The sequence below is a fragment of the Neomonachus schauinslandi genome, chromosome 11, assembly GCF_002201575.2.
Source record: "Neomonachus schauinslandi chromosome 11, ASM220157v2, whole genome shotgun sequence".
NCBI classification, from domain to species: Eukaryota; Metazoa; Chordata; class Mammalia; order Carnivora; family Phocidae; genus Neomonachus; species Neomonachus schauinslandi.
This window is the reverse complement of record NC_058413.1, coordinates 110,299,751-110,370,363: the sequence shown is the minus strand read 5'-3', so window position 1 is coordinate 110,370,363 and position 70,613 is coordinate 110,299,751. Positions and strand designations below refer to the sequence as shown.

Here is a 70,613-nt window from a genome sequence, read left to right as displayed (position 1 = left end):
TCTTCTGCCTGGAGGGCTCCTCTCTGGGTGTCCACCTGTCTTCATGTTTTGCTTCCTCTGGACATTGGCCCACACGTCACCTTTCCCATGGGGGCTTTCCGACCACCCTGACTCAAGCCTGTCTTCTGCTTCCCAGCCACCTCTGAGCTGTTTCTCTCCGTACGCCCTACACTGATGTATTTTTAAAAATTGCACGTCAGCCTCGTGAGGACCCTAACGTCCGGGGATTGTTGTCTGTCGGGCTGTGTCACAGCCTAGACTAGCGCACGACGCGTCCACGCTGCATCTGCTGTGTGCGGTTGTGCTGGTCGCCTCCTGCGTCCTCCGGCGGGAAAGCAGGTGAATCCTAGCATCCTGTGTGTTTGGAGTCAGTCCTGATTCTGGCACTCAGTAATCGCTACTAAGTTTGTGCTCGGTTTCAGCTAGAGCCCAGTGAGATAAACGAAGCTCAGGTTTATTTTATTATCCTCTTCCCAGCCGGAGCTCCAGGGCAGATAGGGCAAGTCCCCAGCCTCCAGGGACCTGGGCTCCTCTTATCTGGCTGAGCCAGCGCCCTGAGAGCCTGGTTCCCGCCCCACCCTCTCCTGGCCGCGGGAGCGCCGGTCTGGACCTCTGTGTTGCCGGCAGGGGGGCAGTTCAGTCTCCCCTGAAGAGTCTTCTCGGTGATTTTTGCTTCTCTTTCCTTGGCTTTCCCTGGCTAGGAAATGTAGTATTTGGCACGGACATGTTGCCAACCCAAATAAAACTCAGGAACACGCATTTCGGGCAGGTACCTAGCCGTGTCTGACGCAGGAACTGCCTAATTTTGGGCAGGTAATGGTAGCGACCTCCCAAAGTCTGTCAGTCTCCTGGGGTTGCCGTAACAAAGCCTCACAGGCTGAATGGCTCATGACAACAGGAGTGTGTTGTCTGGTCGCCTGGGTGGCCAGGAGGCTGAATCAGTGTGTTAGTAGCGTGGAATCCTTTGCTGGAGGCCAGGAGGGAGACACCGCATGCTCTCTCCCAGCGTCTGAAGGGTGCTGGTCAGGGGAGGGAGAACCTTCCCTCCAGCCCCGTGGGGTCCCTGGCTGGATCTGCACCTGGAACTGACAAAGACAGGAACGGGAGGGAAGCTTGTAAATGTATGAAGTGTAAGTTCTATGGGACGCGGGGGCCTTCGTGAGGAAATGAAGGCCTGGGGACGTGGTAGATGGGTCTGATGAAGGGGGGGACAGCTGTCGGAAGGCCAGGAGTAGGGGGGAGGCGAGCTAAGCTGCGGGACGCTCCGCAAGGCCTGGTGTCCCTCTGTCTTTGGCGATAAGGCTGCTCCTTTCCTCCCGGTCTGGCGAGGGCTCCTCCCACGACAGCCCGTTGACCTGCTTCAAGGACAGGGGTGCGGTGGGCACGTGGGGTCGGTGACCTTCCTGCCGCTCAAGCTCCTTCACCTTCAAAGGCGCGCTCTGCCCCGGGGGCTGCGTTGAGGAGTGTGTCCCTGGCTTGCAGGCCCATCGTCTGCCTCATCATCTCTGTGTCTCTGCGTCCTGGTTCTGCATCCCTGCGTTCAGGGCCCACCGCAGTCTTTGCCTTACTTATGCCTGCAAGGACCCCGTTTCCACAGCAGGTCACATTCCGAGGCTCCGCCGGACTGCATAGGATCCCCGCGACAGCGAGGTCACCGGCACAGCCTGACCTGGCAGGAACAGGGATCTTTCTGCCCGGAAGCGAGTGTGAGGCTACGTACACATCACAAAACTCGTTCTGGGAGTTGTAGTATGGAAAGGGAGTACCTTTTCTGCCTCCTTTATGCTTGTTTTTGTGTAGCGTCACAAACGCACGTATCACCGGCATTTACTTCTATAAGCAGGTGAATCCTCAGGCCTAACCCGGGCGCACCAGCTCTGGGACCTGAGAACTGTCGTGGCCCTGTGCCTTGGGAGGAAGTGACGGAATATTATCAAAGTGCCGGGGACAGGCAGCGCCATCTGGGTCGGACGCCGAGCTGGGTGGTCTGCTGAAGCGAATGCGGCTCACTTTCTGCAACCCGAGAACCTTACACGGTGATGGAGTCTGAGGAGACTAAACCCAAGGTGCAAGGGACAGTATGGGCAAACGTGAGCGCATTAAATGTGCTGGGCGACCTCGCGTTAGCGCGACTCCGAGCTCCGGAGGGTGGGGCTCCCAGCCAGCACGGTGCAGATGGAATGCTGACATTCTCCTCCGATCTGCACGTTCCCCTCACCGTCTGTCATTTGGCTTGAAAGATCTGTGGCCCCAAACCCAGGGACACAAAGCAGAACGGAAGCTGACGTGACCAGATTTTGTAGTGAAAATCCATACCAAAGATTTGACATTTTCTGTATTTGGAGCCATGAAATTAAAGAAGAAAAGCCACGCAGGTATTTCCTTGTCTCTCTCCTTTTTAGTTTTTATTTAAATTCCAGGTAGTTCCCCCACGCGGTGCTGCTGGTTTCAGGAGTGGGTTCAGTGACTGAGCACGTCCCCGCGGCACGGGCGCTCGTCGCAGCTCCTTACAGGGGTCTTCCTTCATAGCAAATGCACTTAAAATGGCTTCTCACTGCATTTTGACCCATCCAAGTCACTTAATGTAATGCTATTTGTGGGTGGAATTCTTAGTCAGATAGAAATGACCTATTTCCTTCTGGATCTGTGACACCGGGGAGAGGGAGGACAGGAAGCGTCAGAAAGTCCCGTGTGGGGAGAGCCGTGGAGAGCCCTAATGGGGTTTTTCTCAGCTTGCTGTGTCCCCCCTCCCCGCCAGGTTGCATTTGCTGTAAGGGGTGTCTCTCAGTTTACGTGGTAGTCATGGCTATTTAACACTTCCCTTCCAGTCGAACTTTTATATTTTTTAAATGTTCTTTACATACTGAGGATAAAAGTGCACATCATTGTGTCAAAAGCACCTTCCAACCTTTTTAACCATTGCGTCTTGCTACTTGAACTTTAATGAGTGCGTTTACATAGATTATAAAATATAATCGATTGGTTATACTCAGGTAAGTAATTATAATCACGTGTAACACATTTTCATATTTGTTTCAACTAGAATTGTTGTGGCCACTACATAGAGGTGGGACAGACCCTTCCCTTCCCCCAGGCTTGGTTTGGGGGTACAGACAGACGATGCCATGCCCACACCAAGAGGGTATGAAAAGTCTTATTGTTTACATAATGAGGCTTTCTGGGGAGGACGGGGTGGCTCCCAAGCAGATCCAGGGAGAGGAGACTGACTGCTTTCGTTGTGATCGGGGTGGGAATTCCATGCTGGCCAGGCTTACGTGACGTGAACTTCCCTTTGGTGCTGAAGGAGGAAACACCCAGGGTTACTTATCAGCTTGCCCAGGTATGGGGCAGCACAGGGTAGTGGTGGGGCTTGAGCACTCACATCAGTAATGGAGTCAGACTCTTTATTACAAGAATGAAGACTTAAACACTTTTATGTTTATTAATAATAAAATGTTTAATTTGTACCTTATTACTTTTTCCCCATGGTGTTCAGTAACATAAGAAAAAAACATTTAAGCACGTTAAAAATCAGCATAAGGTCTTAGAAAGTTTAGGAATGGAAGAAAGTGAGAGTTCTTGAGGTACTCTAAAGTAGCTAAAAAATAACGGTGCAAAAGGAACTTTCAAGCTGGCTCATTCAGAGCGTGCTTTACCCAACGTATACTCTTTTCTCCATTAAAAAATAATTTTCACTGCTTAAAAAAAGTGAACAAGTAGCTCGTGTATTATCTTTATTTTGGGCTTCCAAATTTGAGACATTGGAACTAATAAATCAATTGCTGAGGGCTGTACCACCACTGTGGTATTTGGGGCTTGTCTGTCCCCCATTAGAATGTAAGTCTCTCTAGGACTGAGACTATTATCAACCCTTAACTGTTTGCTGTTAAACAGTACCTGGCACATAGTGGACACATTAAAAATATCAGAGGATGGATGGATGGATGGATGGGAGGATGGAGATGGATGAGTGGATGGATGGGTGGATGGGTGAATAGGGAGATGGATGGATGGACGAGAGGATGGATGATGGGGTGGGTGGATGGGTGAATAGGGAGATGGATGGGTGGACGAGAGGATGGATGATGGGGTGGGTGGATGGGTAGATGGGTGAATAGGGAGATGGATGGACGAGAGGATGGATGATGGGGTGGGTGGATGGGTGAATAGGGAGATGGATGGGTGGACGAGAGGAGGGATGGTGGGGTGGGTGGATGGGTGAATAGGGAGATGGATGGATGGACGAGAGGATGGATGATGGGGTGGGTGGATGGGTAGATGGGTGAATAGGGAGATGGATGGGTGGACGAGAGGATGGATGATGGGGTGGGTGGATGGGTGAATAGGGAGATGGATGGATGGACGAGAGGATGGATGATGGGGTGGGTGGATGGGTGAATAGGGAGATGGATGGATGGACGAGAGGATGGATGATGGGGTGGGTGGATGGGTAGATGGGTGAATAGGGAGATGGATGGATGGACGAGAGGATGGATGATGGGGTGGGTAGATGGGTGAATAGGGAGATGGATGGATGGACGAGAGGATGGATGATGGGGTGGGTGGATGGGTAGATGGGTGAATAGGGAGATGGATGGACAAGAGGATGGATGGATGGGAGGATGGATGAATGGGGTGGATCGATAAGAGGATGTGTAGATGGGAGGATGGATGGGTAGGTGGATGGATGGAGATGGTGGGTGGATGGTGAGTCCACGTGAGTTGCCACTAGATGGCAGTGTTTTGGGTCTGTGCTGCAAATCTTTATAGCAGGGAAGCTGTTGGGGGCAAGGTGGCTGTTAAGGCTGGATCCCATCAATGCCATGTGCCGGAACCCCCATGACCAAGCCCCTCGTGGCTGCCCCTTCATGCCCACCAACCTGCTAAAATGCCAGGGGTGAATCATGAAGTCTCTTTGTAGGGACTCTTAGATATCATCTGTTCTATCCCAATTCCCAAATTTTTCAGTCCAACAAAGTGGGGGACAGCCAAACCTTCAGCCCTCAGCAATTGATTTAGTTCCGATGTCTCAAACTTGGGAGCCCGAAATAAAGGTAATACACTGAACTACTTCTTCATTTATTTATTTATTTTTTTAAAGATTTTATTTATTTATTTGAGAGAGAGAGAGTGAGAGACAGAGAGCATGAGAGGGGGGAGGGTCAGAGGGAGAAGCAGACTCCCTACCGAGCAGGGAGCCTGATGCGGGACTCGATCCCGGGACTCCAGGATCATGACCTGAGCCGAAGGCAGTCGCTTAACCGACTGAGCCACCCAGGCGCCCCTACTTCTTCATTTAAAAAAAAAAAAAAAGCACTATAATTTCCCGTAGCAGAGACTTCACACCTACACCACGGCCGTGACTGTTTCCGGGACTGCACCAGCTGACCCAGGAAGCCCCGGCCTGCGTCACATCTACCTCTTACTCCTGGAGGAGTTTTCTGCAGAACAGCTGCTCTGCCAGTTTTGATCCGTAAGCCTGATCTCTTTCTCCTTTGGCCTCAGCCCAGCTTACCTGGCTTTTTTTCTTTACTAAGTGACAGCATCTTTTAAAATCTGAAAGTTCTAGCTGCGAATCCCATTCCGGCCTCTGTGGAAGCCAGAGGTTTCTGTTTTATTTAATCCTAGCATTTCTCAGCACCAGGGGCGCGCTCTGCCCTGCTGGATCCCTTCCTGTGTTCCTCACGTTCCCATGCGTTTTAACAACGATTGAAAACGCACCTTTTCACACACAGGTAGAGTAAGTGCACTCTAGCCGTCCTTCCCTCCCTCGCTCCTTATGTGTTCACTGCGTGTGTGTTACAGAAGGCCAGGCTTCTTATTTGTCTGTAGGGACAAATAGGGCATTTCCACCCCCGAAATTTGAAGTGCAATCAGATAAAGTACATGAAATCAATAAGATACATAAAATGCACTATGGTCAGTGTAGCAAATATAAGTGCCAGGGTTTCTGGTCAGACAAAGTTGAGAAATTATTCTGAAGTACGGATTATTGCAGGGCTGGGCCTTTATCTACAGACGGGATGCTAATGCCCACGTCCCGCTGGCGTGAAACTTCAGGGCGCATGTATGGCTGTTCCCGGCCCACGCGGTGTTGGGCAGACGCCACGTCCCGCCCCCTCCTCTGTGGCGGGGTAGAGGCGGGGGTCTGTGAGGACTCAGCGGGAGGACCAAGCAGCTGTAAGCATTCGTTCCAGGTGCATGGATGGGGCGGAGGGGGTGGTCCATCGGGTCCTCTGGGGAGCAGGTGCTGAGGCAGAGTTGGGCGTCCAAGGGGCTTGTCGGGAAGCAACGTCGGTGGGAAGTAGAAGGGACCAGGGAGCAGTCCTGGGCTGCGGAGCCGCAGACCCTCCCGCGGGCCAGACTGAGTCTCCGCTCGGCCGACTGGCACGAGGGGCGCTGGTACGAGGTGGCCCGTGGGGCCGGCCTGCCTTGGGTGGAAAGATCCAGGCTCTCAAGCCCCCGCCAAGGACGAGCGTGAGCTTGGTTGAAACGTGGCAGAGCCTGCAGGCCTAAGCGCTGGAGGCCGTGAGCTCACGGCCACAGCGGGAGGATCCCGGAGGGCAGACACCTGCACGTCTGTTTCCCTCGGAGACCCACGGAGCGCGCAGCGCCCCAGTCCCCACTCTCCCTGGCCGCCCGCTCCCAGCCCGGCCGGTGGCTGTGGTCTGAGCCGGCACCGGCGACCGCGGGGAGCGGCCACGGCCGAGATTTGGAGGCCAGGAGCCCACGCCCACCATACGCTGGGAGCCGGCCGACTCCGGTCAAGGTGGTGGTGACAGCAGGTCACCGTGGCTTCCCGCTGGACCCCGAGTTCGGGGCAGGCACATTTCCCCGGCCTCCGAGGCCCCGCCTGAGCCTCTGGGGACGTTTGGCAACGTGTGCAGACGCGTTGGGTGTGTCAGAGCTGGGGCGAGCGCAGATGGCGGCGCTCTGCGGGCTCGAGGCCCAGATGCTGCCCGGCACACAGACGTCCCGAAGCCCGGCTCCAGCCGCACCTGCTCAGACACACGGGGCCTCAGCTCACGTCCCCCTGCCAATTGGTGTCCTCCCTCGGGCTCCACTCCCGCCGTGTCTCTCCAGCAGGCTCACCTCGCCGGGCAAGTCCACACTTACTTGAATGTGGACTTGTTTGTTGTCTTTCTTTCTCCCCATGCCGTCAGCTCCAGACGCTGCCGTCCCATCAACCAGCAGAGTGCCTTGTCTGCACTCCGGCGTCCTTGTGGAGGGTTCGTGACATTATCCAGAGGATGCGTTGGTTTGGAGAGGCTGAGTCCCAGATGCATTTATGGGGTGGACGTAGCTGTAGTTTACTTACAATGTGGTATTTGTCATTTATTTTATTATCGATTGTCCCACATGTCTAGTCAACGTTTTCTTGGGACTGTGTCACAATATTTGGCCAGGTAGCATATCTCATTTTCAGAGGGGAGGTACAGAGGACATAAAGTACAGTCGACCCTTGAACAAACAGGTTTTAACTGTGCGGGCCCACTTCCGTGGCGGTTTTGTTCGACAGGTGCAGGACGGCACTGTAAATGTGTTTTCTCTTCCTTATGGTTGTGGCAGAAGTGTTTCCTCGGCTGACTTTGTTGTGAGAATACAGTGTGTGATGGTTATAACACCAAGTAGGCTTAGCTCGTCAGTGCGGCTTCTGGTCAACAGTGGGCTCTCCTAGTTAAGTTTTGGGGGCGTCAGCTCTAGATTTTTGACTGCCCGGGGGCTGGCGCCTGTCACCCCCGCACCGTTCAAGTGGCAGCTGTAAAATGTTAGCATCTTTTCTTGACCTTTCTCTCTCCCACTCACCCTGCTCCTCCCGCGCCCAGCCTCGCTCATTCAGCCCGGGCTGCACACAGCACCGGGTTCGCCCCCTCCAGGCCCTGCCCCTGCTTTCCCGCCACCCAGCCCAGTCCCAGACCTGCACACAGCTGGCTTTCCTGCTGCAGGTCCAGCTCAAATACCCCCCACCAAAAAAAAAGTTTAAAAAAGAAATTAAGGGGGCTTTGTTCACCTGGATGTGCTTAAAAACTTTAAAAAAGACATTAAAGAATTAATACAGTGTGATGCAAGTATAGAGGATGCTATTGGAGGGAACAGGGTCCTTCTGCATGAACTACACAGCACGATACTATTCTATCAGCCTGTCTGTCCTCACACCCGTCAGGACAATGCTGAGCCGGAGGCCATAAAATAATTAACCAGGAGTGGTTTAAAAATCTGAGACATTGTGAAAAGTTACCATTCAAAGAACCAAACAAAAAAAAAACACCTAAAATTCCCTGAACTCTCTTGACCTTTTGTAACAACTACATTACATACTTTCACTTTTACGATGGAATTATGCTCTGAATTGACTTTGAAATATTTGAGTCTCTTTTTTGGAATTTCATGGTCTTTGCGGCTTTGTTGAACAAAAGGAGAGAAAAGTGGAAATACCAGGAAGCTATAAATGATGTTTGTTCAAACCCCAGCAAGTCTAAGCCATCATGCCACGTTTCGCTTCCTTGCCACTAGAAGGTGCTAAGAGCACCACTGAGGGAAAGTTCCTGCTTAGTGTCAAACCATGCCAAGAAGCGCCGGCAGCCCACGGAGAAATCCATGTGTACGTTTATGTTTGAAAAATCAACTGACACTGGTTTGATTTAGGAAGACAGCATGTAAAGCTCTGTTTTTGCTCCAGTGGGAAAACACGTGATCATCAAGTTTGTTACTGATGTTCAGTCCAGTAAAGTAACATGAAGAAGGAATGCATACCAAAAAATTACGTCCTGTGTCTCAAATGTACTGAAGTAACCTGGGGCGCGTTCTTGAACCCAGGGACGTGCTTCCTGACGCTATGCCAAAGTGTCAGAAGGTGAACAGAAATGAATGGACGGTGTGTTCAGAAGACCATGGAAGACTCTATGACGGTAAACAGATTTTGGGCTCCAGATAACGTCTTTATTCATTAGCACCGTTTTCTGGTTGTGTGGCCTTGAGGAACAAACATGACCTCTGAGTGCTTCTCGGTCTCCACACGAGCAAGCGCAGGTGGGGCTTTCGCTGGGCCACGGCCAAAGCGTGTGGGAGGGTATCCAGCCCGTGAGAAGGACTCGCAAAATTCTAGTATCGGAATCATCATCCTAGCTGTCCGTATTTTCTGATTTTATGAGTGTGCATGTGTTAATGTGATCATCCGAAAAGATAATAAACTTTTTGTTTTTTTCCTTTTTTTTTTGGATAGCTCACGTGGGGAAGGAGGGAATTGGATTTATTACATTCGATACAAATTGTAAGTCAGTTCTCATTTGCCCAGAAAGCCAAGTGGTCAGGTCTTTTTAATGTCTAATTTTCTAGCTTTTCTGAACAAAAATGCACTTACCATCTACGGATTCTTTCTGCACGAGGCTCATTAGCTTCAGTTCAGGCTGACAGGCAAAAATTAAACATATTTGAGGTGTGGGGTATAGTAAGAGCTCAAAGTACATTGTAGGAGTAGAAAGAGGCCATTAAAAAAGTCATGGGGACACTTTGCACCACAGCCCCTCCTTGGTAAACCAGTTCGTTTGTCTGGAACGTAGACACTTAGCGAGGTGGGTGTGTGGGGGCGTGGTGGACATGAAAGCCTGGGTGTAGGGTGGGTCATTGCTTTACAGAAGGAAGGAGTTTGGTACTGCTCAATGTGAGGGGAAAGATGAGGGGAGTCTGGACAGGTCTGCGTGGAAGCGTCCACGTCATTGGTAGGGCAGTACATGACCGACCCCGTGCTTCTGGAGGGTCCACGTCCTCAGGTTGGCAGAGAATGATGAAAAGGCTAGATTTCACATCTTGTGGGTGCCAGTTGGACAGAGACATGGGGGTCATGAGACCACATACCTTTCCAGAAAATCGTAGACATTTGGACACCCCCAGCAGTGAAACTGGGGCTGGAGATAATTCGACCTCACAGGACAGGGATGAGGTGGGCCTGGGTGCTCCAGTGGCTGCATGTGGATTACATAAAGATGGGGGTGGGGGGCCAGGTACACGTTGGGAAGACAGTTGGGGGATGGGGAGAGCACTCAGTTTGCTGATGAAAACTCCAATGACGTGTATCTTTATCTTTTATCTTTAATATTATAATAGTCACCTTTTTTTTAAACTTTTACTTGCATTTATTTTATGCAGAATTTACTCCTGGACCCTAAGTTTTTGTTTCTTGGGTTTCTTCTAGGATGTCTTTTTCTTCTGTGCAACCTCCTCCTCTGGTTTAGGAACAGTCTGTTACTGGTCAGCATTGACTCCGTGTGGCAGGCGAGCTCATGTGTGGGTTCGTCCAACCCTGAGCCCGGTAAGTTCTGCACCATATCTTGGGGGCTTTGTTCTCCTGGATGTGCTCCGGGACCAGAGAATCTACATCGAAACCCTGAGGTTCAGCATGACTCTCTGCAGTAAAAATTTAGCACTGTTTTTGGGGCCACCAGCCCTGTGTGCAGCCCCACCAGCCCTGTGTGCAGCCCCACCAGCCCTGTGTGCAGCCCCACCAGCCCTGCATCCAGCCCGCCCGACCTTGTGTGCAGCCCCACCAGCCCTGTGTGCAGCCCCACCAGCCCTGCGTCCAGCCCGCCCGACCTTGTGTGCAGCCCCACCAGCCCTGTGTCCAGACCCCGGCACACCTTCCACTCCACCTGGGCACTGACAGGACGGCAGACATTGCTTCTCAAAGTGACAGCCTTCAGAGAGTTGGTGGTTTCTCGGATCTGCATACGCTTGATGGCCTGGAAGGTTTCACGTGTGTTCTTAAAGTGAACACGAAGATTTGGACCTCTTGATTTGCATGATTTTGTGGGGTTTTCTGGGTCAAGTGAACAGCAAACCATTTTCGGAGCTCGCCTCCGGCGGCTTACAGGAAGCCGTAATAGTCACATCTCATGGGTGTCCCCTGCTTCCAGTTAGCCGCTGAGTGCGTTGTCCGATGTCCGGTCAGCCCATGGCCCAGCTCACGGGAAGCTCAGGGCCTTTGGGGGGAGTCCTCTCCATGTCTGAACACTTCCATGGTTATGAAGTGCTTTGTATTAAACTGAAATTTTCATTCACTCACCTAACAAGTATTTATGAAGTGTCTGCCATGCCCCGGGCCCTGGAGATAGGGGGTCCTCATGTTCGTCACACTTAGCTTCCAGTGGGTCCGGAGACTGAGTGAATAAAAGATAGGCCCTCTGCCAGGTAGAATTCCAGCAATACTAATCTTAGCAAATGCTAAGAAGGAAACTCAATACGCCTCAGGGCAGAGTGAGGACGGGAGAGAGAAGTGAGTAAGCTCTCGGCTCCTAAATGTCTGTGTGATGAGTGTGAGCAGCGGGGTTGGCATCTGGATGGTCTGGAGAGACTGGCCAAGCAGGTAGGGCAGACCCTCCAACGGCCCGGCGTGAGCTGTGCGAGTCCACCTACGCACGGGTTTTTTTCAATATAGTCCAGTAGGTACTTCCTCGTAGGATTTTCTTCATCACATTTTCTTTCCTCCTCCTGACTTGACCGTAAGGATACGGCGTATAACACACACGAATCACGTATGAATCAACCATTTATGTTACGGGTAAGGCTTCCGGTAAACAGTAGGCTATCAGTAGTTAAGATTTTGAGGAGCCCAAGGTTATACGGGATTTTTGACGGCAGGGGGGTGGGCGCCTCTGATCCCCACGTTGGCTGAGGGTCAGCTGTATAAGGTTGCGGGTTCTTGTGCCTTCCAGTTCTGTCCCCTGGGTCGGGGAACTGCGGGCCGTGCCAGGCAGGAGTGGCAGCAAGAGCAGCTGGCACCCAGCCACGGGGCAGAAGCCACGGGGCACGGTGCCAGACTGGTGTCAGCCCCTGCGGAGACCTGTCCTGGCCACCAGGACGAGAGGAAGCCGGGGGTGCCACCCAGGAGGAGGGACTTGCATGGGTGTAGGGCTCCAGTCATTACAGGAAGCAGAGGCTACGGTTCCCATGACCACGTTCCTGGGGCTGTACACGTTTCGGGAACCACGTTAACACAGGCGGTGCTATGAATCACGTCCCTGCGATTCTGTGCTTGAGCTGTTTTATGCTCGGTGAGGTCAGTGTGAACCCCACGTCTCAGCTGCGGGGGGGCTTGCGTTCTGAGAGCGCTACCTGTTTGACTAGCTCCCAATCCGGGGTTTCTGCCACTCATAGAAAAGGATGAGCAGCATCTTCCTGCTCAGCCTCCAGTGAGTCTGAATTATATTTCACTAAAATATTGCACAGACACATGTAAGGTCAGACCCGGAGGCATCATCTCTTTAGAGACACCTTAAAAATCTGCAGGGAGAAGAGAATCTGTTTGACAAACATCAAGGTGGATTGAGCATCAGATGAAACTGAGAGCCGCATGGGGCGCGAGTGTGCACCCCTTGATCTCGGGGCTGTGAGGGTGAGCCCCACGTGGGAGGTAGAGTTCACGTAAAAAAATCAGTGCCGCTCTATGCCGTCATCCAGCCAGTTTGTGTCCATTCTGCCAGGAGAGTGTGATGCATGGCCAGGTCCTCTGATGAGCGTCAGATTTGGGCAGAATTACCACCGGTCTCAGCAAAACAGGAAGTGGGTGTGTCAGGCCTGGGCTGCTGATCGATGCTTCCTTTTCTGAAACCTTGCATACTACCCTTTGACTAATTTCTAGTAGACTCTTGCTCAAGGTGGTTATTTACTCTGAACTGTCCGCAAAATTTCCTTTCTTTCATTTTTTAAAAAATTAGAATGATGGCTTATTTTCAGTTTTTCTATCAGTCTGTGTGATTTTTACAAATAATTGTCAATTAAATAATATCTTTTTCGTTTGGAAGTCATTTGTTCAAGACAAGAAACAAACATTTTAGAGTTGCTGTTTGCTTCTTACAGCCTCCATTATCTGTCTTAAGCTCTGTGTTCTTACACCCGTTTGTCCCATCCTGTTCCCACCAAGACCTGGCAGGGGGGTCGGGCTGGACCAAGTAGCCGCTGCTGGAAGAGGGGGCCAACAAGCCAAAGGCAACGTGCAGTGGTCTTAGTGGAGAGCAGTGAGGGACGGCGAGAGGCATCAGAGTGAGTGTCCATCAGGAAGCATAAAGAATGGAACGTGTAGCAAGCAGGTCAACACTGGGGTTCCAGAGCAAGGCAGGACCAGCAAGTATGGCATCAGGCTATCATGTCCAATTCCGTGACTGCTGGGTATGGGGGCTCCTGAGCGCTCAACAGGTGGCTAGCACCCCTGAAGAACCTAATTTCTAATTTCAGTTTCATTTTAATTAGCTTATATTGAAAAATTTAAATTGAACCATTGTAGAATATTTTTTTTTTTTAAGATTTTGTTTATTTATCTGACAGAGAGATAGCGAGAGCAGGAACACAAGCAGGGGGAGTGGGAGAGTGCTGAGCAGGGAGCCCGATGTGGGGCTCGATCCCAGGACCCTGGGACCATGACCTGAGCCGAAGGCAGACGCTTAACGACTGAGCCACCTAGGCACCCCCAGTGTAGAATATTTTTTTTCTATTACCTACAACCCTATTGTTTTGATGGGAGTGCATTTCAGCTTAAGTGTTGAATCGTGGTGTTGAATCATGGTGTTGAATCATGGTGTTGTCGTGTGCATTTTGGGCAGGTGTCTTTTTTTTTTCGCATTCCACATAAACATATCACCAGTCTGGCCGGTGTCAACAAAATGATCAAAATGATGTTTCCTACACAACAGTGTGACATTGTGATGTGATTATCTGGATGTTTATGCAGACCACACGGGTTAGCTATGTAAATTGGTAAGTAGATGGATATACTTATTATTTTAATTATATTATTCTAATTTTAAATTTAAGTACTGACAAAATTTTAAGTTTAAAACTAGGGCATACTAATGATGTAGAATCAAATGGACATGTAGAAGCCAGTCCCACAACCAGAGCAGGAAAGACAAAAAATGGCTGATAAAAGGCATCAAATTTCACAGTGAATGGTAGTTGCCGTTTGTTGTGAAAAAGCAAAATGAAAAAGCTGTTTGCTTGATGTGTGCATTTTCCCTAAAATAATAAAGTACATGACATTAGGGACATTCTCTGCAGCTATGTAGTGAGTTTGATGTTTCCTCTTAATAGTCACAAAAGTTTTGAAAAAAATAAAATCGTTTCCTGAAATCAGAAATAAATATCCAATACAATTTTTAAAAATTGTGTTTAACCGGATCTGAGCTTACAATTTAGCTAGTTGTTAAATGCCTTAGGTTCTTGCCCAGGAAAGAAAATCATCTTTAAAGTTTATTTGTTATTTTTTTAAAGTAATCTCTACACCCGACGTGGGGCTCCAACTCACAACCCTGGAATCAAGAGTCACGCGCCCTCCTAACGGAGCTGGCCAGGCGCCCCGAGAAAATAATTTTTAGATGGTAACATGGTAAAAGCAATTATTACGTCAGTGATGGAAATGTTGTTACAAGATTATTGGGAAAAGAGTAAAAATCATGTTTTACAAAAAGTAAACTGTCTTCAGAGGAATCACCAAATCATAGCATAGAGCACAAGCCTTTTTAAAGAATTTCGAAGATCAATTGATTCAAAATTTGTAAGATTGCACACACTTTTTTTTTTTTTAGTTTTAGATGAGTCATGCCCAATTAATACTTTGGCTATATTTCCTCTTGAAGGACTTCCAAATTTATGAAGAAGTATTCTTAACTCACAGACTAAAAAGTCAAACTCTGACATAGATTTATTGAAACTTTGATGACTATCAAAAAATTTCATATAAATATGGAAAAATATTAGTTTCTATCTAACAGCTTCAGTTTATTAGGTCAAAAGTGTAGATTTATAGGAATTTTAAAACAAGAGACTGATGTTTCCCTCATTGCTTTGTTTCACCATGTGATCCATATTGAAAATATTTTTTGCTCAGTTTTCTGAGTCAGACTCATGGAAAGTGTCATGGATAGTTATTAAAATTGTTCAATCCGTACGTACAAATGCTACGAATCAGCCCCACTTGATGGAACTGTTGCAGGAAGTAGAAGGCACTGAATGGGATGGTCTTGTGCTGTTTACCAATGTCCATTGGTTGACTTGTAAGAGATTTTTACAGAGATTTACATTATTGTTAACTCCAATTCAAGATTTTCTTTTTTTTAAAGTATTTTTTTAATTTGAGTATAGTTGACACACAATATTACGTTAGTTTCAGGTGTACAACATAGTGATCAGACACGTTGATACATTGCGCTGTGCTCGCCTCAATGTAACTACCATCTGTCACCAAAAATGCTATTATAATATCCCTATGTTTCTTGTGCTGTGCCTTTTATTCCCATGACCAGTTCAAGACTTTCTTGAAACAAAAGAATGTTTGCTGAATTTTCAGTTATCAAAGACAAAAGTTGGCGGCATGATTTCTGTGTTCTTACTCATCTCACACTGCATTTGAGTGAGCAAACCTTGAAGCTCCAAGCAACAGAAAAGCTTAATTGGAACCTAGCTCCGTAGGTATAAGAATTAACATAGGTACTAAAATTTTTCATAATACAAGTCAATAATGGCTTTACACATTTTTCTAACATGAACTAATATGTAGAATATTTTAACCATAATCAATAGGGTTATGTAATTGGCTGAAAAAAAAAAAAAACTATAAAGGGGCGTCTGGGTGGCCCAGTTGGTTAAGCATCTTGACTCTTGATCTCAGCTCAGGTCTTGATCTTGGGGTCGTGAGTTGAAGCCCCGCATTGGCCTCCACACTGGGTGTGGAGCCTACTTAAAAAAAGTAAACACTGTTATTAATACTAAAGTTAGAGTTGCTTTTCTTTTGTTTTACCCCCAGCTTTATTGAGATATACTTGACATATAATATTGGGTAAGTTTAAGGTGTACAACATGACGATTATGTACAATAAGGTTAGTTAACACATCCATCCCTTCACTCACTTCCTTTTTTGGGGGGTGGTAGGTGTTGAGAACATTTAAGATCTACTCTCTTAGTGACTTGCAAGCATATGATACAGTATTGCTTTTTTTTTTTTTAAGATTTTATTTATTTGAGAGAGAGAGAGAGCGTGAGCTGGGGGAGGAGCAGAACGAGAGGGATAAACAGTCTCTGTGCTGAGCATGGAGCCCAAAGCAGGGCTTGATCTGATGACCCTGAGATCATGACCTGAGCCAGCAGAATCAAGAGTCAGGAGCTCAAACAACTGAGCCACCGAGGCGCCCCATCAATACAATATTGTTAACTGTGATCCCACACTGCACATCAGATCCTTAGAATTTATTCATCTTATAAGTGGAAGTTCATACCCTTGCACCAATGTGGAATTGCTTTTCATTGTATGCAATGAACTGTCACGTTAGTGAATTTACTGAACTGTGACAGACATAGTTTTGAAAGTGATATCCTTTTTCTTTTAAGGGTGCCAAATGTGAGAGTTTGTTTTACTGCATGTCATTTGCATAAGAAAAAATATTTTTGAGAACTGTAAGGCATTGTGCAATCATCAATCAAATTATTATTATTATTTAAAGATGTATTTATTTTAGAGAGACAGAGCATGCACGTGCAGGGGAGAGGGCAGAGGGAGCGGGAGAGAGAGAATCTCAAGCAGACTCCCCACTGAGTGCAGAGCCCGACTCGGGCCTTGATCTCACAACCCTGAGATCAGGACCTGAGCCAAAACCAGGAGTCAGAGGCTTAACCGACTGCACCACCCTCAATCAAACTAATTATTAACTGTATACTTAAGATAGGTGTACATATAATCTAAAATTTAAAAACTAGTTTGAAGAGAGTGCATACAAATTTTAACATGAGCTTTTAAATATAGTTTATAGTTTTGTTTGTTAAAAGTGTTTCAAATGTACTGCTGGAAAGTTGCTCTTTATAAATGGTGGTGGGGTAATGTCAGGTTATAAACCATAAAAACTATTTTCATGGAATTCGAAAGCTAACATTATGATATTCAAACTTACTTGAATCAGTTTTCAATTCTCACTTAAGTTTGATATAATGTTAGTAATCTATAAAACATGTTTTGTCACCAACAAAAATCTATGGAATTCAAGTTGTCCATGGTACGAGATCAAACCTCTGAGTAGACCCAGATGGCTGGACCTGGAACTAAGGTAGCTTAGTGTTAACCAAGGTACCATGCCATCCAGTGGAAACCTTCTCTGTAACCTTGTCTTTTGAGCACACTGCACACAAAAACTTGTAAGGATTGGGCATTCAGTTCTTTCTGAGATACACTGCCCTTGCCTGTTGTCTGAGCATATAAACCAAACATCTCCCATAACCTGTCTTCACTGACGGCTTCATGTCTGTCAATCTCATTCCCGAGAATCCCTATAGGCACATTAGCAATGGTTTCGTCTATCATTAGTGAATCAAATTCTTTTTTTTTTTAAATTTTATTTATTTATTTGACAGAGAGAGACACAGCGAGAGAGAGAACACAAGCAGGGGGAGAGGGAGAGGGAGAAGCAGGCCTCCCATGGAGCAGGGAGCCCGATGCAGGGCTTGATCCCAGGACCCTGGGATCATGACCTGAGCTGAAGGCAGACGCTTAATGACTGAGCCACCCAGGCACCCAGAAATTCTTTTGATTCTAACGGCCTTTCATGGTCTGCACTATCCTTCCACCTTGTGGCAGGAAGGTCATCCCACACTCTTCCAACTTGACCTGTCCACCCAGATTGAAAGCTGTAACAGTCACTCCAGCAATGGTTAGTTCTTCTGAAGTGGGAGCTAATGTGACATGTTGTACAAGTCTGCCATCTTTTAGCATATGTAGCAATGTTGTTTTCTCACACTAAACAATCCAAAAAATACCAATTTGCCAGTTTTCTTATATAATCCTAAAAACTGTAGCATACTGCTGAACCCACTATAAATTCACTCAAATATGAAGAACATATCCAAATCTTATAGGGTCCATGATTGCAGAGAATGCAATTCCTTGTTTGGTGTTGGTGCTATACACTCCCAGACTGAACTGCAAAGTGTGGTGACCACTGGATATGCTTTTCCCTCAAAGTCAAATCAATTTTTAGAAAAGATGAGTAAGTTTTGTCAATGTGAATGCAAATATTAAAAGAAAATAAACTTCATATTTGGTTTAGTTATTTGAAAATTTTAAGTATGTTTGGAACAACTTGGGTATGTGATTCTACTTTTTCAACTATGAATTTTTTTGAAATCTAATAGAGTTCAAGTATTTTGATGTAAATTTTGCATCTGGGAGACTGTTTATCTCTCCTTCCCTTCTGAATGACAGCCTTGCTGGATAGAGTATTCTTGGCTGCAGCTTTTTCCCATTCAGCACTGTGAATATCTCATGCCACTCTCTTCTGGCCTGCCAAGTTTCTGCTGAAAAATCCCCTGCTAGCCTAATGGGGTTTCCCTTGTATGTAAGTGTCTTCTTTTGTCTTGCTGCTTTTGAAATTTTTTCTTTATCACTACTTTTTGCCATTTTAATTACATTGTGTCTTCATGTGAATCTGCTTTTGTTGATTTTGTTGGGGGTTCTCTGTGCCTCCTGGATCTGGATTTCTGTTTCCTTCCCCAGATTAGGGAAGTTTTCTGCTATTATTTCTTCACATAAATCTTCTGCCCCCTTTTCTTTTCTTCTTCTGGGACTCAGGTTATACAAATATTATTACATTTGATGGAGTCACTGAGTTCCCTATGTCTATGCTCATTTTGCTTAATTCTTTTTTCTGTCTTTTGTTCAGCTTGATAACTTTCCATTACTCTTTCTTTTCAGTCATGAGTTCGTTCCTCTGCTTCTTCCAGCCTGATGTTCGTTCCGTCATTCCTTCATTCCATCAAGAGTGTTTCTCATTTCGTTTATTGAGCCCTGTATCTCTGCTATGTTATTCCTTATCTCTGTGTTATGGGTCTCACTTAGGTCTTCCACCCTTTTCTCAAGTCCAGTGAGTATCCTTATGATTATTACTTAAATTCTCCTATCAGGCGTGTTACTTATATCTGTTTTGCGTAGATCTCTGGCTGTAACCTTGTCTTTCATTTCATAAATTTCTCTGTTTTCTCATTTTGTCTGCCTCTCTGTGTCCATTTCTCTGTGTTAGGAAAGTGAGCTGTCTTCTGCACTTGAGGGTAATGACCTTATGAAGAAGAGGCCCTGTAGTGCCCTGCTGTGTAGTGTCCCCTGTTCCCTAGGGTCTGGCCCTTCCAGGAATGTCTCCGGGGTGTGCTGCGTGTGAGCTGCTGTTGTGTCCTGCCTGCTTTATCCATCAGGCCAGTCGTCTGCAGAGGCTGTTTACCTGTTGTGGGCAGTGTCTGGTCCTTGATCCTGAATGTGGCAAGTTTTAACTAAGTATGCTCTGGTCTGTTGTGGAAGAGGCCTGTTGCCATCACCACTGGAGGGAGCAGAAGCCCAGGGAAACTCCCCGGTTGGGAGACATGGTGTGAGCAAGGGTTTGGGCCAGTCTTGGGGGAGGGGCCTGCTGCGCTGGGACTGAGGCAAGGGTGACTGGGTGGAGTGGTTCCACTGGAGTGTGGGGGTTGGTCAGTTGGTTTATACAGGGGTCTCTGTATGAACGCTGTCTCTCTGGGACACTCGGAGATGAGCACATAACCTCCTTACTGTGTGCCCCAGGCACTCTTCAGATCGCCGTTTCCAGACTATATGTCTGCAGGCTGTTTGCTCTGTCTTCTCTCCAGGAGTAGCGCAGTGCCCTCCGGGCTCTCCCCAAGCCCAGCCTGCTGACTTTTAGAACTCCAGGCTTGAAGCCCCACTGGTTGCAAGAACTCACAAAAATCAGCCCCTCTCTTTTTCCCAGCAAATGGCTTTGGGGACTCATTTTCCCATGTGCTCCCCTGTGTGCTAGTCCATCTTACTCTTCTCTGTGACCCTGGCTCCCTCCCTATTATGGTGGCCACAATCCCTTTCTTCCCCAAACTGTGCCTCCGCACTTCCTACTTTCTTTGATGTAGCCTCTTCTCTCTCTTTAGTGGTGGAGTTTGTTCTGTCAGTCTTCAGGTCGATTTCTGGGGTATTTAGGATGATTTGGTAGTTATCTAGTTGTGTTCGTGGGATGAGGTGAGTCTAGGGTCCTTCTACTCCATCATCTTCCTAACTCCTAAATTTAACATCTGAATTGAGATGTGCCATTAAGCATAAAATACATATGGATCTTGAAAATGTATTAAAAAGCAAAATATTTTTGTATTACATGTTGAAATGATAATAATCTGGATATATTAGGTTAAATAAAATATATGATGACAGTTTCACTCTTTTTACTTTTTAAAAAATATGGCTACTAGAAAATTTTAAAGTACATATGTGGCTCACATATTTCCGTTGGACAGCGTGAGTCTGAGGCTCTTGTCCCAAACAGTCTAGGAGTGTCTGTAACCCACCTTTCATACATACACGGGTGTGTGTAACCAGAGGCAAGTGGACAGTTTTCACCTTTACATTCTGTGGGATTATCAGCTCAGAAGTGAGGTGCGGTATTGTGCTAATGGATGTTTAACAATTGGCTCTTTGGGGTAAAAAGCTCTGTTTTGTAGCTTTATCCAATTTCCACGGTGTCAACACTTCCACTGAGGCCCATTTCAAGCTACCGACTGGACATCACTGGAAGTTGGGAGGAAATACTTAGGATTGACCCTCGCCAGCAGGCAGCGGCGGCCTCGGCCCACCACTAGTCACAACTGTCTATTATTCTTCACTGTTTCTGCCATCCCTTGCGCCAAGTTTGACAACAGTAAGTCTGGCTTAAATATTTCTTGAGCAGATGAACGCTCCGCCAGCTACTGATCTCTTGTTGTTACAGTTTTTTCTGGATCCTTTAACCTTTCTGGAGTACATGTTCCTCAAGTCGAGGGTCGATGTGTGATTGCAGCAAGCGTTCTGCCCCCGGGCCATCGCGGTGACCCTGTCGCGCTGTCCAGATCCACCTCCAGCGCGGTCACTCGCTGCCCCAGCTGTGGGAGGTGGGGGTGCTACCCGCTGGTGGCGCTCGGGGGAGGCGCCCTGCGGGGCTCGTGAGGAACCATAACCCCCCCGCACACAGTCTCCATCTGAGGGTCTGTTTGCGGAGAATGCAGTCTACAATAGCCATATTAAAATAAACAATAGCGTTGCTCTCTTCTTTCAAGGTCCTTTTGTTTTTTACTTCATCAGCTGTTTCTTCCACGTTGGTGACAATGAGGGTCAGATCTTACCACTTCCTCTGCCTAATGAGAGATGACTTTTACCAGCAAGGTGAGCCGCAAAGTTATCTCTGAGAATAGTCCTAAGAAATCAAAGCTCTTATTGGCAGTTGTAAAGGACTTTCCAATAATGTCTGAGAACCTCTCTGTTCTTGAATATTCACTGGTGGTTTCGGTTTGATTGTGGCTTAATGGAGCAGCTGCCACCTTAAATTACTGAGTCTCGGTCTTTCACAATTTCTGGGAAGGTCTCAGCCACTACTTCTTTATATTGGATTTCCCCCTGTCTCTTTATTATCTCATTCTGGGTCTGGAATTAGACAAATCCTCCGTATCGGATGTTTCTGTTTTCCCCGTTTCTTCATCTCTCCATGCTGCGGTCTAGCACTCTCTGTAGGTTGTGGATCAAGATCATTAATTATCGGGGCGCCTGGGTGGCTCAGTTGGTTAAGCGACTGCCTTCGGCTCAGGTCATGATCCTGGAGTCCCGGGATCGAGTCCCACATCGGGCTCCCTGCTCGGCAGGGAGTCTGCTTCTCCCTCTGACCCTCTCATGCTCTATCTCATTCTCTGTCTCAAATAAATAAATTAAAAAAAAAAATCTTTAAAAAAAAAAAAGATCATTAATTATCTCGCTATCTCTTCATTAGCAGTTTAATTATCTCAGTAAGGTTTTAATTTCAGTGATTATTTTTCAGTTTCCGGAAGTTCTGTCCTTTTGCAAATCTGCCTGTTTATTTTTCATAATCTCTTGCTCCTTACCCATGTTTTCAATTCCCTCTTTTATTTCTTTTTTTAAATTTAATTTAATTTTAAATTCAATTAATTAACATATAGTATATTATTGGTTTCAGAGGTAGAGGTCAGTGATTCATCAGTTGCGTATCATGCCCAGTGCTCATCAGATCACGCGCCCTCCTTCATGCCCGTCCCCCAGCTACCCCACCCCTTATCCCCCTCCTCCCCAGCAGCCCTCAGTCTGTTCCCTGGAGTTAAGAGTCTCTCATGGTTTGTCTCCTTCTCTGATTTGGTCTTGTTTTATTCAATTCTCTCTTTTATTTCTAGAAGCATATTAGATGTACTTCTTTTATATTTGATGATTCTGGATGTCTTGTGACCCTTACCCGGAAGCTCATGTTCACTGGGGCGCTATCAGTGGGTTTTTGAAACCCGTTTTGAGGGTGCATTCCTCCAGAAAGAATTTAAAGCTGCTTCTGTCAGGGAACATACTCTTATTTTTTAACAGCTGTATGATGTTCCGTGGTCCAAACGTGGTTTATTTAATTGTTGCTTTGCTGACAGACGTGGGGGAGGGACATGGAGTGTGCATTTCCTCTTCGTAGTACGGATCATGCTGTGAGTTTGCCTGTCGCAGGTGTGGTGGCAGGTACTCTGAAACCTTGACGCTACCTACCACGTTCCTTGCGGCTAATGGTAAAAGTAAGACGCTAACTTAGCCTGAGAAGCATCATTCCTAGAACAACTGTACTAATCCGGCATTCTGAAAATTATTATAAAGAACTGCTGTATCTTCACATCCAATGGCACCGACCTCTCGTAATAAGTGCTAACTCTTATTTATGTAAGTGGCTGAGCTCTTTCTGTGTGCCCGGCACTCTCCTAAGTACCCCACGAGCATCAGCTCAGGGAATCCTGACAACACTCTACGAGCTGTGCACCCATTTTACAGCTGAGATAGGGGCGGGTGCAGATCGGGCAACTTGCTGCGGGCGCCAGTCTGCCGGGCTCTCTCTCTCGAAGAAGCTAGCGCAGGGACTCAGGATCACGTGATCTATTGAGAGCGTAGCGCTGTTCAGGAGAGCCTGTGGCAAAGGGGGGCGGCAGGATCCAGCAGGGAGAAAGAGCCGAGCACGGAAGGGGTCCAGGCTCACGGGGTCTGTAGGGGGAAGAGCAGGGAGGGCAATGGTAGCAGTGTGGGAGTGGTCTCAGACTCACATCCACCAAGGGTCATGCTCCAGAGTGGGCCACAGGTGCAAGCTGTTAGTGGGAGTCGGGTGCACAGGGAGGGAAAGGGGCTCTGGGGGGGCACCCCGCTAGGAAGGGGAAAGCTGAGTGCCAAGCCAGGCTCCCCGGCTGCAGAGTTGTGTGGCTGGGCCAGGACCTCTGCTGCAGCTAGTTCCGGATACCTCAAGCCCCTGGCTTGCCAAGCCAAGGATGCCTCCAATTTCCTAGACAGTTTAGGATTTTTTGTTTGGAGAAGATTTTATGCCCGTTCAGGGCAGAGGTTGCAAGACTGTTCCAACAACAACTCTCTTGTTTCTCTTGCTCCCCATTTGGGAAGGATATCCATGCACAGCTTGCATTGCTCAGGGCCAGGACCGAGGTACATAAGCCTGCGAGGCAGTGTCTCCTGAGCTTCTGTACTAAACACGTCTCTGGCTTTGCCCGGTGCCGCTCAGAGAAGGGCTGGGGCCCAACAGCCCCTGAGCGACAGAGCAGACGTGGCCCCGAGAATCCTGGCATTCCCTAGGTGCCTCTTTCTACCTCTCATCGGTGGGGAAAATGGTAGAATGAGGCATCTGGAATCGATCACTTCAGCTTTTAAAGTTTCTGGATCTCAGACACTGAAAGCTACGCAGTCAGGGCGGCTGGGAAGCTTTGAGAATGGGGAAACCGTCCGCACCAGAGCCCTCCCGTGGACAGGCAGCTGTCTGGATATGCGCCCTCTCCCGCGACTTCACTCCGTCGTCATCTTCTTTGACCCATTCTTTTGCTCTAAACAAGCTTCCCTCGTCGGAGAGTTCTGTCCTCACCAGCCCAGGGCCCGTCAGTCCCAACGCTGTCTCCTGTGAGCTGTTTGGCTCCTGTAGGGACTGGTCCGGTCCTACAGGCAGACGCCTGATGTTCTCTAGCCTCCCGTCGGGAGTTAGCCTGCTTTCTCTCTCTGTGCCCAGAAACCCAAGCTGGCGAGGCCAGGAGCTGCTCCCCGCCCGCCCGACTCCGGAGAACTGCCCTGGCGGATGCAAGTCTGGAGCCACTCCTGTAGGTGCCGTGGCTCTAAAATTCTGCCAGGAAAACCGACTTTATGGGACCGAATGTCGTTGGTGTGATCTGTCCTGTCGCTCTTTCTGCTCAGCAACATCGCGAGCATGTTTAGTATAAACTGTTGACTTTAGTGAGTTCTTAGCTTCTCTACCAGATTTCAGTAGTTTGTTCTAGTGATGTTCCATGTTCTCCTGGAATCTTAACTGTCCCATTTCCATTTCCCCCCTTATTTCTCTCCTTCTCCACCCTCAACTCACAAATCCTAAACAAAGGGGTGGCTGGCTGGTTGGGTCCATAGAGTATGCAACTCTTGATCTTGGGGTTGTGTGTTCAAGCCCACATTGGGTGTAGAGATTACAAAAAAAAAAAACAAAAACAAAACCTGAACACAGGAGCGCCTGGGTGGCTCAGTGGGTTAAGCGTCCGACTCTTGATTTCAGCTCAGCTCATGATCTCAGGGTCGTGAGATCGAGCTCTGCACTGGGCTACGTGCTGAGCATGGAGCCTGCTTGGGATTCTCTCTCTGCCCCTCCCCCCCAAGAAAAATCCTGAGCACAGTATTAGAAAATTAAATCAGCAATATATAATAAGGACATGACATCATGAGCAAGTGAAGTTTATCCTAGAAATTCAGGATTGGTTTAATACTCATAAATTAATCAATGCAATTCTCCATATTAACAGAATAAACAGAAAAACCGTATGATCAGCTTATAGATATAGCTCCCATTTTTTTTTTTTTTTAAGATTTTATTTATTTATTTGACAGAGACACAGAGAGATTTTTAGGACACAATGCTGAGAAGGGAGAGAGCCACGGAGAGAGAGAGAATTCCAGAGATTCTCAGAGAGTCTCCTGAAAAATAATTGAATTAGTAGACAAAGACATTAAAACAGTTATTATTTTAGTATTTCATACATTTGAGAAGATGGAACATGGTAATTAATGACAGTAAAGGATTTTTTTTTTTTAGTGAGGGTATTTTTTTTTAAAGATTTTATTTATTTATTTGACAGAGAGAGACACAGCGAGAGAGGGAACACAAGCAGGGCGAGCGGGAGAGGGAGAAGCAGGCTTCCTGTGGAGCAGGGAGCCCGATGCGGGGCTTGATCCCAGGACCCCGGGATCATGACCTGAGCCAAAGGCAGATGCTTAACAACTGAGCCACCCAGCGCCCCGCTTCCATTTTTGTTTTAAGATTTTATTTATTTATTTATTTGACACAGAGAGAGCACAAGCAGCTGAGCAGGAGAGGCAGAGGGAGAAACAGATTCCCCTGCTGAGCAGGATATAGCTCCCATTTTTTATTTAAAAAAAGCTGTCAGTAAAGTAAGAATGTTAAGAAACCTCCTCAATCTGATAAAGAATACCTATGAGAAATCTATAACTAACATCATCTTTTCCCTGAGGTCAAGAATAAGTCAAAGAGGTAGGCGCTAATCAAGTCTCTTCATCATTGTACTAGAGGTCCCGACTTGTACCATAAAGCAAGAAAAAAAATAAAAGGAATAAAATAAGAAAGGAAGAAATACAGTTGTTTATATCTATTGATGATGTGGTAGTTTGCTAAAGAAAACCCAGAACAATCTAACAAATGACTACAGTAAGTGAATTTAGCAAGGTAGCAGGATAAAAGATCTTTACACTAAAATTGATTTAATTTCCACCTACTAACAACAAATAACTGAACACACAATTTAAAAATACTATTATCAACTGAAAATCTAAATTAAAAAAATAGTATTTACAATAGCATAAAAATATGAAATACTTAGCAATAAATGTAATAAAAGATAAGATCTCTGTACTGAAAACAAGGAAATTAAAGAAGGCAGATAGAGGGCTATACTTTGCTCGTGGATTAGAAGACTCAGTAACAATGAAATGTCAATACTTCTAAAATTGATCAATAGATTGAACATAATGCTAATCAAACTCCCAGCAACTTTTAAAAAGATATTCACAATTCTAAAAATTATATGAAAATTTAAAGGACTCAACCAGGACAATTTTGAAGAAAAACAGAGTTCAAATAATGCTATTTGAAATCAACACTTGCTTTAAAGATACAGTGATCTATACAGTATGGTATTGTCATAAGGATAGAGAAATAGATTAACGGAACAGAATAGAGAGTTCAAAAAGAAACCTCCACATATAAGTTCAATTGATTTTTGACAAAGACATAGTAAAGCAATTCAGTGGGGAAGGGAACTTTTCAATAAATTATGTTGGAACAATGTTTAGAAAAAAAAATGAACCTTGGCCCTCAACTCACACCATATGCAAAAATTAATCTGAGATGAATCATAGTCCTAAGTGCAAAAGCTAATATCACAGCTTCTAAGAGAAACCATAGAAGAAAATCTTTATGACCTTGAGGTAGGTAAAGATTTCTTAAATGCGATATAAAATGCACTCTACATAAAAGAAAATATTGTTAACTTAGGCTCCATCAGAATTAATATATTCTACTCATTAAAAAGTAAAGGCAAAAGGCAAGCCACCAACTTGGAGAAAATAGTCAGTGTACATAACAGAGGACTAATATCCAGAATATGTAAAGAACTCCCTTAAATCAATAATAAAAAATTGGGGGTACCTGGGTGGCTCAGTGGGTTAAGCATGCAACTCTTGATTTCGGCTCAGGTCATGATCTCAGGGTTATGAGATTGAGCCCTGTGTTGGGCTCCATGCTGGGTGTGGAGCCTGCTTGGGGTTCTCTCTCTCTCTCTCTCCCCCTCTGCCCCTCCTCTTGCTTCCATGAGCATGCGCACCCTCTCTACCTCTCTCTCTAAGATAAATAAATCTTAAAAAATAATAAGAAGTCAATCTATTCGGTTTGAAACTAGAAGATTTGAACAGTCACTTCAGAGAGGTTGATATCTAAGTCAAGAAGGGGCATATGAAAATGTGTTCAACATCATTAGTTACCAGGAAATAAAAATTAGAAGCGTAATGAGATACCAATACATACTCAAGAGAAGAGGTCAAATTTAGAAAGTGACAATACTAAGTCTTAGGAGGGGTGTTCAGCAACGAGAATTCTCATATATTGCTGGTGGGAGTGTAAAATGCTGCAAACGCTTTGTCAAAGTTTTTGGCAATTCCTCATAAAAATAAATATACACCTACCTATGGCAATTCCTTATCCAGGTACTTATAAAACAGAAAGGAATCCAGAGATTCACAAAAAAAGACTTGAACCAAAATGTTCCTAGCTTCACTCTTCATAAAGGGTCAAACAGGAGGTAACCCAACATCCATCAGCAGGAGAACGAATAAACAAATTAGGGAATATTCATCCAGTGGGATACTACTTGTCAGTGAGGACAGCCAGCTACTGATGCATGCTCACGTGGATCAAAGTACAAACATGGTGAGTGAAAGAAGCCGCACGATTCTGTTTATGTGAGGTCTGAGAAGACAGCCTGAAGCCACCGTGATCCCAGTCAGAGTAGTGCTTGAGGCCGGGGGTGGGGTGTCTAGATACGCGTTCACTGGAAAGAGGCATGAAGGAATTTCTGGGGTGATGGAAAATGTTCTTTATCTCTATCTGGGTGACTTGGAACTATGTCACTGATGTCCGTGAAGTACTCTCAGGACAAAGAAATCACAAGTAAGCCACCACTTAGAAGGGCAAGCTGCACTTTGAGAACAGATCGGTCTCTGTTACAAGAGACATCCTTGTGAATTTCTTCATTAGCACTTGTTCAAGGCTGATCCCATTGTTTTATTTGCAAGTTACACAGTTGCCAACAGACCAGGAAATCCCCGGCACGCACGATGACTTTCATATTTACTTTGGAATCAGAACAGCATGTCCCCTTTGTTCGATTTCACTTTTGCTTTCAGTTCTAGAGTCCTGCGCAGAATCTATCTCTTTAGCTAAACATGTAAGAACTTACAGTGAAATAGCTTTAGGCTGGGACTGAAGTTGTAACAGACTTTCCACCCTGTGAAACTCCTTCCAGAGAAAGAGTATTTGTTCATCCTGATTACCCTCAAGGGAAAAAAAATATTTTAAAATTGATTATTTAATAATAGGATATTGAGAACACACCAGAGGTGAGCGTTACCAAGTTTCCAAACCAGGAATGGGGTGAGCACGCTTCTCACCCCTTGCTTACACGCGGACAGCAGAGGAAAGCTGGTAAACTGGATAGAAATGGCCCCATGTGTCTATCTTGTCACTCTCCTCAAGAATTTCTTTGCTCACTTCTGTGTCTAAAAGAGTATTGGAGAATAGGTCATATGTGGGTGCTGGAAGGAAAAATGGAGTTTTTATATAAAATATTTGGGATATTCAGGGTTAAAGGGAAAATATAAAGTAAGTTACAATATTAACAAATTGGGTGCAGGTTTAGAATGCAGAAGGCCCAGGAGGATAGACTGACTCTGTTTTTGTCAGTCAACCGAGATTTATTGAACACCCACGATGCTAGAATAATGTGAACAAAATACAAGAACAAAGTCCTTGCTCATATGCAACTTTGAACTGTTATAGGAAAAACAATTCTTGTAAAAAATGAACAGTTCGGGTGCCTGGGTGGCTCAGTCAGTTGGGCCGCCGGCTCTTGGTTTCAGCTCAGGTCGTGATCTCAGGGTTGTGAGCTCAAGCCCCGCATCAGGCTTTGCACTCAGCGGGGTGTCTTCTTGGGATTCTCTCCCTCCCTCTCACTCTGCCCCTCCCCCTGTTCACACACTCTAAAGTAAATAAATCTTAAAAAAAAAAAAAATCAACTGTTAAAGTTGCGTGAAATGTTGTGGAGGAGACATAGTGATCTACTCCAGGCCCTGGCGGGTCTGGTCTCAACTCATTGAGTTTGAGGCACATGGGAATCCTAGTCTCCTCAGGATTTCTCAGGCCCTGGTCTTTTTTTTTTTTTTTTTTTTTGAGTAGGCTCCACATCCAGTGCAGAACCCAATGCAGGGCTTGAACTCACGACCCTGAGATGAAGACCTGAGCTGAGATCAAGAGTTGGACACTTACCTCACCAAGCCACACAGGTGCCCCAGGCTCTGGTGTTTAAATTGGGATACGTGCTCCCTTGGGCAGGCTTACCAGGTCCTCACAAAGATTTAGCCATGGGCAAATGGGAACTCAAATGGTTCTAAGGGAACTGACAGCCTGACCCTTAATTTCCACATGTAGTTCTTCCTAAAACTGATCAGCCTGAAAACAAGAGCTGCTCAGGGGGCCAGGCCTGTCCTGTCTTCACACCAACCTTTTCACAAAGGTGCTCTCTTCTTAAAAGGACAGGCTCACCTCTCACCCATCTTGGGTTTTAAAATAGTGTATTGCCCCTCAGTGTAAAATCTTCCTGGACAATTAGAAATAATTGGTGTTAGTGCTGAGAAAATGAATTACTCTAAAATCTGTGCATAGAGCTGCCAGGTAGAATGTAAGACATCCAGTTAAATTTGAATATAAGATAATCAGTGAATAACGTATAGCATGGGACAAACTTATACCCAAAAAATTATCTCAAATTTAAATTTAACCAGGTGTCCTGTATTTTATTTATTTTTAAAATATTTTATTCATTTATTTGAGAGAGAGAGAGCACAAGTGAACGGGGTGAGGGGCAGAGGGAGAAGCAGGCTCCCCACTGAGCAGGGAGCCCAACACGGGGCTCGGGGCTCGATCCTGGGACTCCGGGATCACGACCTGAGCTGAAGGCAGACGCTTAACCACCTGAGCCACCCGGGTGCCCCATATCCTGTATTTTAACTTGCTAACTCTGGCAACTCTACCTGGGAAAAAAAGGCCTGTGGTTTCCAAGTCACTGATTTCAACAAAATTGAGTTGTCTACTGATAACTAATTAAATTTCGATTGAAGATCATTAAATGATTTTGGGGGTATAAAACAAGTTCAAAAAATTGTGAAAAATTGACATAATAACATTTTTCTGGTCTAATCTACACTTATTTATGTAGAGAAGGTTTTCAACACTTATCTTTAGATATGAAAAAACCGAACAGTACCTATGTTGAACCAATCATATTCTAGTAATAGGTAATACCGACAAACACACATTTGAACAGGTTGTTCAAATATAAGCTGAAGCCATTAAGATTGCATTTGTAGAATTTTACTTTTTATCTTTAGTAATTATCAACATTTATGATCTTTATTGTTTTGATTAACTGTGTAACAGGTACTGAAAGTTGTATCAATAATGCAATCAAGGAGACATTTTTAACACTTAGAGCTTTATGGTCACAGGAAAAAAAATAAATTCAGCTTATGCATGTATTTGTTTCAGAAATATGAGTGAGTATAAAGATGTCTCTAGTAAACGTACATTAAAATTCTGTGGGGGCACCTGAAGCTAATATAATGCTGTTTGTTAACTATACTGGGATTAAAATTAAAATTAAATAAAATTCTGTGGGGGAAGTAGATTGTTCAAGGACAAAAGGCAATGATATAATATTTGCAATTATTAAAGATGAGCTGATGTGTTAATTGTGGTGATGGTGGGCATCAAATGGCTATATTTATATTCCACTGAATTCGTTGAAAAGAGTGCTGGATCAATTTTATTCTAAAATACCTAGTCTGCATTTTGCAGTTGCTTTGCAACTGGGACAGCTTTTATGTTTTAATGTGAAGTTAAAAATGTGCAGAGGAATACAGTTTTTCAAAATTCTTTTGATGGGTACACGATCAAAAGTCTGTAAGGACCACAAAAAGGTTTTCAGAAAACGTCTAATAAAGTTTTGAACTAAGCAGGCTCAGGAGTGGATTGAAATTTCCACACGACAGATAAACTTGATCATTATGGCACAGCTCCAGCTGGGTCCCTAACTGCCCTGGGCAGCCAAATCCACGCAACCCCGAAGGTGTCCCCGCCCCTGCTGACTGTGCGGAATGGAATGGGCGTCCGCTTTGTTGGCGCAGGATGAGGAATTCCTGACGAATATTACCGGTTTTATCTTTGGTTTACTGGAAGACAGGACAGACAGGTGAGCTGGCCCCGTCCCTGCGTTCCCCTGGCAGGTGGTCCTCAGAGTAAGGCTTCCAGGGGCCGCCTGGACAGGGAATGCTGAGGGCCGGGTGGCAGGTGCAGAGACCCCAGCCTTCCACGAGAGGACCACCGCCACTTAGAGACTCCGACGCGGGACAAAAGGCCAAAAGGAGGAACTTACTTCATAGCCGAGTCGCCCCTAGTTATAAAACAACCAGGCAAAAAAAAAAAAGCTTCAATACAGGAAACTCATCGGGTCGCGTCAGTGTTTCGCACAGTAAAAACAGCCCGAGGAGGAGAGCCCTGCGTTTCCACTCGTGCGTCCCCGGGCTGCCCGCTCGCACCGCAGCGCTGTCGGGAAGCCGGGCGCGCTGACCCGTGGCCGCAGCACCGCCGTCGGAAAGGCCGCGGCCGGCACAGTGGCGCCCCCGGGGTCGCGGAAATCCCCGGGGGAGCTTGCCAGGCCGCGCTTAGGGGAAGTGCGTGTGGTTACGGCCGCGGAGTTCCCCCACGTCCTGCGAGGAAAGCACCTGCCGCGGCGGGCCGCACAGATGGGGGCGGGCCGGGCTCCGAGGCGCTAAAAGCCCCGCCGGCCTCCGCCCGCACCGCAGAGCCGGGCGACCGGGGCCACCGAGGACACGGCCGGCTCCAGCCGCGGGCGCGCGGGGCCTCGGGCGGCAGGTGGGTGAGGGGCCGCCCGCGTGCGCGTGCGCGGACCTCCCCTCGCGTGGGTGGGGCGCACTAGGGCGCACGCTGGAGGGCGAGGGTCGGCGGAGAGGCCCACGGGCCAGGCGGCGCTTCAGGGAGCGCCCCGCCTGTGTGCGCCCCCGCGCCAGTCAGCGGTGAGCCCAGGGGGCGGGGGGCCCTGGTGGCCGGGGTGACCCCAGGGCCCGGAGGTGTTCCCGCGCCGTGGAGGGCGCCCGGTGAGCTTGGGGACAGGCTGCCCCCGTACTTCGTAGGAACAAGGCCGTCACATCGTTCGCGACCCCGTGGAGGAGCGCATGTTGGCGTGTGTTGGCACGGAGAGTAGGTTTCTGGTCGCTGCCCTAGTGGGCAGCATGGGAAGCCCGCGTTGCGGTTCATCCAGTTAGCCAGGTGTTGCGGGGCGCTGGGCCGATGCTTAACAATGGTGCGAGCCTGGTTTGCTAGCAGTCACAGCTAGCACCAGCTGTTGCTGCCACCTGCTGTGTGCGGGGACCCTCTCCAGACACGTGTCAGGTCGTGTTTCAGGTAGTCACCATGATCATCTCTGTGGATAATGAGCTTGCTCGGACTCATGGAGGTTTTCTTGCGCAAGGTCACGCCGTCTGGTGGGGGGCCCGAATGGTATCCAAGAACCCGGGAGGTGTGACCTCAAACCCTGATATTAAACCATCGGGGAGCAGACTTTGTAGTCACTAACGTAAAACTGATGTTCTTAATACCATGCAGATGAGGCTGTTGTGGTCACGGGGTGCTCGGTCAAGTCTGCTGACCTTCCCTTGTTCAGCAAGTGTCTCCATTTTGTGTGGAGCCAGGTGGATGTTGGCAGTGGGAGGGCTGGTCCAGAGCTGGAAGCTGGTTCTGCTCTGAAGGAGCTCAGCGTCTGGGGGCGGCCGGAAGGAAAGGCTCGCTCACCCTCCAGCATCAGAGCTGGGGTCTGCCAGGTGCCCAAGAGGGTGGAGCACCCACCAGCCCTGGGGTCAAGCAGGTTGCCCACCAGAGCTGTTAAGAGGCTGAGACCTCGAGCCATTCCTAGAGGGAACCACTAGAAAGGAGACAGGAATCCCAGAGTGTTATTGAGAAGCCAAGGAAGGAGAACATTTCTTAGGTTTTATTTATTTGTGAAAGAGAGAGCGAGCGAACTGGGGGTGGGGGGAGGGGCAGAGGGAGAAGCGGGCTCCCTGCAGAGCAGGGAGCCCGATGCGGGACTCAATCCCGGGACCCTGAGATCATGACCTGAGCCGAAGGCAGACGCTCAACCGACTGAGCCCCCCAGGCGCCCCTGGGGTAGGACGGTTCTAAGAGGAAGTGGGCCCCAGCGTCAGATGTAAATATTTCCGTAGGTTTTGGGAAAGAAGGCTTTGGTGTTATTAATGCTGACAGTTTAAGCCATGTTGGCCAAATGCAGTTGCAGCGGGGCCTTCACTGAGACGCTGTTGCGTTCGCTGGGCTGCGAAGAGAAAGTGAAACACAGCACAGCAGACCCTGGAGCAGGGTTTGAACGGCCCGCGCCCACTTAGGTGCATATGGTTTCGATAAGTACGGTACAGTGTTGTAAATGCATTTTCCTTTGATTTTCTTAACGTTTTCTTTTGCTGACTTTATTGTAAAAATACAGTACATAATGCATATAACATCCAAAATACTCGTTTCATCGACTGTTACCAGTAAGGCTTTTGGTCAACTGCAATTTATTATGAACTTTTTGGGAGTCAACAGTTATAGTCAGATTTTCAACAGTGTGGGGAGAGGGCTTGGGCGCCCCTGACCTCTGCATTGTTCAGGAGTCAACTATAGTTGCTAGAATGGAAAGTGGGGTTGAAAGAGGATTTTTGTTGCTGTTCTCGTGCCGAAGCTGAGACAGACTTAAGCACGCCTGTTATCTTGAAGGAAGAATCCAGCGAGAGGAGGAGGAGGAAGGGAGAGGCTAGGGCTGGGAGCAGGATTTCTGAGGCAGCGGGTGGGTTTTAAGGGAGAAGCATGGATTTGGGGGTGTGAAAGGGTTACTGCTCAGTGAGGTCTCTTAGGGATGCAGAAGGCAAAGCAGTCTTCCAAAGGGGATTGGGGAGAACTTTGGGGAGGATCCTGAAGGCTTCAGGGTTGCAGAGGGCAGCGGGCTAGGGAGCTGCCTCGGGCTGTGGACAGCTGGGCAGGTGGCCAGAGCTTGAGCTTGTGGCGGCCCCAGCCCGTGAGGTCTCGGGTGTCCCCCAGAGCATTTGGAGGTCTATGTGTGGAAGTGGGTAAGAGAGTTTGAATCGATGCGGAGGGGCATCTTGGCATATTTTCATTCTTTTATCATAAACTGTTGCCTACATTTCCACAGGCGTCTGTGTGCCTCGTGTCCACAGCCAGGCTTCTGTAGTTTAAGGCCTGGGTTTATGGTCTCAAATGTAGAGAGGCCAGGCAGGTGGCATAAATGAACAGAACTGGGGTCTCTCTTTTAAACAAAAACATACATTAGATACATATCTTAATGTGTAGGAATAGTCCTCTCTTCCACAAAGAAATATGGTGCCTTCATTTTTTCCCAGACTTGTCTCTCTTTGTCCACCTTGCATTTTTGTCACTTTCAACAGACACAGGTATCAGAACAATTTCACTTTCTTCACTATTGTTCCGTCAGAGGAACCCCATGGCAAGGGACAGTCTCGGTATCAGAGTCGCGAGCCCGCTCACAGCAGCTCGCTGTCGCCCGTCGGGTTTTTCCAAAGGAGCTTGGGATCTAGAATGTCATGGGAAATCTCTTACTTTTAAAAAATGTTGGTAATTCATCAAAACATTAAAGGAAAAACCAAACTGTGATCCGAGAAGAGACGTACTTGGAAAATGGGAGATTGGAGCAGGGTGTGCAGGTTGACCAGCAGCCCTGGGTCGGTGCTCACGTCCCGGCATCTCTGACTGTGCTGTGTTCTGCATGGCTCTGGGAGGGGTGGGGAGGTCCAGCGCCGTGTGGGCGGGAATTCTGTTGTTCCGGTAACTCTTCTCTGTGCATAATTTCAAAATAGAAAGTTAGAGAAATGAGTCAAGCACAGAGGTCCGAGTCGGTGCGAGCCAGACCTCCTCGTGCCCCTGCCGGCGCCGGTTTGAGCCCGCGGGTCCCCCCAGGATTTCTTGGCCGCTGCCGGGTGTCATGCAGGACCTCGTGTGCACGGTACACAATCCTGAACCACCGGTGCTCTGTGCTGGAGGAAAGGTTTGAAAAGAGAGCATTGTGGTACAGCTATGAATTGCCTGACTTTTAAAACTGTCTTTCTATTTTTTAAACAGGTTTTACAAAAGAGGCAAATTATTCGACTTCTTTTAGATTTTTTCCAGTTTTTTCTATAAATCAAAACATCTCAAAATGGAGGCCTAAAACCCTTAAAAGGGACTTAGTCTAATCTCCGGGAGGTAGTTTTGTGCATGAATAAACAAATTCAATAGTGAACTGGAGTTTTGGTATCCAAAGAATGTTAATTTAAAAAACCTAGACCATATGTGCGAATCTAGTCATATGAGTTGTAACTATGAAGTGATGATAATCTTGATTTGAATCTGACTTGTGACATAAAGGAGAAGTGATTCTGGCTGGAACATACTGTTGAGCCACAGACTGCAGTGCAGGATAGAAAAAAAGGAACTCGTGTTTGGTAGAGATCTAAAAATGAGTGGCAGTTATCTAGAACAAAGAGTAAGTATTTCAGCCCTCTGCTAAATTAGAGAAATATGCAGGAGAGACCTCTGACGGGTGGGAGTCAAGAACTCCAACGTCAAGAACAAGATTTCCCAATACAACACATGGAGAGAGAGAATGACACGTGAGCGACTGGTGAAGAAATTATCTAACCATGTAGATGACCATCGATATGTTGGAAGTCCAAAATTTAGTTTGTTCAAACGCGCTATTGTCTGTGAGAAGGATAGCAGTGGGAATCACGGCTGGGGGGAAATGAACAGACTTAGCAGAGAAGAGGTACACAGAGACAGGGATTGGCACCAGGAAGGTTTTTATAACAATGTGTAATGTTTTTGTCCAATGCCAAGCAAACCAAAGTGAGGCACGGTAACTTAGCTTTGAGGGAAATCATCACGGGTATGGAGATACATTTCTCATGCCATCTGGACGTAAAGCATTACAGTCTGCGTGGAAGCCCCAGCATGAGTGCACCAGGGGCCAGACTGCTGCTAGAAAACCCATACGGCTTGTTTGCTGGTCCTTGCTAATATTCTGGATGCAGACCCTATTTACTGGTAGCTAGTCACAATTGAAACATCCTGAATCATATGAAGGTCTCTGCTTCTCAAAAGGAGTAGATTGTGACAAAGTAAACTTAGTATTATTTTTTGTTATGATAAATTCCAGTTCAAGGTATGCTGTCTGTAAAATTAGTTCTGACCAAAGCCAAATTTGTACGATTTGATTATCCAGCTTAGCCTACAAATTCAGCGCTCTGACTTTTGATTCTTTTAAAAAATCCATTATCAGATAGAAGACTTGGTATTGTCTCTCAGCAGCCTGAAGCTGAGCCCAAAAGACCAACTAAGCGAATACATTCATCTTGCTAATTTATTTGAAATAGAATGTTTAATTTGCTAAGTTCTAGTGGAATCACTATGACTCAGCAACCAAGCTCCTGATTATGGGAAGTAATTATTATTTAATAAATTTTGAAATAGGCCTTAAGATGCATCAACCAATTCTCTTCCTATTTCAGCTCTTCATTTATAGGAAAATTCTAGTAGATTGTTTTGTTTTCCCTATTAAAATTACTATAGGAAGAAAAATTAATTTGAGCAAGGTTTGGGATGTGCTGTATTTCACTGCATCTAAGACATCATTGATTGTAAGACACACCATCACTTTAATACTTTTGGGAAATAAAAATGCTGTTAATTAAAATATGATATGTTACAACTTGTAAGATACCTCTTGATAACAGATACTTGAAAGATGCATCCTAAAATCAGTGAAATAGGGTCGTGCATTCTTCTTTTGAGGTAGGTCTTATGCTTTTTCTTTTTTTCTGGCTACCAAATTTCATAATTAAAGGCAAAACAAACCCAGTTTGAGTTTCGTTTCTGTAGAGCACTTAGTGAGCATAGCTTTCCCCAGGCCAACAAGCTGGCTGCCTAAGTCCCACGTTTCATCTGCAGGCTGGCTGAATGCTGCTGCACCGTGCCTGGGGGGGACAGGACGTGGAGTGGCCTCCGGTGACCCAAAGCGCTCTACGCTTTCACGAAGGGTTTTGATTTTCTTCATGAGGTGCTGTGTATCACCATGTTTACACTGTGTGTATAAAGATCATGCAAAGGTGCGGGTGTACGTAATTGTCCCTTAAAATGTGTCCGTGTAGAACGCAGACTCTCAGCATGCCAACACCCTAAATGTGCAGAGGAAGAGAAGGACGAGAGATGTCCCGGTGTGGGTGCTCCACCGAGGATTAAAAGTAACCCAAATCAAGAGCCGTGCACAAAACTACCTCCCCTGAGAAAGGCTAGTCCCTTTTCTTCCCCGTCCACTTCACTATGAACATTGTACAGAATAGCCTGTTCTTGTCCAATTTGCTGAAAAGCACCCCTGTGCTTGAGCTGAAATACGACCATTCGTGTGAACTCTATAGAATGTCCACCTACTCGGCGTTCCCCGCCGGCGTCCCCATCTCAGAGAGGAGTCTGGCCCGGGCTGGTTTTTACTACACTGGTGTGAACGACAAGGTCAGGTGCTTCTGCTGTGGCCTGATGCTGGACAACTGGAGACCTGGAGACCATCCTGTTGAAAAGCACAAACAGCTCTATCCCAGCTGCGCCTTTATTCAGAATCTAAACTCAGCCTGTGTTTCGGGAGCCAGCTCTCCACCTCCTCCTCCTTGTTCAGTAACAAACTCCACACATCCACTGCCTCCCAGTTTGGAAAACACTGGATATTTCAGTGGGTCTTATTCCAGCTTCCCATCGAATCCTGTGAACTTCAGACCAAATCAGGAGTTTGCTCCCTGGAGGCCCAGCCCCTACAACGGTGCAGTGAAGACGGTGGAAGCCCGCTTACTCACTTTCCAGACATGGCCCTTGACCTCTCCGCAGGCGCCGGAACTGGCCAGAGCTGGCTTCTACTATGTAGGACCTGGGGACAGAGTGGCCTGCTTTGCCTGTGGTGGGAAGCTGAGCAATTGGGAACCGAACGATAACGCTCTGTCAGAACACCTGAGACACTTCCCCGACTGCCCGTTTGTGGAAAGTCAGCTCCAGGATGTGCTGAGATCCACCGTGTCCAACGTGAGCATGCAGACCCACGTGGCCCGCCTGAGAACCTTCTGCAGCTGGCCCTCCCACGTTCCTGTCCGGCCCGAGGAGCTCGCCACGGCGGGCTTCTATTACACGGGTAAGAAACCCCATCTGGTCATCAGACAAACCGTCCCCGTGCTTTACCTCACACAGTTGGAATGGGCACATTCTATGAATTCAGACGTTTTGGTCCAAAATTAATTTTAGGTCACAGCGACGACGTCAAATGCTTTTGCTGCGACGGTGGACTGCGGTGTTGGGAATCTGGAGACGACCCGTGGGTGGAGCACGCCAAGTGGTTTCCGAGGTAATTGCTGTGAAACTCTCTTTGCAAATGCTTCTTGTTTTTATGAGATGGGTTATACGTGTTTCCCTTAGAATCAGCTCTCGCTTTACTCTTTGTTTCAAAAACGCACTTGTGGGGCGCCTGGGTGGCTCAGTTGGTTAAGCGACTGCCTTCGGCTCAGGTCATGATCCTGGAGTCCCGGGATCGAGTCCCGCATCGGGCTCCCTGCTCGGCAGGGAGTCTGCTTCTCCCTCTGACCCTCCTCCCTCTCATGCTCTCTGTCTCTCATTCTCTCTCTCTCAAATAAATAAATAAATAAAATCTTTAAAAAAAAAAAACGCACTTGTGAATAAATTTAGGACGGATTACTTAGAAAAATAAACGGTTTTAGTAGAAGATAGAGGCTTAGGGTTTTTTTTGGGTATAACGAAGAATATATGTCTGTTTTAAAAGAATATATGTTCATTATAAAACCCAAGCCACACATTGTAGAAAAGTACAGAGAAAAAAATGTAAGTGTCCAGAAATCTCACTATCTAAAGAAGACTAGCTGATGAATGGATAAAGAAGATGTGGTTCATATATACAATGGAATACTACTCAGCCATAAAAAAATGAAATTTTGCCATTTGCATCGACATGGATGGAGCCAGAGGGTATTATGCTAAGCAAAATAAATCAACCAGAGAAAGACTGTTATCGTATGACCTCACTCATGTGGAATTTAAGAAACAAAACAGAGGAGCATAGGGGAAGGGAGGGAAAAATAATAAGACAAAATCGGAGAGGGAGACAAACCATAAGAGACTCTTAATCATAGGAAACAAACAGGGCTGCTGCAGGGAAGGTGGGTGGATGGGGTAACTGGGTGATGGGCATGAAGGAGGGCATGTGATGTGATGAGAACTGGGTGTTATATAAGACCGATGAATCACTGACCTCTACCTCTGAAACCAATAATACATTATATGTTAATTGAATTTAAATTTTTAAAACATGATGAAGTTATTTTAACATTTGAAAAAAAAATAGAGGACCTGTTAACATTTTAGTGAATATCCCTGCAGACGTCTCTTCATGCATATGTACGTATACAGATAAATGTATATATCACATGAATTAGATATTATATATACTGTTTTGAAACTTTTTTTCAGTCAATCTTATGTCTTGGACATGTTTCCGTTCTTTCAACATTTAATTTAATTGATTGTCTATTGCTAGGCACTGTTCCAGTGGTTAAAATACTCAGTTGAACAAAACGAAGATCCTTGGTCTCATACGTTAATTTAATAGCGAGAGAGGCAGATAATTAATAAAAACTTAATAAATGAGTTATGTAGCATGTCGGAAGACAGTAGGTGTTATAGATAGAATGAAAAAACAGAGCAGAGTAAGAAGAATCAGAGGCAAGTCGCAATATTAAATAGGGTGGTTAGGTAAATAGAGACCCACCTCCTCTGTTTTCATCACTATAGAACATTTCATTGTCAATCCTTACACTTTTGATTATTCTGTGCTTATTTACACTCTCCTTTTTTTATTGAAATCAGGTGGCTTATGATGATACCTCTCATGGTCAAAACTTTTAGTGTTTTTAATGTTGCTTCCTAAGCTCAGTATCCTGACTTATTTTCCTTATATAAGTTTTAGTATAATACTCTATTTATAGCACCTTTACACGCCCCAAATATTTTAGATTTCAAAAGTTACAAAGATAATGAAGAAAACTTTACCCAGATGTTTTTTGAACAGTGCTGCTAGCCTTCCACGGTGGTAATTTTGTGAATGTATAAAAAGAAGGGTGAGTTTGCTTTGGTTGTGTGAGGGGTTCATTTTGTGCTTGAGTTAGACCATGATGTGTGTTATCTAGGAATTGCCAAACTTGGGAGGATCTGACTTACTTAGAAAATGTGTTCACCTACCTCATTATTTCTCTTGTCCCACTTTGTATATTGTGAACTTTTAAACCTACAAACCTTATGTGTGAGCAGTGTCGTTTATGAGCAAGCTGTCTACCTGTCTCCCTGGCTCTGTTCTCAGTGTTCAGAGTATCTGTAGCAGTCTTTGAACTTTTGAAGAGAGCAGCTGGGAGCTCCGAGTGGACATGGCCTTCCTTGGCCCCAGGAGGCTGGGAGCCTCATGACCCACATAGCCCCAGCCGCAGCAAAGCTCGATGCGCAGCCTCCCTCGCTTACGGCATCTCGCCTTTACTGCAGGATGCCAAATGAGTGTCAAGGGGTTATATACATGTTTATGTTCACTCAAAATATTTAACAAGCTACACATGGTGGGATTAAAATAACAAACTTAATTTTGCTTACATTTTAGGTGTGAGTACTTGATACGCATCAAAGGACAAGAGTTCATCAGTCAAATTCAAGCCAGTTACCCTCATCTACTTGAACAGGTAGGGAAGGTTTTTTTTTTTTAGATCATCGGTTAACAACAGATAAATTATTTTCTGATAATTACAGAGAGTCATACTTTAGTGAAAAGACAAGAGTTGCTTTAAAAATACATTCATTTTTTTAAAATACCCAACATGATCTTAGAACTATTCTTTGGATAAAAACAGATTCAGAATTAGAGATCTCCTGAAAAATAATGTTTAAGATATGGCTTTAAGTATTTCTGTAATAAGGTTGCAATAAATTAAATTATTTGAGGAAAAAATTTGGCTGGGATGGTAGCATTTAATAGTTTTACTATACAAATTTTTGTTTAAAAGACTTGAGAAAGAGAATTTTATTACTCCTTCTAATCTTCCTGGAAGGAGATTGCTGGGAAGGTGGCGGAGTAGGAGGATCCTAGGCTCACCTTGCCTGCCCCATGGGTACAACTAGGTAACACCCACGTCAGTGTAAATAACCCAGAAAATGACCTGGAGACTGGCAGGGCCAACTCCACAACTAAATACAGAGAAGAGGCCACATCAACGAGGGTAGGAAGGGCAGAGACTCTGTGGGCAGCTAAGCAGACCATGGGCTGTCCACAGGAGGAGGGAGCCACAGGCTCAGAGGGGGAGAGAAACAGACCCCACACCAGGGAGCTCACACAGGGAAGATGAATCCCCGTAACATTTGGCTGTGAAGACCAGAGGGGCTGAATTTTGTGAGTTCTTACAACCAGCAGGACTCAAAACTGGAATTTTAAAAATCAGCAGGCTCGGCTCTGGGACAGCCAGTGGGTGAGAGGAAACTGAGTCCCCGCCCTTAAACACACAGCACAACAAACAGCCTGTGGAGATACGGTGTAAGAAGCGACAGGTTGAAAAACACATGGGGCAATGGGAGGCAGAGTTACTCACTAATCTCGAAGTTCACTGAGGGATGTCTGCTGGAGCAGGGGCGCTGGCAGGTGCCATTTCCCACCTCTGCCCCTCAGCATAAACACACGGCCACCTGTGGGAACCAGAGTGGTGCTGAGGCTCACTACCTTGCTTGCTTAAACCATGCCACCTCCTCCAACGGCCTTCCTCAGTCCTGGTGCCGTGGGTCTCCTCCAGCCAGAAGATTGGCACAAACCTTGCTAACACCATATACTTAGTGGATCCACTCCATCCAATGCATTCTTGGCCGAGCGCATCCAAACCGGGGCTGCAAGCCTGGTAGTGCGTAAGGAGTCCCAACGGGGGCCAGCGCCGGTCCCACCGTGTCCCCAGCAGTGGGCTGGGAGCAGACAGCTGGGCTGCCTGCAGGCCCCGCCCACCAGTGAAAGCTTCTCAGCAACACAGAGAAAGTGCCCTGTGGTTCGGGGCTACTGCATCTCTGGTCTGACTCAACTCAAACCCACAGTGGCCCCAGATTGGCCCACAAACAACACAGGGACGAAACCCTGCCCGCAACAGGCAAAGACAGCCTCTGCAGATGGCTGAAATGAAGGCAAAATCGGCTTAGCGACAACAGCAGGGCACACACAACACACACAGGAGATGCCCCTGAAGTGCCAGGTTCAGGGGAATGGGGGACACTGCATTGCAGGGCACTCCAGGACCTCTTCTTCATAAGGCCACTACTTTCAAGAGCAGGAGACGTAGCTGACTTTCCTAACACAGAGAAACGGACCCAGAGTTAGACACAATGAGGAGAGAGAGGAATATGTCCCAAATGAAAGAACAGGACAGGGGTGGCTGGGCGGCTCTGTCGTTAAGTGTCCATCTTCGGCTCAGGTCATGATACCAGGGTCCTGGGATCGAGCCCCGTAACGGGCTCCCTGCTCAGCGGGAAGCCTGCTTCTCCCTCTCCCACTCCCCCTGCTTGTGTTCCCTCTCTCGCTGTGTCTCTCTCTGTCAGATAAATAAAACCTTAAAAAAAAAAAAAGAACAGGACAAAACGACAGCAAGGGACCTAAGAGAAACAGATACAAGTAACATGCCTGATGGAGAATTTAAAGCAATTAGCATAAGGATACTCCCTGGACTTGAGAAAAGACATGCGTGAGCTCTGTAACACAGAGACAAAGAATAACATAGCAGAGATAAATGAAATGAGAAACACTCTTGATGAAATGAACAGCAGGATGGAAGAAGCAAAGGAACGAATTAGTGATATAGAAGACAGAGTAAATGGAAAATTATCAAGCTGAGCAGGAGAGAAAAAAAATTATGCAAAATGAGAATAGACTTAGGAATTCAGTGACTCCATCAAGCATAACAATGTTCACATTATATGGATCCCCATAGAAGAAAAGAGAGAAAAGGGGGCAGAAAATTTATTAATTTATTACTTATATTAATATAATAAATTATTAATTTATTATTAATAGCTGAAAACTTCCTGAATCTGGGGAAGAAAACAGATATCCAGATCCAGGAAGCAGAGAGAGCCCCCAAGAAAAATCAACCCAAGGAGGTACACACCAAGATACACAGTAATTAAAATGGCAAAAAGTAGTGATAAAGAGAATCTTCAAAGTGAGGAGAAAAAAAGACAGTTACATAGAAGGGAGATCCCGTAAGTCTAGCAAAGGTTTTTCATCAGAAACTTGGCAGGTCAGAAGGGAGTGGCAGGATATAGTCAAAGTGCTGAATGGGAAATAATCTTCCTGGAAGAGCAGATAGGAAGGTATATAATAGTTTGAGGGACAACTTTTTAGCCATAGTCATTAGAACCGATAGAGGGTCCAACTTATCCCAAAGGATGAGACAGAAAATGTAAGATGTTGGAATGAAATGCAAACAATGATTGTCTCATAAATCACTGAGAAGGTGTAGCCCTTTTCTTGCCTTCAGGAATACAGATTCCATAAAGAATAGTTTATGGTGTAGAGAATAACTCTTGAATGTAAATGAAATATTGCTTTCAAGATAAAAAATCATTTTGCCTGTAAGCAAGTCAGTTTGCAATAAATTGAGTAAAATAGATCTCTTGACTCGTTTATATTGTAAGGGACAGGCTAAGACTTATACTTTAATTTATAAACTTTTTTCCCCTGTAGCTGTTATCTACTTCAGACAACACAGAAGATGAAAATGCTGAATCACCAAGTAAGTATAATGACAATAATTACTGCATTTAAATAGAACTGTTGGTCCTATGGAGATTGGAAGCTGATAATGGTTAATGTACATTTGTACGAAGCTCTATATTATGCACTCTCAAATGCATTAAGTTGGTATTTCTCAAACTTTAGTGTGATCATAATTGCCTAAGGAACCAGATCTCTGGTCTCTACCTTAACCCTACTGTATTGAGCCATGGCGTCTAAGGGTGGGACTTGAGTATGTGTAGTTTTAATAGCCGGCATGTATCCCGTGTCTCCTTTGTTCTCAGACCTTGTGGGAACACAGGCACTCTGACATGAGATGGCTCACGTATTCTGTAAAATGTTATTCCTCAACAGGGACCCTGAAGCTCAGAAAGGTTAAATGACCTGTCTTTTGAGGCTAAACCTAAAAGGTGATAGAGCCAGTATTTGAACAAACTGTTCTACTCCATTATGCAGTGTTTAATTCAGTTCAATAAATATTTATCATGCGTCTGCTACTCTGAGAAAAGACTACAGAACAGGGCAAACAGAACTCCTGCTCTCATGAGCAAACAGTCCAGGGGATACAGACAAGTACGCAGGTGGGAGGAAGGGCTGTGGTCAGAGAAGTAAAGGGTGCTGTGCTGCGGGGGCACGGGAGGGGCCATGCACCCCGACTTTGGAAGATGAGAGAGGCTTTCCAGAAGAAGTATTTGACTTAGCACAGAATCGAAGGGGACGGTAGGAGTTAACCAGGGGACAAAGGGAGAAAAAGAATATTCTAGGCAGAGAGAACAGTGCATGGAAGTCTTCGGTGACAAAAAAGAACGGGCACGTTTGCAGAACTGAACACAATTCTGTATGGCCAGAGTGGGATTTGTGAACAGGCCCACTCTCAGAGTGATCAGCCCTGCAGGCAGAGTTTGTCCCGAGAGCCGTTTGTGACTTCTGGGCTCTAGCATGGCATATGAATGAGAAAGTGGCAGGTGATGAGACTGAAGAGGTGAGGGGGGCCTGGATGTGTGCCGTCTTGTGAGCCACAGCTGAGTGTGAGAACAATGGAACAATGGAATTGTTGCCGGGATTTCGGAAGGAGGGTGACATAGTTGGGTTTGTGTTTATGAAAAGCCACTCTGGTGGCATATTGCCGAGAAGGAACTAGACAGGAGAGATGCCGTGGGAGGCCCCGCAGTGACGGGGTGAGTGAGGACAGTGGCATCTTTGAAAAATATGTGAAACATACTTGATTTAGAAAGCTCATTTGTTCATTCATCCTGGGGGGAAAAGAATTCTTGGTGGACGGGGATCCCTGACATTCTGTTCCTTCCTCCCACCCATTGTTATGCCCGATAATGCAAATTTTGTATCGCAATACAATATTCCATATTCTTATTTTAGTGACTGAACATGTACATCGTGATTTTAAGTTTAACAAAGTTAATACAAAACAATGCCTATACGTTTTCTGGGCTTTATGTTTTTGAAACTGTAATAACTTTCAATTCAAGAGATATATAGATTCTCCCAACGTGTGTGAAATTCTTTATTTCATGTAGTTGTCCATTTTGGACCTGGAGAAAACCGTTCAGAAGACGCAGTCATGATGAACACCCCCGTGGTGAAGGCCGCCTTGGAGATGGGCTTCAGTAGAAGCCTGGTGAGGCAGACGGTGCAGAGTAAGATCCTGACCACTGGGGAGAATTACAGAACTGTTAACGATATTGTGTCTGATTTACTTCACGCGGAAGACGAAATAAAGGAAGAGGAGAAAGAAAGAGCAGCTGAGAACAGAGAATCAGGTATGTACCCATACTGACCGTTGTCTGTGTGTGGATGTGATGTCACCGTGTGGATGTGATGTCACCATGCATTAGTCACAGAAAACCTACTTCTTGTCAGGGCGATCAGGTGTTATGTTCAGTGGTCTCAATTTGAATTCTGGAAATTTTTTACATTACAGTGTATTTGAATTGCTCGTTAGTCAATTGAAAATGTATGTGTTGAGTGAAAGCATGTTCTTAATTTATACTTTTACTCTGGGTCATGGACTGTGTATGTAATCATTCATGGCTTGTGATCCCACGCTCACTCCCTTCGCTGTAAGTTGGGTGGGATCAGGGACAGTTATTTTAATATTAGTGTCCAGAGTGTCTCAGCCCAGTGACATTAATTATAGTATTAATAACACACATTAATGGGTGAATTATGATTAAGTTTCCCGCCTGCCCACACAGGAACTGAGCTCCCCTTCAGGGAGTCCTTCTGTTCTTGAGGGGAGGGCGAGGACACTGTTGCACATTCTCTCAAGACAAGGTAGCCACGTCCCTCCACACTAGCCATGTCTGCCACTGTGTGGCCTCTGCTCTGTGGCCCTTCACAGAGACTGCCCCCCCCGCCCAAGCACGTCCATTCCCACCTGGCCACTCTGAATGCTGTCCTCAGTCTGACCTAGACAGAAACGTTCACCCCTCCTTTGCCGCTCTTTGCCAAGCAGGGACCAGACCCATAAGTCTATTGAAAATAGATGGCAACTTTTTGCAAGCTCTTACTAGAGATTTAGGGATAATGGAAGAGCATTATATCATGGATGGTAATTGACAGCTGTAGCTGTTTGGGCCCCTCTTGCTGCCCCTAAGCCCATCCTCATGAGTCTCTCTGTCTAGCTTCTGTTCGGGTTCATCTCTGTGTAGCTCTGGACATTTTACATAAATGACTAGGATAGTCCCAAGCATGTTTTCCCCTATGAGAGCTCACGCTCCCAAATACCCCCAAAGCTCAGAAAGGGAAAAGAGTTTGCCCCATCTTTGTCCAGCATGATCTGGAATCTCTTTCTGCCCAGGATGGTTGGCGGATTGTCCACTCCAGGCTTGAAGAAGCCTGCCCCTTAGGTGGATTTGTCTTCTGGCCACCCTGGGCAAACACGTCTGATCCTGTCTTTACCGAAGTGTGAAGTGCTCAGTTCTGCACACCACCAGCCCAGCAACAACACAGCCCAAGCTTGTCTTTGCCCGTCCTTGCAGTGGTCTTCTCCGTCTTAGCTGTTGGTCATCATCTTTCAAAGAAGAGAACACCCACCTCCACAATTGTTTGTAGACCCCAGCTGTGACACATTTGTATTTCTTTCAAAGAAAATCAACAGTCTGTAGAGATGACTGCAGTCAACAATATACAATAATTTGCATCATCAAAAATATATTGTAGCATCTCTACTCCCTGTTATGTCTACACTGCCCAGCACACACACTGCACGTACTCTGTGCTCAAGAAATATTGTTTGAATGAGCAAATGAAAATATTTTCATTTAGGTTAGTGATGACTTTATAGTTTCCCAAGAACAGTAAGTAGGTAAGTAATTTCTTGACAGGTGTGTAAATAAAGAGACAATTTAGGGTATTATTTCCAGAGCAAAAGAATAATATGCTTCAAAGGTATATTCGAATCTTTAGCTCTTACAAGCCAGAATACAGTCTGTGACTTTGAAATGAGTCTTTTTTCCTCAACCACTAGCAATACAATTTTAGAAATCTTGGGACACCTGGGTGGCTCAGTCAGTGAAGTGTCTGCCTTTGGCTCAGGTCGTGATCTCAGGGTCCTGGGATCGAATCCTGCATCGGGCTCCCTGCTCAGTGGGGAGCCTGCTTCTCCCTCTTCCTCTGCCCCTCCCCCTGCTTGTGCTCGCTCGCTCTCTCTCTGACCAATAAATACATAAAATCTTAAAAAAAAAGAAATCTTAAGAATTTCAGAGAACTTACTACATTAGTCTAAGTTAAATGTAATTAGAAAAATAAATCTTAGGGACATGTGGGTACCTCAGTCAGTTGAGCATCTGACTATTGATTTCAGCTCAGGTCATGATCTCAGGGTCGTGAGATCCAGCCCCACAGCATCCGGGAGTCTGCTTGTCCCTCTGCCCCTCCTGCTCCCCACCCCCCGTTCTCTCTCTCTCATCTCTCTTTAATAAATAAATAAACCTTTTTAAAAAAGGAAAAAGAAATCTTAGATAGAAAAAGGCCCTGGTCCTTTTCCCAGTTATTCCCGGAGCTCGTTATCTTCGAAATGGGTATCTCTGGCCTTGACTTTTTTACTAAGCACTATTTTTTGTTAAATGGTTCTGGTTTATGTCCTACTGCTCGACAGAGTCAGTGTTTCTAAAATCTTAACAGTCCTCTCCCCCCAAATAACTTTTTTAGACAGCCCAACTTCCATCATTAGTTATTTTGTAGAAAGAGCCTTATGGATCATAGTAAAATTGTGTACTAATGAATAAACTTAGATTCACAAGTCATATTCCAAGCAGATAATAAAATTGCAGAATTTTGAAATATAAAATATTTTATCAATAGAGACAAAATCTGGATCTCAGAGGAGAATACAATGATCCTATACACAGGAAGGTATCATTGACAAGATTTAATCTTTAAAATGCTGCTGGTGCCTTTCCCCACTTGCTCTAAAAGATTTGGGTAATGGCAATGTCATGTCTAATTTGGGGAAATAATTAAAACTTTATCCTAAAATCAAATTTCAAAGAAATTGTACAGGTGAATGATAATTTAAGAAATAAACATTCTGTCATTTTAATCTCTTGATTCTATCTTTCCCCAAGTTGACTAGATTGAATTGGAATTTTAATTTTCTTAGGTTCTAAGTTGGATTTGGTTAAAGGCTGAGCAGCTGTGCGGAATGTGCAGAATGTGCGGGAACGCGGACTGACGCCAGACCGCCTCCGTTTACTTTTCTCGTTGTGTGTCCTGCAGTGTGTTGCTCTCTGTCTCTCCTCTGCTAAGGGGGGGACACCAGTGCCTTCCGCGGTGGCCTCTGGGAACATGGAATGAAGGGACACATGATGGAGAGTGCCCATCCTGATGCCGGGCTGCGGGGACCCCCCAACCTAGCGGTCACCTGCGGTGCAAACAGATCGTGACTTCTTCAGTCATGTGTCCCTGTGAGCAGAGGTGGAACATGTTTGTGTTTGTTTTCTTGTTCTATAAAGACGACGTAGCATTGATCCGGAAGAACAGAATGGTGCTTTTCCAGCATTTGACTTATGTGCTCCCGATCCTGGATAGTCTGCTAACTGCCGGAGTGATTAGTGAGCAAGAACACAGTGTGATTAAGCAGAAGGCACAGACGTCTCTGCAAGCAAGAGAGCTGATTGATACTGTGTTAGTAAAGGGAAGCTTTGCGGTCACCATATTTAAAAACTCTCTACAAGAAACGGACCCCGTGTTATACAAGCGTTTCTTTGGTGAGTGCTGCACAATTACTTTGGGGAACTTTCTAGGTCAGTTGGAAATACGCTCTTAGCGTGACGAGCACCGGGTGATGTATGGAAGTGTCGAATCACAATTCCATACACCTGAAACTAATATTACACTGTGTGTTAGCTCACCGGAACTTAAAATTCAATTCAGTTCAATAAAAAAAAAGAAAATATGCTCTTATCAATGCTTTGGGATTACTGGAAGTAATTCAATCTAATTTACAAACTGTTGCACAAAAAGATGAAAGATTCTTGTTGCATTGACGTTATGACAGTTATTGATAGCATTTGGCCAGAGTCTAAGCTGTTAGTTTAAAAATATATATTTTGTGACTAAATATTAATCTTACTTGTTATTAATAATGCTTTTGTGTTTCTCCCTTAGTGCAACAGGACATAAAGTATATCCCCCTGGAAAATGTCTCAGGTAACATAGTAGTAGTGATTTAAACCAGTAGAAATCATGGGTTTTATTTTCTTGGCTTTTGGAGAAGCAGCAACAGGTGCCTTCATTAAAAATTCTTTTCTCTTGGTAGATTTACCAGTGGAAGAGCAGTTGAGGAGGCTGCAGGAAGAGAGGACGTGTAAAGTGTGCATGGACAAAGAAGTTTCGATAGTGTTCATTCCGTGTGGCCACCTGGTCGTGTGCAGAGACTGCGCCCCGTCTCTACGAAGATGTCCTATCTGCAGGGGTGCAGTCAAGGGCACAGTGCGTACGTTTCTTTCATGAGGAAGATCCCAAACGTTGTCTACACTTTAAAATTAATGGATTAAATGTACTGTAATTTTGACTACTATGCTGGTTGGTTTCCTTAAGATATTTATCTATTTGCAACTCAAAACTGATATAAATATATATCCAAATGCTGTGAGCCGTATGTACCTAATAGAGAGTAAGAACAATAGGCTTTTGTTCATGTGAACAAAGAGCACTACAGGGACAATACTAAATCAGAATTTCCGCACTACTAAACTTGTAAGTGAATGAAGCTTTCAGAATTTTAAATACTTTGGAGTCGTATTAAGAAACAGGAGCACGGATTATCTGCCTTTCTTGATCCAAATCCTGTATGTAGAAGGTCTTGATATTTGTTGAATGACTTTTTGGGGACTTGGTGGTTTTGTAAAGAATTCTGTGATGAACATTTTAATAAAGCCATAAAATTACTCTTGTTCTTAAACTCTTTATTTCTGTGTCCGTGTGCTCCCTCCCAGGCTGCCTCTAACCTCCTTAAGACCCCATGGGTGTTGAACTATACTTAGATCCCTTTCTCGAAGATGCTTCTTCATTCACACCATAGATCCCAAGGGGGGGATCACACCTGGCTTTCATCGGCCCGGTTTTGTGGGATGTCTGAGTCGAGATCAGCAAGCTTGCTTGTTCGTTCAGGAAGTCTCATGCCTGCCCTACCCATCGGGAAACGTTCCGTGCTTTGTTCTCACCACTTTGCTCTGAAATCTGGGACTCAGTCTACCTGTTAGCAGCCTGGACTGGAGCCAACAGCCCGTTCAGGTGAATAAATTTATTCCATACTGTCAGGGCAACAAAAATTTTCCTTGTTTGCATTACTTTTTGGTATTCAGCATGCCCGATTAATAATTCTCTATCCTTGGTTTCCTGTAGACCCAGTAGTAGACCTACTGGGGCTTTAAACCAGAAGTAACACTGGAATGGGGAATATTGCCTGGGGACGAACAAAGGCCAGTCCCCTAAAGCAGTTCTAGATGTCTGCTGGAGTCCTGCAGAGAAAGGTTGGGAACCCAGCGAGGACGAGAAGGGCCATCTGTCGGCGCAGGGAGACCTACTCCTTTGCGGTGCGGCTGATTTTGCCTCTCTGTAAAAAGGGCACATACTAACAGCTTCCTTCTGGGGCACCCGGCTAAATTAATTGCAACACTGCTTTGTTGTTTAGGTCCTTTGTAACCTAACATTGTTACAGGATAAATATTTAGAAAGTACATTCCCTTTTGCAACATTTTTTTTTTTTTTAAATCTGGTCCTTACGGCACGTAATATTTGAATTTTGCCATCTTCACTGTGAAACTCTTGTTCATTGCTCATTTTGGTGATTCATAGCCAACATAGCCAACTTATTTATTCAAATGTTTTTTTCTCCCGCTAAGGGTTAGTTAACTTGAAATTCTGTTTTGGAAAAAATAATTCGCTGTAGACAATAATGGTAGCTCAGTGTGCTGATGGTCAGGCACCATCTGGAAGTGCTTGACCTGCATTAATTCATTTAATTTTCTCAGCCTTATCCTCTCTGTCCCCATCCAACCTGGTCTTCAGTCCCCTGAATTAGGTAGATGGTTCAAACCTCAGTATACAATATCTAGTAAGTGTTACAATTCAGAACGTTGCACTGAGCTTAACTTCATACTTGGGTCATGCTCATGACACATCACTCTTGTCACTTCCTGAGAGTTACTGATGCTGGTAGCTGCTGGCCCCTGTTTGGTCACAGTCGATGTCCTTCAACTGTCTTCCCCTCCTTCTGAGGTCTCACGTGTCCTAGTAGACCACGTGGGTATTTACTAAGTAATTCCAGGCAAAACCATCAGACGGAATGTTGAAGGGATTCACTCTTTTATTTTTTTTTAAGATTGTATTTATTTGAGCGAGAGAGAGAGTGCAAGTGAGAGGCAGAGGGAGAAGCAGACTCCCCGCAGAGCAGGGAGTCCGACGTGGGGCTCGATCCCAGGACCCTGGGGTCATGACCTGAGCCGAAGGCAGACGCTTAACGACTGAGCCACCCAGGTGCTCAGAACCATGTGTTTCTTCGCCAGCGTGGGACCAGCATCTAGCACAGAGCCTGACAGAGAGCAGGCCCTTCCTGAGCACCTGACTGTGAGTGGCGGTGGGGTGTGAGAGGCTTTCTTCCTCCTGAATTACCACTCTTGGTAATCAGAACCCAGATTCAGAATCAGGGGCCAAATACTGCCCTCCTTTAGTGATCAAAAGGAATTTTTAGAGAGGAAAGCTCAACCCAATTAAAAAACGATTCATGTGCGGGGTGGGATGTAGAACTATGTTCTGAATGATGAGGCAGGCACTTCAACTTGGAAGGAGCCTTTTCAAAAGGCCCCAACCCAGGCATTAGAATGCTGATAATAACAGTGGTAATAAACAGACTTTTATGGAACTTGTGTGTCCTACACATCGCTTATGTACTGCAGTTTAGGAAAGGCAGGACATCACAGGGATTGGCCCTGCAGGCTTTGGTTCAAATCACTGCTGAGTCACCTTGAGTGGCTTCGGGCTAATTATTTAGCATCTCTGTACCTCTCTGTACATCTGTGTGGAATGCGGGTGATATAAAGCATCTCAAGGAATTGTACTAAGGATTTAATGAGTTAATGCACTTAAGGTGTTTGGAATGCTCAACAAATGTTATTGAGTAGATACCGCTCTTTTTTTAAAGATTTATTTATTTGAGAGAGAGTGCAAGCACCTGAGTTGGGGGAGGGTAGAGAGAGAGAGAATGTCCAAGCGGACTCCCTGCTGATCGTGGAGCTGGACGTGCGACTCAGTCTCACCACCCTGAGATCACAACCTGAGCTGAATCCAAGAGTCGGTCGTTCAACTGACTGAGCCCCCCCAGCACCCCACTGCTCTTTTGTAAAGACACAGAAACTGAGCTTAAGAGAGGCTAAGTGTATCGCCTGTGGTCTCCCAGCTGGTGAGTGAGGCAGGAGGAGAACCTGGGAGACCTTCGGAACCCTTTAGTTCAGTGGTCATTCTGCAGGCAGGACATCAGAGTCACCTCCGAAAGGAGCCCTCATACAGGGGTCATCTGGTCGGTTTGTGTTGATGACAGAACTTAGGTCACGTCTGAAAATAGCAATCAATATATTTTGTCCTATTCCAAGTAGCTCGAGCATATTACGTCATAGTATATCATAATATGGTGCAATATACTACCATACCCTATTGTACCATTTTCCAAATAAACGTAGTGTTAGAAAGAAAACCACACTGGGGCATAATACCTAATCAAACTGCAGTTTCAGCCCCCCATGAACTAGTTTTAATGAGCCAGTCAGGAATCTGCCCTCCAGCACCACTGAGTCAGCCACGTGGGCCCCCTCCACCCCCTAAAGGAAGATGAGGTCATCTGCATAAGACCCCCAGCATCCCCCTACCGGAACAGTCCTTTTCTTTTGCTAATAACTTTCTTGCCCGTCCTCCTTCCTATAAAACCTTTCTTTAGTACAGCCCCTTGGATCTCCCCTCCATGTGCTAGAAGGGATGCTGCCCATTTCATGAACCCTTTTTTTTTTTTAAGATTTTATTTATTTATTCATGAGAGAGAGAGAGAGAAGCAGAGGGAGAAGCAGGCTCCCAAGGAGCAGGGAACCCGATGCGGGACTCGATCCCAGGACCCTGGGATCATGACCTGAGCCGAAGGCAGACGCTTAACCATCTGAGCCACCCAGGTGCCCCCATTTCATGAACCCTTTAATGAAGCCAATTACATCTTCAAATTTACTTGGCTGAATTTTGTTTCTTAACAGTAGACACTCACTTGTATGCAAAAGAAATACATGGAAAAGCATTGTTCAATGTATTCATAAGAACTTTTTCAGTGATTTATCAGTCAGTGGGTATTAAAAGTGTCGAACTATAGTAGGAGCACCTGAGTGACTCAGTTAAGCATCTGACTCTTGATTTTGGCTCAGTTCTGGATCTTAGGGTCCTGGGATCGAGCCCCATGTCAGGCTCTGGGCTCAGCGTGGAGTCTGCTGGACATTCTCTCTCTCCCTCCCCCTCTGTCCCTCCTCCCATGCTCTCTTTCTCTAAAGTAAATAAATCTTTAAAAAGTGTCAAACTATAATGTGGTTAACCTCAAAATATTTTGAGAGGTCTTCATAATTGAAAATATTGGGAATTCTGGTGGAAAATAGATTTGTGTGGTCTGATAAGGTAGTCCCTAGCCAAGCTACTGAGCACTTAAAATGTACCTTCCTCTGAATTGAGATGTATGGTAACTATAAAATATACAATAAATGTCAAAGACCTAATACAGAGGAATGTAAAATATCTCAATAAGTTATATTGATTGCATATTGAAATAATATTTCAGATATGTTGGCTTGTATCAATATTAAAAATAATTTCACTTGTTTTTTTTTACCCAAAATGGTTACTAGAAATTTAAAATTACTTACAGAAATGACATTACATTTCTATTGGATGGCCCTGGTCTAGATAGATACAACTGCTCTTAATTGTATCACTTTGAGACATTAGAGACCCATCAGAGTGTATACAAAGGTAATATGCACTATAAAATATTATTCTCTCTAGGAAGCTACTCTGCCACCATCCACACCCCCCTCCTGCATTAAATTTTTCTCGTGTTCCCTTATTGTGCCTGTGCTTGACTTTATGATGACTTTATTGGTCTCTTCTGCTAGCCTATAAGCTCGTGGGCAAGGACAGTTTTAGAATTTATGTCCACAGTATATATTCTATAAATATTCCTTAAATGAGTTAAATAATTTGCCCAAGACCATATTGGTGTAGTTTTGGAATGTTGGTGAGGTCTGGAGCCGACAGCCAAGAAAGAATTCTTGAGACATCTTTGGTGCAAAAAGGTGGTTTTATTAAAGCCTGGGGACAGGACCTGCGGGCAGCAAGGAGATTGTGGGGGGCAACTGATTATATACTTTGGAGTCGGGGGAAGTAAAGGTAAGGGAAGATCCAAAAGGATTTTCAAATGCTAGAGAAGACTCAGGATACCAGAGGCCTCGCTATTGTCAAACTAACGTTGTTTTTCCCTCTAGCGAGGCATTAACATTACGATTGGGAGTTCCTGGAGGAAGGTCATACTTTGCCTGCCTCGAGTTTTGTCAGTGGGCTGCACGTTATTGGGACATTTCATTTTATCTACATTTCCTTCTGCCTTTGTTCCCCACATCAATAGAACTCAAGGAAAAGCAGCAGAGATTAAGCCTAAAGTTAATACATTGTGACAAGCAGCATATATTGCAAAGATTAGAATGATTTTAAGCCGTCATCTTTTAAAACATCCATGGTTTCAGTATTTATGTAATCTTGTTTACCTTGGGCATGGGGAGAACTCAGCTCTCCAAGTCCTGCAAAGTTTTATTTATTGCACATTTTCAAGGTTTTCCAGTAATTCTATGGATGCAGCCGTCCAGAGCCCCTCACATGATTGCTGTCTGATACAGCCTTCCCTGCACCTGCATCAGCATTTTGGATCCTAGAAATCTTTTATCTTTGCCTCCTGTGTCAGGAAATACAGAAAGAGCAAGGTCCCCTTTGCCTCGTATTTGCCCACACGTGACTGGCTTTTCCTTAGGATTGTGATTCCTTCTGTGATAAGTTCGAGGAGGACTTGGGGGCTGATCAGCCGCAGGTGGCAGCCTCACCAACTTGAGCGTGATTTTCGTGGTGTTCGAGGCGCCCCCCACAGCAGGAGCCCTTCCAGAAGCCGCGCTGTGGGACCCCCGCCGGAGGGGATGGGCGCCAGGGAACTCCCGGGCGAGAGGGGCGGAGAGGACGCTCACACGTCTGGGTGATGTGGCCGGGCCGCTGGGCCGGGTGTCTGAGCCGAGAGCTAGGAGGCCGAGCGTGGGGGCTTTCATAGCCCATGGGTGTGTCCTTAACCAGTGGCACCCAGGCTCTAAGTGGCTCAAAATGTGGTTATTGGGCATGTATTTAAAGCAATTAGATGTCTAAAACTAAAACTTGGCACAGGCAAGCTTTTGAGCGAATGTCCCAGCCTCCTGTGAAGAAGTAAACGAACGGTATGAGGCCAATATACGGGGCCCCCCTTTAACCCAGAAATAGAACACCCTTGTCATCCTAACTTTTAACACATTGACTTTTGAAATGAGAGCTGCTGAGATTTTAATTCATATTAAAGGATTAAAGTTTACTTATTAAGTTTTTAAATATTTCTGAAATTTAGAAAATTTGACTTTGATACAGACAACACAATTTTAAAGCTGTCATGAACATTCAGTTTCTCCACAAGATAGCTCTAGAAATCTCTTCTGCAGTCATCTTGGTCAAGTCCTCATGTGTAAAATGAGCTCATTAAATCAAGCGGGTTTTCAGATTCGTTGTAGTTCCAAAACCCTAATGAAAAGCTTTTATATCAAAACAAAGTCTTAAGACAGAAATATAAAATGATTTTTAAAAAATGGATGGAAAGATAATGCTCAGAATGCTTGTAAGTAACCAAAAGTTGGAGGAAGGAGCCGTGATAGGGCCCAGATGTCCTGGTTGTTAATGTTCTGGGTTCTGTTTACTCCTTTTAATGAACTACTTCAAGAATTCAGGAAAGTATGCATTTCTTCTGTGTACTCAGCGGTACCAGAAATGTGCCACCCCAAAATGTGTCTCTTTGGTAGGTGGATTATTTCGAGCTGAAGGCCATAGAGAACCATCACAGGCAGGAAAAGCTCTAAAAACAGGGCGCAGGCGCCTGGGTGGCTCAGTCGGTTAAGCGACTGCCTTCGGCTCAGGTCGTGATCCCAGGGTCCTGGGATCGAGTCTCACATCGGGCTCCCTGCTCTGCGTGGAGCCTGCTTCTCCCTCTCCCACTCCCCCTGCTTGTGTTCCCTCTCTCGCTGTGTCTCTCTGTGTCAAATAAATAAATAAAATCTTAAAAAAAAACAACAACAAAAAACAGGCGCAAGTTTTTCTTTCCCAAAAGGAAATTTATATTTACAAAGTAAATTTCTATTTGTAGAGATGTCTCTCCCTGAAGTATCAGGAAGAGGAGAACTCAACTCGTAACAATGCAGAAGGCATGGACTTCAATCTACAAAACATGCGTTCCTAAAGAACTCCTGTTTACCATATTTCTCTGGCCATTTTCCTCTGCCTTTCCTCTCTCACCCAGAATCCCCAAATCTCATTTCCTTTGTTGGGATTTAATCCCAAATTCTAATGGCCTCTGCGGGTTAGTCATCACGGAGGGCTCTCTTCTGTACACGTGTGATGCACATTTTAATAAACTTCTGTTTTTCTCTTGTTACTGTATCTTTGTCCCGGCTAACTTACAGGACCCCAGCTGGGGCACCTTCCCTACAGTACGGACTGACATATGCGAGAAAAAATAGTTTTCCCTCTACCCTTCTGAGTTCTTGACCGAGAGTTTAACAAGAGCAAACAAGACAAGTTTAGCGTGTAGTTTACCCTTACATGGGAGAGATGAGTTAACTCCTGACGGGGCCTGAGCCACAGCTAAAGACAAAAGAAAAAGGTGCGGGGAGGCCAGTTCTGGGGAGGTTAGCAGGAAAAGCTCAGTAAACTCGGGGGAGGTTTGTTATACAGATTTAAGTCAGTGTGTTCTCCATCCTGTCTAGGCCCTGGGGCCCCATCTTCTGCCTGCCTTCCCCTGTCTTAGCAAGAGTCCTGCTAAGGCTGCTTAGTGAGAATGTCCCCACCCTTGATATCTGACCACATTCCTTATCCCCCTTAGTTGACCATGAGCCCTTGGCCTGCTTCAGCAAGAATCCCCCTGCCCTCGATGACTCCGCTAAGTGATTTTGTGCCCACTGAACCCCTCATTCTGCTGGTTGGCTATTAGTCCTCAGCTCCTTTGCTGTATCCAGAGGCCAGCCTGCTCCGTCACCGTGTTGCAATGCATTTTTGCAACTGTCCCGAATAAAGTCTTCCTTCCCTGTTGACATTTCAGCAAGTGTCAGAATATTTTTTTCTTTAGCAATACCACAGAGTCAATCCTGACCTTCTTGTATACTTAATTTTTAAACATAAAATATTACATATGCAATTGATACATATGAAAAGATGTTCAATCTCATTCATAATAGAGCAATAAAAGTAGAACTACACTGAAATACTATTTATCTAACAGACTGGCAAAACCCTGAAAGTCTGACAGCATACTCCCCTGGTGAAGCTGTGTAGAAAAAAGGAACCCACCTACACTGCTTGCTGGATTGCAAAACGCTAACAGTCCTACGGAGGGCGAGGGGTATTTGGCTATAGCTGGCAAAATGACATATGAATTTACCATTTGACATAATAGTCCAACTTCTGGGAATATATCTTAAAATAAGATGTATGTCCATGATTATTCATTGCAGTGCTATGTGTAATAGCAAAAGATTGGAAACCACCCAGATGTTCATCAGTAAGGAGTATTTGAATACATTATGATACTAGCTGAATATATTATAGTACTTTTACACATTGGAGTATTGGGCAGAAATGAGGACTCTCTCTCTCTATGACCGTATTGAGTGATCTCCAGAATTTACTATTAAGTGAAAAAAGGAGGAAAAAAGCATGCTACTCTTTATCTAAGAAAAAGGGATATATGGATAAATACATGATTAACAGCAAATTAAAAATGAAAAAAAAATGAACCATAAAAACAATGTTGAAATTATTACCAATGCAGCAGGAAGGGAGTAGAATGGAGATTTTTCAGTGTGAAGGAAGGGTGGGATATATGATCAATGAGGTTAAATAAAACCTTGAATTCCTGAGTTGGAATTCAAGGTGAGGTTCATGGTGCATTTTATTATGAAAACAAATTAAAGAAAAACTCAAAACAAGACCATATTACCCAGCGCTCTTCATGAAACGGGTTATAAAAACATTACAATTCAAGAAGAATCAGCACCACAAACATTCAGATTTATGGTCTTTAAATACCATATCCCACTAAATGAATCAGGGCACTTTGAGTAAATGCTTATTACAGGTATGAGATAAGCCATGTACAAAACCAGTCTGGCAAGCAAAGACTACTAGGGCCACGTCAAAAGGACGCAGAAGCCAATGTGAATATGCTCTATTGGCCTAAGATAACCCCTGAGGACTGAGATTAGACTTTTGCTCACCCTAAAATATGTCTCTTTGACATATGAATTATGTTGAGCTGGTTATTTTTTTAAAAGGTTTTATCTATCTATTTGAGAGAGAGAGAAAGAGAGCACAAGTGGGGTGAAGGGCAGAGGGAGAAACAGGCTCCCAGCTGAGCAGGGAGCCCGATGCAGGACTCAATCCCCCAACTCCAGGATCATGACCTGAGCCGAAGGCAGTCGCTTAACCAACTGAGCCACCCAGGCGCCCTTGAATTGGTTATTTTTAAGACACAGCAGACACAGGATAAACTCTGAAAACCGAGTAGAAGTTGCCTTTTTGTAAGAGATGTTTCTGTATATAAGGGAAATCCCCATTTGTAAAAGTGTCTTCTTGGCTGTACCAGGAAGAAGGGGATGACCAAACCTCTAGACATTCGTATCAGTGGAGAAGGCAAGGACTTACATTGTATAGCAGCTTTACCCTTGTTTACTGTGCTTTTCTGGTAACTTCCCATAACTGACTCCCCACCCGCAACGTCTTTTGTCTTTAGCTGGAGATGGAGTTTAAGGCGATGGCTTGGGCCGTTTCGCGGAGTTAGTGTTCTGATCTCTCCCATAGTGTACATGAGGCATCCATGTTATTAAACTTGGGTTTGTTTTCCTCCCGTTAATCTTTTTACTACAGGGGTGTCTCAGCCAAGAGCCCAGAAGGGTAGAGGAAAAATTATGTTTTGTAGCCTGCGGCACCAGTAATGACAAGAGATGCGCGAAATAGGATTCATAATGATAGCTGCTCACTTTCAGGGCTTTTATCCACGAATTTCTTTAAATAGTTTTTTAATAGGTCACAGTCTAATTTTATTTTCCTTTGGAATAACTGTTTGTTTAGCACTACTTACTGACCAGTTAATTCTTTTCTCACTAACATGTAACGCCAATGGCATATCAAGTTCGTATACATAGTATGTAAGTGTGTCTTTTTTTCTGGGCTCTTAATCTTGTTGCTCTATCCGTCCGTCTGTGATACAATGTACTGTTTTAGTTACTGTGGCTTCATTATGTAAGTTGGTATCTGGTGGACAAGTCCCTTCAATCGTATTCTTCTTCCTCAAAATTGTCTTGGATCCTGTATTTTTTCTACATAAGTGTGAAAAGTATGAGAATGGCAACCTCAGGGGAAATATTCGGCCTATTTTTAAAAACCACCAGTGACTCTGCACAGCATGTATGAAGAAGAGAAATCGAGTAAATGGGTAACTGAATAAATTAACACTAAACCACAAGCTTATACAAGATTAAAAGTTAAAAAGTAGTATTTATTCTACCTGAATGTTCTTACATGCTTTCTCGGGGAAAACGCATTTAAGGCTCCGAGTTTCTAGAATGTGGAATCTCCCGTCTCTTCGTTATCGGATCGTCCGGCCGGGACAAGAACCGAGAGAGCAATCGCCTCGGCTGCACAGCGAGCAGCCGGCCGTGTCTCCGCGGCTCCCGAGACGCGGGGCTCGGGCTGAAGGCCGGGCGAGCGTCGAAGCGCCCGAGCCTCCGTGCGCGTGTTTCGGCACCGGGGCCCGTCGCGGACGCCGCCGGGCGGCCCGGCTCTGCGACGGGGGCGGGCGGGGCGCGGGCCCCGGAATTCCCCGGGCTGCCTCCCCCAGTGGCGGGCGGTGTGCGAGTCTTTGAAGCGGCTGCGCCCCCGGAGTTCCCCCGCCAGGACACAGCATCCGATTCCATTCACGCGGGGCGCGTCGCGGCCCAGGGTCCCCGCGCCGGGAAACCGCGGCTCCCGCCCCGCAGCGCGCCCCGCGGTGCGGCCGCCGGGACCCGCCGGCCGCGCTCACGCCCGGGGCCCGCCGCTACTGCCCCTGCCCCCGGGACGGAAACCGACAGACTACAGACAAGACACACACGGAGTAATGACAGAGTGGCCGTGGCTCTCAAGAGATTACGAAGTCCAAACTGTAATCAACCTTTAATTAACGCCCCGCCGCTCTCCCGGCCGCCCCCGGGCCGGAGCCACAGCGCGCGCAGGCCGCCGCCGTCCCCGCGCGCAGGCGCAGACACACGCGCACGCGCCCAGGCGCAGGCGCAGACACAGACACACGCGCACGCGCCCAGGCGCAGGCGCAGACACACGCGCACGCGCACGCGCCCAGGCGCAGGCGCAGACACACGCGCACGCGCCGGCACCACCGCGGAGGAATTCCGCGGGGCGGGGCGCGGCGCTTCCGCCGGCTTCCCGACCGCCCGACCCCGCGGCTCGGGGCGTGCCACGGCGCCTCAGGAGGCTGTGCGACGCGGAGGGAGAAAGACGGCGCCGCGGCGGCGCCGACACGGTCCCGCCCGCCGAAGAAGGCTCGTCCGGCCGCTCTCTGACGCAGACTCTCGGCGCCCCGGCGCGGCGCTGACGGCACCGTGCGTCAGCGCGTGCCCGCCTGGGCGGGGGCTCGGGACGCCGGAGCTGCGCCGGCCGGCCGCATCTCCGGGGGTCGCCGCCGTCCGGGCTCACGGGAAGCCGCCGGCCGTCGCGCCGTGTCCGCGTGTGCTGCGCCGGCCCCGCGGTGAGTGCGGCCCCCTTGCGCGCGCGGGTCGGGGCGCGGGCGGGCGGGTGGGTGGGTCGAGGGCGCCGGGCGGGCGGTGGGGGACGGAAGGAGGCCGCGGCCCCTCAGCCAGGGGGCAGGGGCGCGGCGGGCTGCGGGCTCTCCCCGCTCGCGGACGCTACTTTGTCGGCGGGGAGCCCTCGCCCCGGGGCTCGCGGGCGACAGCAGGTCTCAGGGCCGAGCTGTGCGGGGGCCTGCCCCGGCGCGGGGACCGGACCGCACGGAGCTCTCGCGGCGTCCCCCCGGGGCGTGCAGCCGGGTCCCGGCGCGGGGAGGGGGTCGGGGGGAGCGCCTCCTCGCCGGCCGGCCCCGCCGGGCTGCCGTGCGCTCGGAGCGCGGAGTGCCCACCGCCCGGGCCCCGTCGCCGAGGCGGGTGCTGCTCAGCCGGTCGTGCGGTTAGGTGTGCGCGCTGGCTTCCCCGCACGGTCTAGGCTTTCTGTGGGTGACTCGTGGTGCGTTTCCCTCCTGGTCGTTTTGCCTGGTCCTGGACGGACTTGACGTTGAAACGCGGCGTTCCTGCCGGGTGCCTGCCTGCCGGGTGCCCCTGGGGCGCAGGCTGTGCGTTGCAGCGCTGGCTGCCTTTGCGTCCGGCGCGCGGCCGGCCGAGGGGCTTTCCTTAGGCTGCTAGATGTTGTCGCCAGGGGAGGGGAGACCAGGAGCGAAGTAGCTGCCTGTGTGGACGTGTCCGTCTGTCTTCAGAGTTGAACGTGTTTTAAAAGGACACCTAGTGCTGCTGGGGGTATGTTGCATTTATTTTAATTGCTTTTCCAGTTAGAAGATTCTGGTGACAAATTTCTGGACTTAAGGTGTGTTATCTAAAGTAAAGCATTTTTAGACTGTACTGAATACATTGAAAAGTCTGTAAGTTCTCTTTACCATGAAAATACAGTTTTCTGAAAGAGCTTTTTTTTTTTTTTTCCTTTTCAGATTAACAGCCTTGAAGAGTCTACTTTTTTTCCCCCTCGTTTCTTTCTCCGGCAGTAATAAATCCCATTTTGGAGAACCAGAAACTTTATAAAGGGATATAGCTTGAATTTTGTGGAGTGTAATTTTGTGTATGAATTATAGTTTTAAAATATCAAGAGTTTTCAGAAAGAAGGCTAGTAGGGTTAATTATTGGTATATTGTGCATAAACAATTCTGTCCATAAAATATTATTCATAGATAACACTAGGAAGGATGAGCTGTATCTTGATAAGTTGATTTATCTGTACAAAATGATTTAGATACATGATTTTTAAAGATAGGCTATTTAATTTTTAAATGCAGTGTTAAAGTTCCTGTTGTGGAAATTTTATGGTTAAATAGTTTGGAGAAAATACCTTCGGTTGATCAAATATAATTGGTATGCAGAATGGGGAAGAAAGACAAATCATGATGCTGCAGGAAATGGAAACAAATACAGACAATATTTAACAGGTGGAAGAGGTAGCAGTTAGCTTGAAGCAAAATCTGACATCATACACACTAAAACAGGTGTAGGGTTAGCAAGTTGTTTCTGAAGCTAGTACAACCCATTTAAGTAAATACTGGGGTGATAACCTGTGTGAAACTAGCCTTTAGATAATATGACCATATGAAGACTTTAATCCTTGTTTGCTAGAATAAAACAAGATTTTTAAAAATACTGTGTTAAAGGGCTTGAAAGAAACCTGCATATAGTTTTCCCCACTTGTAGCATAATCAGTAATTGGCTTGATAAACAGGCTTTGTAGCTTGTAACTAAAAGCATATTGAAGGCATAATTTAGGTACCCTATAATTATTTAGAATTTTGGGAATATCAACCTCCTCGAAAAATCAAGCAGTTTTAACATATTTCAATAAGTGTGCCAATTTCTTTCAGGCCTTCATGTTAGTATTACACCAAATAATGAGCAATTAGCCCTTGAGTTACATAAGAGTTAATATAATCCGAAACAGTACTAGATGGTATCTTGGTAATTTAGGACAGATATTCGTCCCACCTGAGTGTAAACTCAGCATAAATCCCATAAAGAAGGTGTAGTGAATTTTACATAAGTAGAAGCCTATCGTTTGATTCTTTTATGTGGTAAAAAACTAATTTCGTGTGAACATAGAGATTTCAGGTGAAGGTTTTTAGCCATTAAAAAGTAAAATCACTCATGCACAAAACTACTTCCCAAAGACTTGTCCCAGGTTCTTCATGTCAGAGAATTAAGAGTACCATGGAAGATAGCACGATCTTATCAAATCAGACAGTTGGCAACAAACAAAAAATAAAATACGACTTTTCATGTGAACTCTATAGAATGTCTACATACTCAACGTTCCCCCCCGGCGTCCCCATCTCAGAGAGGAGTCTGGCCCGTGCTGGTTTTTACTACACTGGTGTGAATGACAAGGTCAAATGCTTCTGTTGTGGCCTGATGCTGGACAACTGGAAACCTGGAGACAATCCTATTGAAAAGCATAAACAGCTCTATCCTAGCTGTAGTTTTATTCACAGTCTGGTTACTCTTACTAGCCGGGATTCCACCTTTAAGAATACTTCTCCAACGAGAAACACTTTTACATATTCGTTATCTCCCACTTTGGAACATGGTGGCTCATTCAGTGGTTCTCATTCCAGCCTTGCACCAAACCCTGTTAATCCTAGAGCAGTCGAAGACTTCTCCCCGTTGAGGACTAACCCCTACAGTTATGCAATGAGTACTGAAGAAGCCAGATTTCTTACTTACCATATGTGGCCGTTAACCTTTTTGTCACCATCGGACCTGGCAAGAGCCGGCTTTTATTATATAGGACCTGGAGACAAGGTAGCCTGCTTTGCCTGCGGTGGGACCCTGAGTAACTGGGAACCGAAGGATGATGCGATGTCAGAACACCGCAGACATTTTCCCAACTGCCCATTTTTGGAAAATTCTCTGGAGACGCTGAGGTTTAGCATTTCAAATATGAGCATGCAGACACATGCAGCTCGACTGAGAACATTTATGTACTGGCCGTCTAGTGTACCGGTTCGGCCTGAGCAGCTTGCAAGTGCTGGTTTCTATTACGTGGGTAAGACACTGATGTGTGGTTGTATGTTTTACCAAGTTCACTTTGTTTTACGTATTAGGACGTGTGTTTAAGTTCAGTCTTGTTTTCTTTAGGTCGCAATGATGATGTCAAATGCTTTTGTTGTGATGGTGGCTTAAGGTGTTGGGAATCCGGAGATGACCCGTGGGTGGAGCACGCCAAGTGGTTTCCAAGGTAATTGTTGTGAAAGGTATTTCTACACAAAACTGTGCTTACAAGAAGTAGGTGTGCTTGTAGGATTTATGTTTACATTTCAGTATAGCAAAGCTGCTTTTCCGATGTTGGGGAATTGGTCTTTTAAAACACCAGATCTGGGGTATCTGCCTGGCTCAGTCGGAGGAGTATGTGACTCTTGGTCTGGGGACCATTGAACCGCACCGTGGGTGTAGAGATTACTTAAAAACTTAAAATACACCGAATTTTAACATCAATTATTTTGATAAAAATGTTCTAGAATGTTCACTTTTGTAAGTCATGTATTCAGGATATAATTTAACTTGCTACTATTTTTTTTTTAAAGATTTATTTATTTGAGACAGTGAGAATGCTAGCGGCGGGGGGGGGGGGGGGGGCTTAGGAGGAGGGGAGGAGACAAGCAAATTTGATGCTGGGCTTGATCTTAGGCTTGATCCCAGGACTCTGAGTTCATGACCTGATCAGCAGTCATGTGCCTAACCGACTGAACCACCCAGGCACCCCTAACTTAACTTATTCTTGAGGACTCATTTATAATTATGGCCATATGTTTTATCTGTAGGGTTCCCGTTTTTGCTTTAAAGAAATCTTAAGGATTACAAAGATGTGTAGAATAGCATGAAAGAACATATGTTGGAAAAAAGAGAAAAGGAGAATAAGAAGGGACATAAAATGTTCTAGAAAAAGGCAAATACAAAAATCATATAATGAAAGCTGATTAAGTCTCGTTATAATTGTAAATTTTTTTTTGTACAGTTTATCTTGTGATAAGATCTTGTGATATCTTAGTCAGTCTCTGGCAGTATGTCCTGTTTTCTACTGTAGCCCACAAAGAATTGAGAGGCCGTATTGTTCGTGGAAGTAGAATTAGAAATTAATTCATTTTTGAGGGGCTGTGTGAACTTGGACAAGTGGTGTGACCCTTTTGAAACTCTGTCCTTATCTGTATAATGGGGGCGTTGGACTAGATTTTTTTTAAGTTGTGGTAAAGTATACATAATGAAATTTACCATTTTAACCATTTTTAAGTCCATAGTTCTGTGGCATTAAGTACGTTCACATTGTTCCTCCGTCATTACCACCAGGCTTTCTCATCTTCCCAAGCTTGTGCTCATCACACGAACTCCCCATCCCTGCCCCCGGCCCCCCAGTCCCTGCAGCCGCGGTTCTCCTTTCTGTCTCTCTCAGTCTGACTAGGTGCCTCCCATTAGTGGGATCGTACAGGACAGTGTCTGACCTGTGAGTGCCTTTCATAATGATGAGGAATCTCTTGAACCCCTTCACGAAACTAAAACGTCCTACTGTCATTTTTTTATATAAAGATAAACTTGAAGTATTTTATTATGGATCAGTACATTGTTAAAAGCTGTATTTAAAAATTGTCTCTTTAATATTCATAATATAACAAGGTAAAATTTGACTTTCTAACTCAAAAGTGACATATTTTGTTTAAATTATTTAGGAAAAAGTGTATTTTGTCAGAATTTTAAATGACTTGATTATGCTTGGCTTTATGGGATTGTGTACATGAAATTTGAAATTTACTGATAACAGTATTAAAAAGACAAAAATAGCTTTCCAGTTCCAGTGTTTGAATTACTGCATTTTGTCCCTAATAAAACAAAACAAAATCTTGGTTTATTTCCATAATTTGTGTTTTGTTTTAGATGGTTAAAGGAAAAAGGCTTAGGGTGCTTTGTGTAAACACTTCGGAAAACAGCAAATTTTGATTGTGGATAACCTTTAATCTCAGTAAATGGAAAACCAGAATGGATAATAGTTTCAGTGTAGATGTTCGTTTGTCCCATATTTGAGTGCTGGCTGGAGGATGGTTTAGATGGCTGGAAATGAAGACAACAATCTCTGTCCTTACTGAACTTCTTAGAGGAGGGGGGATAGATGAGCCAGGGCTCATTGTGCTTGCTGCTTTAATCATAATGAATGTCAGTCGGTCCCAGAATAAAAATAATTGAACACTGTCAGACGACTGAGAACATCGTGAGAACTAGCTGTTTTATCTCCTTGACAAACTGAAGTCGTGAGCGTGCTTCCACAATCTCTACTGATCTAGCCAGCCAGCAGTTGAAGGGCATTTGGATTGTTTCCAGCTTGGAGCAATAAGCAATAAAGCCACTGTAAACATTAATGAACATTTGTGACAGATGTTTTCATTTGGCCTGGGTGAGTAGCTAGGCGTGGGATTGGTGGGTTGTGGAAAGTTTTCACTTCCTAAGAACTGCCATGTTGTTTTCTTGAGTGGCTGTGTTGTTGTAGGTTCCTGCCGGCAGCCTGTGAGGTCTCCCGGTGTCTCCCATCCTTAACTGTAATTGGGATCATCAGTTTAGTGTGGCCGTTCCAGCAGGTGTGGTGTGATACTTCTCTGCGGTTTTAATTAGTATTTCCTTAATGATTAATGATGGTGAGCCGGCTTATTTGCCTTCTGCATACCTTTGGTAAAATGTCCAAATCTTTTGCCCATTTTAAAGTTGTTGTTTTTTGTTTTTAATCACTAAGTTTTGAAAGTTCTTAATACATTCTGGGTACAAGTTTTTCAACAGGTGTGTTTTGCCAGCTTTCAGTTTGTGGCTTGTCTTTTCATTGTTTTAACATTGGCTTTTGAGGATGTCGTTTTATCAGTTTTATCTTGTATGGATTATGCTTTTGGTCTCTTAGTTTAGTGACCTAAGGACAGAAAGATTTTCTGCTGCTTCTAGAAGTTGCGTTGTGTTGGGTTTCACGTCTAGGTCTCTGATTCCTTCTTAGTTTTGCACGCAGCATGGCATGGGTGGGGGCTCACTGTTTTTGCGGGTCAGTGCTGAGCTGTTGAGCAGCAGGTGATTGAGACGCTGAAGGGATAAAATGGAAGTAGCTGCTAGGTGAGTTGCTTGGAAGGCCTTTGAGCAGCCCTCGCAGTTTGTGAACAAGTTTTGGGGAAACACCGTCATATTGCATATAGACGAGAATATTTCTCTGTGTTTTGGAGGGAGGGTTTGTGCTTCAGTGGTAATGGAAGAGGGGACCCCAGAGAAAGATAAGCAGTTATTATGTTGTGAAAGATCATGTTTTAGGAATCTTAATTACAGCTTCTGAAACTATGTGAAACCCCAAAGTAAATTGTCCATAACAGCATTTTTCAAGTCTTAGCTTGTGCTCCTTTGAGGTCTGAACCCTTTTATTATTATTCATTAATGTGATTAAATAGAAAATACCAGAATGCATCAACGTGTAGTAAGAGTTTGTAGTGTTTTACGAGGATTTTTTCCTGCTTGATACGTATGTGTACTAGGTTGTGATGTAAAATGTTTATACTGTGGAGCACAATGAGAGAGCTTGAAAGCCACTTTTCTAGAAGATCAGGTTTTTTTTTTTTTTTTGGTATAAAACACTTTTTAAAAGTAATTTTCGTCTTCTGTTATAGGTGTGAGTTCTTGATACGCATGAAAGGGCAGGACTTTGTTGATGAGATTCAAGCTCGGTACCCTCACCTTCTTGAGCAGGTGAGTAACTTTTTATATTTGGCAATGCTGAATTCTAAATGATAATGACAAAGATAATTATTAGGAGTAATATTTACATCTGTTTTCTTATTAAGTATGGTTAGTTGCTTTATATCCAATTAATGACACCTTTAATTTTTATTTTTGTAACTGTCTTCTTCAGGGCTTTTTAAAAATTTTTAGGGGCGCGCCTGGTGGCCTAGATGGTTGAGCATCCGACTCTTGATTTTGGCTCAGGTCATGATCTTGGGGTCGTGGGATCAAGCCCTATGTTGGGCTCCATGCTTAGCGGGGAGTGTGCTTGAGATTCTTTCTCTCCCTCAGCCCCTCCCCCTGCTCGTGCTCACTTGCTCTCTCTAAATAAATAAATCTTAAGAAAAAAAAAGATTTCTTGCTTTTAGGCTTCTGAAGAATCACTCAGTCTCCCACTGTACAAATTTGTGGTGGGATTGAAGGAGGATCTGTAGTGTCTCCTCCATCTTTTCCAGAAAAATAAACAAACAAAAACAACTTGTTAGGAGTTTGGAGCCTCTGAGAGGGATCCAGCTGAAATATCTCTTAAATGGAATGAGGAATCATTAATATTTTTTCCTCCTTTCCTAAAACTAGAGAAATACTTGAACTCTAATTTGGAAGTAGGTAAAGTTTAAGGGGATTTTTATTGATGATTAAGGTTAAATAGAGCAAAGTAAGTATATAAATTACCTAGTTTTCAGAAGAGTATGTATGTTACTTAAGGTAAACTTATTGTTGCTCTGTTTAAGGTTGTCTGAGATTTTTGATTTTACTTATTAATTTTTCTCCTGTTTCATAGCTTTTGTCAACATCAGATACTTCTGGAGATGAAAATGCTGATCCACCAAGTATGTATGAAAATATTCCAAATGTAGAATGGGAATTTTTATAAGAATCTTAAGCACACAAGTATATAAACAGGATTTGATTCCTGAGGACATAGGAAAAAGTGTTGGGAAGTTAACTAATAAATATTACGTGTCTGCTAAGGTTGATGACATTTTTACAGCATTCTAGCAAGTATACTAATCTTTGTTCTTCAAGTGCTAACCTTCCAACTTGTGAAACAGGACGTATGCAGAAGAGAAATAACCATCACTGATAATACCAGATGAGAAGTATGAACAGTAACCCCTCCAAAGAGAAGAGTTTGCTATATATAAGCCAGTATGTTTGGAAAGGGCCAGTTGACGGATGAGTTAAGAACTGGGCGAGATTTTAGCTCTTTGTTAGGTGTGTAGTATTTTAGTGCAAGGATAGGAAATAGATCTGGTTGGAACTTAGTTTTGGCCACATCTGGCATTTGGTTAATGTATGTAGTTTTCATATGTTAGGGTGTCCAAAATAATGAAGGTAACAGTGCACCATTTCTTGGCAGATAGCATGACCCAGATGACTCAGGAGGGTTGTTGAGGATTTGGAATCGGTGTTTGACGTGGTAACTGCCTCCTGTGTGATAGAGCTGGAAGAGATAGGGCCGACCGTTCTCGCTTTAAATTTATGACCACAGCTTTCCGTGGGCCGCCCTGCCACCCTGTGCCACTCCCCAGTACATACAATGACTGTCAAATTTTCTCTCTTTGGAAGGTTCTGTGCTCTCTTCCCTAACTTACACGCAGCTCATAATCTTGCGTCACTGAGGAAATAAACACAATCAAAAGAGAACTACTCCCATTTCCTCCCAGCAAAGCCACCAGTCTGAGATGTATCCATACCACTCGCCTTTCTTTTCCTTTCATGAAGGAACTAAGGCCAACTTTTCTACTTGTCCTTTGTCCTCTGAATCTCAAACCTGCTGCCAGCGTAAGAACTTTGCTTTGGCAGTGCTCTTCCCTTCTGTCTCCTGGCATCAGGTTTTCAGTCTCTAGAATATTTCAGCATACGAACCTAATGTACTGTAACCAGTCCTGAGAAGACCCTTCCTTAAGCCTGTGTCATCTTCTAGCTGTTGTCTCACTTCCTCGCTTCCCTTTATAACAAAATGTGTAGAAAGATTCATCTGTGCTTACTCTCTTCTTTTCCATTCTTTCTTAAACTTATTCTACTGAAAACTACTCTTGTTAGGGTCCCCAAGAACCACCGTCTTAGTAAATCCACTGCTTGACCTGTTATCAGCATTCGAAACAGTTGAGTGCTTCATCCCTTTCTCCCCCAGCTTTATTGGGATAGGATTCACATATGACATTATGTAATAAGTTTAAGGTAAGAAGTGGCATGATTGATACACATACATTGCGGAATGATTACCAGGTTAAGATAAACACATCGGTCACCTAACATAATTTTGTTTTTTTGTGTGGTAAGAATATTTAAGATTTACTCTTTCAGTAACTTCCAAGTGTGTA

General features: G+C 45.4%; 2 protein-coding genes, 1 long non-coding RNA gene and 1 pseudogene across 6 annotated transcripts in view; 3 read left to right on the top strand and 1 right to left on the bottom strand.

The window, feature by feature from the left end:
* Positions 1-2,125, top strand: part of LOC110586221 — a 6,271-nt gene extending 4,146 nt beyond the window's left edge. The window contains exon 4 of one of the 2 annotated variants that reach the window (XR_002480680.1): positions 1,844-2,125. This is a non-coding gene — a long non-coding RNA (uncharacterized LOC110586221). Of the gene's footprint in view, positions 819-1,843 lie in introns of those variants that run through there. The other variant, XR_002480679.1, reaches the window with a different exon arrangement.
* Positions 2,126-17,093: 14,968 nt separating this feature from the next.
* LOC110586307 lies at positions 17,094-17,872 on the bottom strand (annotated as a pseudogene).
* A 13,741-nt stretch (positions 17,873-31,613) lies between these two features.
* On the top strand, positions 31,614-50,306 carry BIRC3 (baculoviral IAP repeat containing 3). 3 transcript variants are annotated; one of them, XM_021696552.1, is made up of 9 exons: positions 31,614-31,806; positions 36,961-38,185; positions 38,296-38,395; positions 40,706-40,784; positions 43,814-43,862; positions 45,400-45,642; positions 48,838-49,092; positions 49,493-49,534; positions 49,644-50,306. In XM_021696552.1, exons 2-9 carry the CDS (start codon positions 37,333-37,335, stop codon positions 49,835-49,837), a joined length of 1,815 nt encoding a protein of 604 aa, XP_021552227.1. In that variant the 5' UTR covers positions 31,614-31,806; positions 36,961-37,332; the 3' UTR covers positions 49,838-50,306. The 3 variants fall into 3 exon arrangements, with proteins under 3 accessions (XP_021552227.1, XP_021552228.1, XP_021552226.1); XM_021696553.1 differs by having other exon boundaries at positions 35,095-38,185; positions 49,501-49,534; XM_021696551.1 differs by having other exon boundaries at positions 35,095-38,185.
* Positions 50,307-61,235: 10,929 nt separating this feature from the next.
* BIRC2 (baculoviral IAP repeat containing 2) overlaps positions 61,236-70,613 on the top strand; it is a 26,308-nt gene continuing 16,930 nt past the window's right edge. The window contains exons 1-5 of the mRNA XM_021696554.2: positions 61,236-61,481; positions 62,448-64,543; positions 64,636-64,735; positions 68,175-68,253; positions 69,068-69,116. Coding sequence (XP_021552229.1) covers positions 63,646-64,543; positions 64,636-64,735; positions 68,175-68,253; positions 69,068-69,116 — 1,126 coding nt within the window. The 5' untranslated portion in view covers positions 61,236-61,481; positions 62,448-63,645. The remainder of the gene's footprint in view (positions 61,482-62,447; positions 64,544-64,635; positions 64,736-68,174; positions 68,254-69,067; positions 69,117-70,613) is intronic.

What these genes read in the sequence shown, in the direction of transcription:
- BIRC3 (XM_021696552.1), top strand. Translation starts at nt 37,333, where the DNA reads ATGAACATTGTACAGAATAGCCTGTTCTTGTCCAATTTGCTGAAAAGC. An exon ending in TGAAAATGCTGAATCACCAA is followed by an intron (nt 43,863 to 45,399) that starts GTAAGTATAATG and finishes TATTTCATGTAG; the next exon opens with TTGTCCATTTTGGACCTGGA. An exon ending in CCCCCTGGAAAATGTCTCAG is followed by an intron (nt 49,535 to 49,643) that starts GTAACATAGTAG and finishes TTCTCTTGGTAG; the next exon opens with ATTTACCAGTGGAAGAGCAG.